Source organism: Sphaeramia orbicularis, chromosome 19, assembly GCF_902148855.1.
Source record: "Sphaeramia orbicularis chromosome 19, fSphaOr1.1, whole genome shotgun sequence".
Classification (NCBI taxonomy): domain Eukaryota; kingdom Metazoa; phylum Chordata; class Actinopteri; order Kurtiformes; family Apogonidae; genus Sphaeramia; species Sphaeramia orbicularis.
In genome coordinates this window covers 8,810,289-8,882,377 of record NC_043975.1, presented here as the reverse complement: position 1 = coordinate 8,882,377, position 72,089 = coordinate 8,810,289, and the positions used below count along the sequence as shown (strand labels likewise).

The 72,089-nt window shown below is 36.6% G+C and overlaps 1 protein-coding gene across 1 annotated transcript; it reads right to left on the bottom strand.

Annotated features, from left to right (window-relative positions):
- Positions 1 to 49,576: 49,576 nt before the first annotated feature.
- oat (ornithine aminotransferase) lies at positions 49,577 to 66,664 on the bottom strand. Its single transcript, XM_030122302.1, has 10 exons — positions 66,553 to 66,664; positions 59,975 to 60,215; positions 59,670 to 59,894; positions 59,493 to 59,588; positions 57,979 to 58,106; positions 56,412 to 56,534; positions 54,177 to 54,305; positions 53,980 to 54,093; positions 52,086 to 52,230; positions 49,577 to 49,890 (listed from the first exon to the last, which is right to left on the bottom strand). Exons 2-10 carry the CDS (start codon positions 60,195 to 60,197, stop codon positions 49,730 to 49,732), a joined length of 1,344 nt encoding a protein of 447 aa, XP_029978162.1. The 5' UTR covers positions 60,198 to 60,215; positions 66,553 to 66,664; the 3' UTR covers positions 49,577 to 49,729.
- Positions 66,665 to 72,089: the final 5,425 nt, after the last annotated feature.

Sequence of the window (72,089 nt, the reverse complement as noted above, 5' to 3'; positions counted from 1 at the left end):
TAGATTTAATAGCTGTTTTTCTTAATTACAATGGCCGACGGAGGAGAAGAAATGGATTTGGTACTGACATAATAAAAAATGTGCTGAGTATCATGTATTTTATGAATATGTGTATGTTTTTGTCAGTTTATTCAGTAAATATTGATGATGTATGAGGTGCAGCTGTGGCTGAAATGAAAGGAGACCTGCTTCTGTGTGTTTATTGGGTTTGTTACTTTAGTTCTGACATTCATTCTCACTACAAAAGTCTGTTAGAGTGCATTTTTTTGTATAATATTGATCGAATAGCATTGATATTAAAAGCTGAATTAAGTCAGGTAGACCTAGCTGTAAAATACACCGTCCGCCATCGATTTTCTGAAAGGTTTTCCCTAACAAATCTACTGTATAATCTGGTTTTAACCAATCGTAAAAAGGAAATAGGAGTTGAGAAATGCGTCCAACTCCTTTCAAATCCATCACAGTCATTTGCCTCTGAGCTTATCACTTCCTCTTATCGATGCTGGTGGCGTTCCAAAAAGTGATCATCTGCCAAAAAGTGCCATCTGTCTCTGAAGATATTTAATCTGCTAAAAGGACTGGATTGGTTATAATCTAAGGCAGGGATGTCAAACATGCGGCCCGGGGGCCAAAGGGTCCAGTTCGGCCCCTGGGATGTTTTTGCCAAGTGCAAAAATTCCACAGTCTTGAATTGAATTAAGCAAATAAAAATTTAGCTTGAATTAAGGAAAAAATCTTGAATTAAGCCAAAAAATAATCTTCAATTAAGTTAAAAAAAAATCTTCAATCAAGTAAAAAAAATCTTCTATTAAGCAAAAAAAATCTCAAATTTAGCAAAAAATCTTGAATAAAGCAAAAAACAAAAAAATCTTCAATTAAGTTAAAAAAAAATCTTGAATTAAGCCAAAAAAAATCTTCAATTAAGTAAAAAAAATACCTTGAATGAAGCCAAAAAAAAAATCTTCAATTAAGTAAAAGAAAATCTTGAATTAAGCCAAAAAAAAAAAATCTTCAATTAAATAAAAAAAATCTTGAATTAAGCCAAAAAAAATCTTCAATGAAGTAAAAAAAAAGATCTTGAATGAAGCCAAAAAAAAATCTTCAATTAAGTAAAAGAAAATCTTGAATTAAGCCCAAAAAAAAAAAAAATCTTCAATTAAGTAAAAAAAAAAATCTTGAATTAAGCCAAAAAAAAAATAAAAATCTTCAATTAAGTAAAAAAAATCTTGCATTAAGCCAAAAAAAAAAAAAAAAATCTAGAATTATCAACTTTTTTTTTCTTTGTTTTAGTGCAAAAAATAACATTAAATTATGAAAATGTTTACATTTCCAAACTATCCTGTAACAATAACATGTGAATAACCTGACCAAATATGAACAACCTGAAATGTCTGTAGAAAATTCAGCCCAATCTGAACTCTCTTCTGCCTGTTCCTCAGTGTTTAGTGTCTTTGTAGATCTGATCCATAATGCACATGGACAAATGAGAAGTTGAGGAATAATATTGTTAAAATTGCACTAAATTTTCTGACATTTTTTAATTTAAATTTCATTTTTTTTGTCATGTTTTTTTTTTTGTTTTGTTTTGTTTTTTTTGGATAGTTTATAAAAGTAAGTATTTTCACAATTTAATGGGTGTTTTTTTACACTAAAACAAGACAAAAATTTGGAGTTGTCATTATTTATGTATTATCATGTTATTATTTTTCTGGTCCAGCCCACTTCAGATCAAATCTAGCTGAATATGGCCCCTGAACTAAAATGAGTTTGACACCCCTGATCTAAGGCAAAGAGAAAAATAATGGTAAAATAAAGCAGAACCATGCGTAGTCATTCAGTACTTAACCAACCTAGGCCTAAATAAGTGTAAATGCACAAAAACTAAGCAGTAATTTTGTTTGTTTTTTTTTGTTTTTTTTTTTTGCAGACAGTCATGGGTTTTGCTTGATACTTTTTCCAACCAGAGCTGGAGTCTATAAACTGCAGTCTGGAGAAGAGAACCTTGATAACACTGGAGGTCGATGGTTAGAGGGTCTTTGGAGGAACCTATTGTGCAGATGTGGAATGATATCAAAAATATTCCATCCCTTTGTTTGATCTGTTTCCAGTAATATTTTTTTGATTATACTAATTGTTCACGTTGTATGTCACACCAGTTCTTATGGCATTTGCTGGGCTATATGTACGAATTTTCATCCTTTCACGTGTTATTCAATATTATTTGATTGTGTGTCAATGTACGCCAAGATCTCCGGTTTACGTATCCCTAACCGCTAACCCTAAACCTAGCTGCTAATCACATGGTATTTGACGTGGCATGAACACACACAAGATAAACTTATAATGCGTAAAGATATCACGCCAATTAAAAGTGGTGTGATTTCTAAATCCCTTGTTTATTTAATTTTTTTTTTTTTTAAATTAAATATTAATACATTTTAATACTCATTTAAATTTTTAATTATTGGAATTATCTGAATGACGTCTTTTTTTCAGTATCATTGCCCATACTTATTGTGCATCCCTATTCTTATCTTGTACAATGGATGTAGTTTTTGTGGCTGCAGATATTTACCTCCGCCAAGGAGGTTATGTTTTTGCCAGGGTTTGTTTGTTTGTTTGTTTGTTTGTCTGTTTGTCTGTCCGTTGGTGTGCAACATAACTCAAAAAGTTATGGACAGATTTTGATGAAATTTTCAGGGTTTGTTGGAAATGGGATAAGGAAGAAGTGATTAAATTTTGGTGCTGATCGGGGGTGGGGGGGCCCACGGGGGGGCCCATTTCCAACAAACCCTGAAAATTTCATCAAAATCTGTCCATAACTTTTTGAGTTATGTTGCACACTAACGGACAGACAAACAGACAGACAAACAAACAAACAAACAAACAAACAAACAAACAAACCCTGGCAAAAACATAACCTCCTTGGCGTGGGGGGGCCCACAGGGGGGCCCACTGATCAGCCTTGGCGGAGGTCTGCGCTCTCCGAGTGCTTCTAGTTCCTCATGCTTTTTGTACCATATTGAGCGAACAGCTGTAGAAATTTAAATAAATAAATCCATTTTTGGCATTTATAAGCTGTAACTTGGAGAAGATAACCGTGATGAGACTCAGCAGCCTTTAAACCAGGGGTGTCAAATTCATATTAGCTCAGGGGCCACATTAAGCCAAATCTGATCTGAAGTGGGTCAGACCAGAGAAATAACATAATAATGTCAACTCCAAATTTTCCTCTGTGTTTTAGAGTGAAACAAGTAAAATTATGTGATGGAAATGTTTACGTCTGCCTACTATCCTTTAAAACAGTGTGGATAACACGAACAAACTGATATTTCCAAAGCCGATTTCTCACAGACTGCAAGGGAAGCTCAGCTACACCTACATTAACGAAAATTAAATGGTTAAATCTGTTCAGTTGTGTTGACATTTCATTGACTACAAATGTGTTAGAACACGTTCATCTCACAGACAAGTTTGTTCAGAATCAGTTTTATCACAAACCAACAGACTCTCCTCACTTCTCCTCCATTCCCGTGTCTCTGTTTTCTCATTCCATCTCTGCTCAGTGCATTTGTCCGTAGACGCTCAGTGTCCATGCACTTCAATGGGACTGAGTGGAACAGTTTTTTTTCATTGCCTCAAAACTGGACGGTAATTGGATAAATGCCACGATGTTGTCCCGCCCCCGGACGCTTGGCGTCTCTGGAGGTGAATGGAGCTGTGGGCGGAGCTCGGCCGGGCTGGACACCAGGCTTCCACGTGCTGATTGGAGGATCGGTCAAAAGCCTGAATCCTGTTTGATTGACAGCTGTTTTCAGATCTACTCCTTCACTGACACAGTTCAGTTTAATACCGTCGCACATTCTGCTGTGAAATCAGAGAGAAACCACTACAAAAATTACTTGTTCATTTCTTGCACTGTAAATACACAAATCACAAGGAACAGAGGGCCAAGTTTATGTTTAAATAACCTGACTTTTCTTTTTTATGTAAGCTGACAATGAGCTCCCCCTCTCTGAAAGACGACCAGCCGCCACTGAATTTTAACAATATTTACAGATCGTAGTGGATCTACAAATACACAAAACATTTAATAACAGGCAGAGTTTTGGTAAATTTGCACTTCAGACATTTCAAAATGTTTATATTTGATCAGTTTATTTGCATTTTTGTGAAATGATAGTTTGTTTTAGTGTAAATACAATAAAATAACATGAAAAAATGTACATTTACAAAGAGAAAAATTTGGAGTTGTGAGTATTTATACAGGGTGGGGAAGCAAAATTTACAATATTTTGAGGCAGGGATTGAAAGACAGTGTATGACCAATTAGTTTATTGAAAGTCATGAGAATTTATTTGCCACAAGAAAATGTACATAATAGAAAATGTTTTTATTCTATGTGTCCTCCTTCTTTCTCAATAACTGCCTTCACACGCTTCCTGAAACTTGCGCAAGTGTTCCTCAAATATTGGGGTGACAACTTCTCCCATTCTTCTTTAATAGTATCTTCCAGACTTTCTCGTAATAGTTTTGCTCATAGTCATTCTCTTCTTTCCATTATAAACAGTCTTTATGGACACTCCAACTATTTTTGAAATCTCCTTTGGTGTGACGAGTGCATTCAGCAAATCACACACTCTTTGACGTTTGCTTTCCTGATTACTCATATGGGCAAAAGTTTGTGAAAAGGTATGGATAATAGTGTTAGGTATGATTATGACATCAATATATGTTTGGTTTCAAAACAATTGACGTAGTGCCTGCTGAGAAAAAACAACTAAATGTTCATTGTAAATTTTGCTTCCCCACCCTGTAGGTCATTATGTTAGTATTTTACTGATCTGACCCACTTGAGATTAAATTGGTCTGTATGTGAAACCTGAACTAAAATGATTAATGTCTTCAGTGTAATTTTTACATTTCACAAATTCATCCCAGGGGTCAGACTGGACCCTCTGGTGGCCGGATTTGGCCCCCGGCCCACATGTTTGAAACCTCTGGTTTAGAGTAAGATGTCCAGGGTCATTGGAGTCAATTCCAGACCTGATCCTCCATTCCACTTTTCATCTGTCAGTCTTCTTTCACTTATCTTTATTAATCGTTTTTAATTCAATTGATTTATGCATTCGTCTTCATCCTATTCATGTTTTTTTTATTTATTTATTTATTTATTTTTTTTATCTTGCATTATCCATCCAGGTTTTGTGGCTGCAACTAATACCTCATGCTTTATGCACCACATTGTGCTTGTACCTGGAATGAAATGCATTTTAGAAATAAAGTTTTGCTTGATTGAACATGCATATGCACCTGCACAGAATGAAACTCTTACAGTTTAACTCCCTCAAAGTAATCACACAGCTGTGTGGGTTTTTATTTTACTGGTTGAAGACGTATATAGTTGCAGCTACAGCCTCTGGGCCTGTGTTTAAGGAGGCACAATATATCATTTCAGAGTCCTCAGAGCATTGTGTGTCGCATTGTCGATGTCAAATAAGGTGAATTAATCAACCACAACCTGAAAATAAGTGTGAAAAAGGAGAAAAAAAACATCAAAAAGGAAGACCCGGTTGTAAAAAGATGAGCGATGTAGCCGTAGAGTGTAATTATTTTTGCTTTAAAAAGGATGATGTTGACAGAAAACTGGAACTCTTTTGATATTTCCTCCTTCTTAAGTGTCTAGCTTTCATTTCTTGCTCTATTTGGTGCTTTAAAACAACTTATGAAGCGTTGAAGTCCAAGAATAACAAGTGGTTTTTCATCTTTACAGTATTCATCTGGAATGGTTAAGTTTCTCCATATAGAAGTGTTCACATCCTCTGACGAAAACTGCTTTATTTTCTCTAAAACAATACATATTGGAGAGATAATACTCAGTCTCACAGTCTTATTTTTTATTTAACCCTTTCATTGACAGTGGTCACTACAGTGGTCAGTTCTTCTCCAGCTGTTCTCTTGTATATTCATGGGTTTTGTTGTTTTAGTTCCAAATCAGCCAACACAGTGGACACTTATCCATCATCCCATACACTGCAGTTCATACCTTTACTGTAACTATGTTGTTCTAGATCAGGGGTGTCAAACTCCTTTTAGTTCAGGGGCCACATACAGCCTAATATGAAATAAAGTGGGCCGGACCAGTAAAATAATATAAATAATAGGATAAGAACTCATAAATAATATCAACTCCAAAGTTTTTATATGTATGTTTTAGAGTGAAAAAAGTAAAATTCCATAATGAAAATATTAACATCTACGAACCGTACTTGAACATAACGTGAACAAATATGAACAACTTGAAAATTCTTAAAAAAAAAAAAAAGTGCAATTTTAACAATATTACACCTAGGTTTATCATTTATACATGTGCATTACAACTTACGGATCACACTGGATCTTCAAATACACATAAAAATTTAATAATAGGCAGAATATTGTTAAAATATTACATGCTTCTCTTAAGACATTTCAGGTTGTTCATATTTTTTGTGAAAGGCTAGTCAATGTAAACATTTTTGTGTAATTTAACTTTTTTGACACAAAAACAAAAAGAAAAAACAGCTTTTTTTCATTGTTTATAGGTTATTATGAAAGTATTTTAATGGTTGACCACTTTGGATCAAACAACCTTGATTGTTGGTATCTTCGGTGTAATTTTTACATTTCACAAATTCATCCCAGTGGCCAGACTGGACCCCGGATTTGGCCCCCGGGCCGCATGTTTGACACCTGTGTTCTAGATAAACCTGATCTGCTGATCTTCAAACAATAGTTTTGCTGCTACAGCCTTTTGAAATTTCACCCATTATAACTAAATGGGGAAAAAAAAGATTTTAAAAATTTATTTAAAAGATTTAACTTTGACCTACTTTTCCCAAAATGTAATCAGATCTATTTTGGGTCACTGGCAATCTATAAACCCATTTTGGTATGAATTGGACCAATAGTTTTGGTGCTACAGCTATTTGAAATTTTGCCCATTATAAGTAAATGGGAGAAAAAAAAAAGATTTTAAAAATTAATAAAAAATTTGAACTTTGACCTACTTTTCCCGAAATGTAATCAGATCTATTCCGGGTCACTGGCAATCTATAAACCAAATTTGGTACCAATTCAACCAATGGTTTTTCTGCTAGAGAGTCAACAAACAAACAAACAATAACAATAATAATAATAATAATAATAATAATAATAATAATAATAATAATAATAATAATAACACTGGTCAACAAAAAATGTATTGTTTAAGTTTTTTGAGCTGATTTAGGATAATTTTGGTGTGCTGAATCCAAAAATCACATTCATTTTGCTCAGTCGGGTCAACTTTCTGAACTATGCTACATATTGGCTTTTTAACATTTTTGCTTACATTTATGGGCATTTTCACATCATATGATACAAAATTCTTTCATATTTCTTGCAATAAACGAGTTCTGAAGATTTTACTTTTGCCAATTTATGATTAATGTTTTTTTTTATATTACAGGTGAATGTAAAATAAGCCTGACGTATTCAAACTTTACATAATTGTCATTTATCGTCCACCAGGGCAACTGGGTGATTTTCCTGATGAGCTTGACACTCTGCTTTCCTCCATCCCAGAGCATGACTGCCCCATGCTAGTCCTCGGTGACATGAACATCCACTTAGACAATCCCAGCTTCTCAGATTTCATGTCACTAATACTCTCTTTTGAGCTACAGCGGGTTTGCAGTCCTCCAACCCACAAAGCTGGTAAAGAGCTCGATCTCATTTTCACCCGAAACTGCATCACAGATGCCCTCACAGTCACACCTTTACACCTGTCTGACCACTATTTCATTCAGTTCAGTGTGTCTCTCCCTGAAAAACACTCTGCTCCCTCCCCCATGGTCTCTTTCCGCCGCAACCTCCGCAATTTGTCCCCCACCCACTTCTCCACTGTCGTAGCCTCCGCTCTCCCTCCCCCCAGCACTTTTTCCTCCTTAGAGGTTAACGATGCCACTGAGTCTCTGTGCTTTACACTTAGCTCCTGTCTGGATAATCTGTGCCCTCTATCTACTAGACCCGCTCGATCCTCCCAGTCCCACCCATGGCTCAATGATAACCTCCGGTCGCTGCGTACCAACCTCAGAGCCGCAGAGAGAAAATGGCACAAAACAAAAAGCTCTTCTGACCTGATCACATTCCAGTCACTATTGGTATCCTTCTCATCCAGTGTCACTGCTGCGAAGAAGGCTTACTATAATAACAAAATTCATTCTGCCACCGACACCAAGAAACTATTCTCAACCTTTAAAACACTACTCAACCCTCCACCTCCACCGCCCACTACTAATCTGACAGCAGACAATTTTGCTTCATTTTTCACAAATAAAGTGTCTACTATCAGCAGTCAGTTCACTGATCCACCCATAGACTGCACGCCTCCTTCTTCAACATCATCATCATCACACACTGCTTCCTCTCCCCTGACTATGGCTACTACTAACTCAACTGATAAAAGCCCAACTGCGTCATTCCCCTCATTTACTCCCCTCACAGAGAACGAGGTGTCTAAACTCCTTTCCTCTAGCCGTCCTACAACATGCCTGTTGGACCCTATTCCATCCAACCTCTTACAGTCTGTTGCCCCTACTATCACAGCACCAATCACACATGTGATTAATGCTTCACTGACTTCAGGAACATTTCCTACAGTATTTAAACAAGCGCAGGTAACACCACTACTCAAAAAACCTTCCCTCACCCCCACTCAAGTGGAGAATTATCGACCAGTCTCACTCCTCCCATACCTTTCTAAGATCATCGAAAGGGCTGTTTTCAAACAGGTCACAGAATTCCTCTCCCAAAATAACCTCCTGGACATCAACCAATCTGGCTTCAAAATCGGCCACTCCACTGAAACGGCTCTGTTGTCTGTGACAGAAGCCTTGAAAGAGGCTAGAGCAGCAGCCAAGTCTTCAGTACTTATTCTACTGGACTTATCAGCAGCATTTGACACTGTCAATCATGATATCCTGTTATCCATACTCTGGAACATGGGCATCACAGGCCACGCACACTCCTGGTTTCAATCTTACCTTACTGGTCGGTCCTTCAGTGTGTCCTGGCTAGGGCACACATCAGCAGTTCACCGCCTCACCACGGGGGTCCCCCAAGGCTCTGTGTTGGGCCCCCTCCTTTTTGCCATATACACCACCTCACTCGGTCAGATCATCCACTCACACGGCTTCTCATATCATTGCTATGCTGATGATACCCAGCTCTATCTGTCATTCCCACCTGATGACTCCACAGTCTCAGTGCGGATCTCAGATTGTCTCTCTGACATATCTGCATGGATGAAAGCCCATCACCTTCAGCTGAACCTGTCCAAAACTGAACTGCTGGTCTTCCCAGCTAAGCCAACCATACAGCAGGACATCTCCATCACTATTGACTCCATACCTCTGGCTCCTACCAGTGTAGTACGTAACTTGGGAGTCATGATTGATAATCAGTTGACCTTCACGGATCACGTTGCCTCTGTCACCCGATCATGCCGTTTCACTCTGTTCAACCTAAGAAAGATCAGGCCATACCTAACCGAACAGGCCACCCAGCTCCTGGTGCAGACTATGGTTATCTCCCGTCTTGACTACTGCAATGCTCTTCTAACGGGCCTCCCAGCTTGTGTTGTCAAACCACTACAGATGGTCCAGAATGCAGCAGCGCGTCTGGTCTTCAATCAGCCTAAAAGGGCACATGTCACCCCCTTACTCATTGAGTTACACTGGCTACCCATAGCTGCCCGCATCAAATTCAAATCTTTAATCCTAGCCTACAAAATTCTCCGTGGGTCTGCTCCTGTCTACTTAGGTGCACTAATAAAAGCTTATGTCGCCCCACGACCACTCCGCTCGTCTGGGGAACATAGTCTGGTGGTCCCCAGACCTTGTACAAGACAATCCAGGCTCTTTTCATGGGTCGTTCCACGTTGGTGGAACGCTCTACCAAGTGCTACAAGAACAGAGTCATCCCTGCCTATCTTCAAGAAGCTCCTGAAGACCCAGCTCTTCCGAGAGCACCTCCTGTCCTAGCACTTTCAAACATTCCATTTTAAATATTCTAATAAGGTTTTTCCCAGGACAACCACAGATTCTTTCACGATTATCTCTGGACCTGCTGCGGTGGTCCGGCCTCTTCCCTGCCCTCATCATCACCACTCACTTATCCTCAACCGCCTCCATGTGTCTCCCCCTACTCCCCCCTTCTCCCCCTCTCCCCCAGTCCCTATCTCTATCGCTCTCTCTTTTTCCCCTTCTCTACCCTCTCTCTTTAACCCCAACTGGTCAAGGCAGACGGCCATCCTCCAGGAGTCTGGGTCTGCTCGAGGTTTCTGCTGTTAAAGGGAAGTTTTTCCTCGCCACTGTCACCAGTCACAAGTGTTTGCTCCTGGAGGATTCTGTTGGGTTTCTGTAGAATTGACTTAGAGTCTGGTTTTGACCAACTCGATATATAAAATGTCAAGAGATAACTTTCTTGTGATCTGGCGCTATATAAATAAAATTTGATTGATTGAGTGATTTAATTGGTTTTCCCCTGTAAGTCGCTTTGGAAAAAAGCGTCTGCCAAATGCGTAAACATAAACATAAACATAAACGTATTCTGCTACATCTGCGGTGAATACACCATTGTACCTAACAGGAATCAAGTGATCAAATGATTTTTTTTCTCTTAAAACCTATTTTGGGTGAGAACTATATAAAAAATCAACTGATAAAGTCACAAAAATTTCATCAATTTTGTGAGAAGATCAAATTTTTCAAAATCAAATTAGCAAAAAAACCTGACCTGATTGAGAAAAACAGATGTCATTTTTGGATTTAGCGGTGCAAAATGGTCCTTGCTAAAAACATTTTTTTGTAACCCAGTGTAATAAAATCTTTTAAGAAAGGTTAAATATGGAGAAAATTCATTGAGGAACTGACACAAAAGTAGCACTGAGTTTTTTTTAACATGTCAGGTAAAGCCTCAACTTTCCAGCGGTACATTTGTCTTCTTTTTACATCCAGGCACCTCATCGCAAATGTGTTCAAGCCCTAACATTCTGCTGCATTAATTCATCATAATAGCTTAATCTGAGCCAATGAGTGACTGCAGCTTACTTAGAAAAGGTTAAATGTCGACAAAAAATCATTACGACTGACACATCCAAAAGTTCCATCCATCCCATCCAAAAAAAAAAAAACAAAAAAAAACCAGCGTATAAATGTTCCATTCTCAGACTAAACGAAGGGAAAACTGTGACTTTAACTGAACCAAATGAACATTGAGCTTCTCCTGAATCTGATGATGTTTGACACTAGATGCTGACTGATATTTTAGGAAAGAAAAACTAAGTATTAGGTCCAATGCCACAAAAACAGAGGCTTCTGATGGTTCAACTCCACCCTGTGACATGTCCAGAGTGTTCCCGCCTTCAGTCTTTGGGGTAAGATCCAGCATCCTTGCAACACCGACAGACTGGATGAATGAAGGATTAAGGTTATTATTTTTTCCAATATCATAAAGTCGTATTACACACACACAAAAAAAACAAAAACGTGTAGCCTACTTATCATCACTGCAGGAAATTTCAGTAATAAACCAGAAAATTAATTAAACTGATAAGAACAACTGATAACGATATTAGTATCATTCCCATCTCATTGTCTGAGGTACTCTATATGGACAAAAGTATTGGGACGCATTGAATTCAGGTGTTTCTTTTCTTTTTTAGTGCTAAACAAATATTGTGACAGGGGTAACAAAAACAAACAAACAAACAAAAATTCATAAAACAAACATTAAGCAAAACAAAGACGGGTGCATACAGAGGGATATTTACAGGTGCGTTTGTATGCATGTGTGTGTATTTGTGTGATAATTTAGAATTATTGTGTGTGGGTTTGGCTTGACAGTCTAAAAAGTACAAGGGTCAAAGGATGTGAAACATACAAAAGCAAGAAATGAGTCTTTAATCTCAGAATTCAGACTTTTTTCTCAGAATTCTGACTTTAATCTCAGAATTCTGACTTTAATCTCAGAATTCTGAATTTGATCTCAGAAATCAGGCTTTACTCTCAGAATCCTGACTTTTTTTCCTCAGAATTCTGACTATAATCTCAGAATCCTGACTTTTTTCCCTCAGAATTCTGACTTTAATCACAGAATTCTGACTTTTTTCTCAGAATTCTGAAATTAATCTCAGAATCCTGACTTTTTTCTCAGAATTCTGACTTTAATCTCAGAATCCTGACTTTTTTCCCTCAGAATTCTGACTTTAATCACAGAATTCTGACTTTTTTCTCAGAATTCTGAAATTAATCTCAGAATCCTGACTTTTTTCTCAGAATTCTGAAATTAATCTCAGAATCCTGACTTTTTTCTCAGAATTCTGACTTTCATCTCAGAATCCTGACTTTTTTTCTCAGAATTCTGACCTTAATCTCAAAATTTTGACTTTAATCTTCGAATTATGACTTTAATCTCAGAATTATGATTTTTTTTCTCAGCATTCTGACTTTAATCTCAGACTTCTGACTTTGATTTCAGAATTCTGACTTTTTTTCTCAGACTTCTGACTTTAATCTCAGAATTAGGACTTTAATCTCAGAATTCTGACTTTTTTTCTCAGAATTCTGACTTTAACCTCAGAATTCTGACTTTTTTCTCAGAATTCTGACTTTAACCTCAGATTTCTGACTTTAATCTCAGAATTCGGACTTTTTTTCTCAGAATTCTGACTTTAACCTCAGATTTCTGACTTTAATCTCAGAATTCGGACTTTTTTTCTCAGAATTCTGAAATTAATCTCAGAATCCTGACTTTTTTCTCAGAATTCTGACTTTCATCTCAGAATAATAATAATAAAAAAAAAAAAATATTGGACCTTTTTTTTTTACTCTTTTTTTCAGTGGCCCTAATCCTCTTGTGTAGAAAAAAGACATTAAAATCATCAGAGCTAAATTAGAAAACAAACCCCTGAATTCAACATGTCCCAATACTTTTGTCCACATACTGTATCTTTGCCCTAAACCAAATCTGCATAAAGTCAACAATGCAGTGTATTTATTCCCAGTGAAAAATGGAAGAGTTTTGAACCCAGATGAGCCAACAGTGTGCATGGCCAGTGATCCGTCCTGAGGTCCTGCAAACACACACACACACACACACAGGGGCAGATCAGGCCTGTTTTTGCCCTGGGGCATCAGTGGAGTGTTGGGCTGTCAGAGCCGCTGTGCTGATAACCCCCCCCCCCCCGCCCCCCAGGCACAGAGTTAAGGAATGGAGGAGGGGCTGCTTTAAACATTACCCAGCAGAAAGCAACTGTGCCGCTAACGTACCATGAGCTCCGAATGTGCAGCATCAGCAGGGATGTGCGGGACATTTAAGGATCAAAGCTCCCAAAATGCCTTTCAATGCTGGAGGTGCATGACTCACAGCTGAAAGTTAGAAGCCAGAGGAAGCTGTAACCACGGAGATTTCGTGACTGTCGATGCGAGTGTATTCATCAGTGTCTCCCTAGCTGGCTGCGAGGGTTCTGATTTTAACCCTTTATCAGGAAAGTGACTATTTTTGGTACTTTCGGCATGCAGTACAGCAACAGTTACAGTGAGGAGAGTATACAGTGGTGAAAAAAATTTCTTAGATTACCGTTGTTTTCTTCAATTTCTTGTTCATTTTAATGCAACTAAAGGTACATTTATTTGGACGAATATAATGAAAACAACAAAAATAGCTCTCAGTAGTTTAATTTCAGAGCTGATATCGATCCATTTAACGTGTTTTTCTTGATAATAACCAAAATGACATCAATATCTGTGGCATTGTACTGACAAAAACAGTGCTTTTAGGCATTCCATGTTTTCTTTTCTGTCTGTGTTAGTCACATGACACACACAGGAGTTAGTGTTTTTGATGACTTCTGATGGTCTAATAATTTTTTCCGTGACCATATGTGAGTTTCCTGTGGACATAAGTATTTCTGAAATGGTTCTCAATGCTGAAATGTATTCTGAATTATTCCTTAGGGCTGTGAACAATAAAGACATTTTTCTTATTTTTTTATGGATGATTCAGGATTTTAATCAGTTTTTATCTGTCTACAGGGTCTGAAGACAAAACATAATTCAACATAGGTTCATTTTTTATTAAGTCCTATACATTGACATATATATATATATATATATATATATATATATATATATATATATATATATATATATATATATAAAATACAGTATATTTATTAAGACTTAAAAACTTAAACATCCACCACCCATCAGTGCAGACATGTGACTTGATGCAATTCATAAAGTCAACATTGTCTTTTACTGCTTTATTTATTTATTTTAAAATAATAGCCTTATCTCTAGTTCGAATATACCTTAAGCCGTTATCGGGCAAGTGACTACTTTTGGTCATTTCCGCATGCATTACCAGACAGTGACAGCAACAGTTCCAGTGGGGACAGTATATATTGAACATTCAAATAAAATATTGAAAAACAAAAATTGCTAAGTTGGTAAAATCCAACCCTTTCTACTTTGTTTCCTATAAAAACAGGTCTTTTTATTCACTTATTAAGACTTAAAAACGTAATTATGCACCACCCATTTTTTTTTTTTTTTTTTTTTTTTGTAATGGTCTTATTTCTAGTTCCAGCAGTTAGAATACGCCTTAACCCTTTATCGGGAAAGGGACTATTTTTGGTCATTTCCACACGCATTACCAGACAGTGACAGCACCAGTTACAGTGAGGACAGTATATAGTGAACATTCAAATAAAACACTGAAAAAAACTTGGTAAAATCCAACCCTTTCTCCTTTGTTTCCCATGAAAACAGGTCTATTTATTCATTTATTAAGACTTAAAAACATGAATATGCACCACCTTTTTTTTTTTTTTTTTTTTTTTTTTTTTTTGTAAAGGTTTTATTTCTAGTTCCAGCAGTTAGAATATACCTTAACCCTTTATCAGGAAAGTGACTATTTTTGGTCATTTCCACACGCATTACCAGACAGTGACAGCACCAGTTACAGTGAGGACAGTATATATTGAACATTCAAATAAAATACTGAAAAAATCTTGGTAAAATCCAACCCTTTCTCCTTTGTTTCCTACAAAAACAGGTCTATTTATTCATTTATTAAGACTTAAAAACCTAAACATGCACCACCCATCAGTGAAACCTTCTTTAAACCCTGCATGGAACATACAAAGCAACAACAATAACAGTAATAATAGTAATAATAATGTGGGGGGGGTCTCACTATCCCACACTTTGAAAACCCCTGAGGTGGAATATTTCTATGAGTGTCCTCTAAAGGGTTAATGCTGGGGAATGAACTGGAGTATGACCTGATGTGTATGTGTTCCACTCTGAAAATAAGAGGCCAGATCGTCAGCGGTGACGGGGGCTTCAGATCGAGGCCCCCACATTCACTCACATGTATAAGGAATGTCTCACAGTCCAGACACTCAGACTCAGTTGTCATTTGCTTGTCAACCGCTCTAGTAATCACCGCTCAGTTTGGTTGCCTTCCCTCCCACCACGCCGCGTGTAAAGTGTCAAGAGTGTTGGATTTAAGTAAACGGCGAGGGGCTTTTAATTAAGGCATCAGTTTCGGCCTGCGATCCCGTCTGCTGCAGATGTCGCCGCTGTTTCAGACTCTGACAGATGCAGTGACATCCAAGCGTTAGTTTAGAACAGTACAGGGTGGGGAAGCAAAATTTACAATGAACATTTATTTGTTTTTTCTCAGCAGGCACTACGTCAATTGTTTTGAAACCAAACATATATTGATGTCATAATCATACCTAACACTATTATCCATACCTTTTCACAAACTTTTGCCCATATGAGTAATCAGGAAAGCAAACGTCAAAGAGTGTGTGATTTGCTGAATGCACTCGTCACACCAAAGGAGATTTCAAAAATAGTTGGAGTGTCCATAAAGACTGTTTATAATGGAAAGAAGAGAATGACTATGAGCAAAACTATTACGAGAAAGTCTGGAAGATACTATTAAAGAAGAATGGGAGAAGTTGTCACCCCAATATTTGAGGAACACTTGCGCAAGTTTCAGGAAGCGTGTGAAGGCAGTTATTGAGAAAGAAGGAGGACACATAGAATAAAAACATTTTCTATTATGTACATTTTCTTGTGGCAAATAAATTCTCATGACTTTCAATAAACTAATTGGTCATACACTGTCTTTCAAAATATTGTAAATTTTGCTTCCCCACCCTGTATATAAAACCCTTTCATGCATGAATTATGAGAACCACAGTCAAGATTTTTTTTTTCCCCTGAGTGTTTTTGTTCCTCTTTAGGCATGAAAAAAAAACAACAACAACAATGCAATTGAATTTTTTTTTAATGAACCTATTTTTCACGGAGTTACAAAAATATGTCCACTCAGCCAGACACCATGTGTTTAATATTTGAAGCAAAGAAACATGTAATTAAAACGCAATATCAGAAAGTGATATACTGCATGAAAAACTAACTAAACTAACATTTTTAATGCAGTTAATCTGATGTTTTCTCACATTTTATCATACTCATACTAGTTAGTACTCACTTTATGGAGATAATATACAAAAAAAAAAAAAAAACTTTTTGTTTAAGAAAACTGTTAATTACAGTCTAATAACAATTAGCAATTGATTTACACTCAAACATGTTACTGCAGAGCAGGTCTATCAAGTTAACCCTTTCATGCACAAATTATGAGAACCTTAATCAAACTTTTTTCCTGAGTGTTTTTATTCCTCTTTAGGCATGAAAAAAACAATGCGATTGAAAATTTTCTTCAGAAAGATAAAAAAAAAACATTTAAAAATTAAAATAATTTTTTAAAAAATTTAAAAATACATTAAAAAAATAATAATGAAAAAAAAAATTCTTATGAACCTGTTTTTCATGAAGTTGCAAAAATGTCCACTTAGCTGGACACCACATGTTTAATTTTTGATGCACAGAAACATGTATTTACTGATAAATTGTGTGAAAACTATGGGGAGGGGTTGTGATTCTGGGGGTTTATGGTCAGGAGAGATCTACATAATGTTACCAATTCATGTCTGCCTCAAAATATTGTAAATTTTGCTTCCCCACCCTGTATGTGTGTGTGTGTGTATATATATATATATATATATATATATATATATATATATATATATATATATATATATATATATATATATATATGTATATATATATATATAAATATGTATATATAGGTGCATCAGTAAATGTATTTGCCAATAGTGTCTGTGGAGTCGATTACTGTGACCATCAGTGCAGTCTTTATTAAAAACAGTTTTTATTGCGGCGTATTTCAACAAGACAAAGTACAGGCCATTTCACAATACGCCATATAACACTCCGAAAAAGCAATCTTCTCGGCTAATTTGTCACGAGAACAGTAGGAATATTGCGGTGCGTTCTGCAGCCCAGGTGTTTGTGTTTTATAGTCACCGAGCGCAGACCTCACACTGCTGAAATTAGCTGCGAGTCATGAGCTTGTGAAACAGGAATGATTTACTATTCCTGTCCGAAAACTCTGGACAGGCCGCAGTTGGGCTTCGCTCAGATCACTGGCTTTACAGAATGAAATTTGACATGCCTCATTAGTAATTAATTTACTCAGACACTAACAGGAACAACACTGATGATTCATTTCACCCTCTGCGTCGTGATGAGAGCTGAGTCCTTTCGTCCTTGGGCCAAGGGCAGACGTTTTTTTTTGTTTTTTTTTTGCACACAGTTGCACCATACCAGCATTACCGACGCCCACGCCGGACATTATTGCATGGCTTTAATGTACCTTTGATGGATTCAGTTGTGAAAGACATTGACAGAAAGTGCTGAAGTTAAAAAGTGACGTTGGGGTGTTGCACAGCGCTTCATGGAGCGCTAGTGTTGCATCAGATGGAGAGTGCCACGCTGATGTTTAGAGTCATGATTTATCCTTTATGACACTGAGAGCTTCTGTGGCAGCTTGCCCAAACCAAGTCTCCTTGTCCCTGCAAGTCTCTGTGTGACGCCTCAGATGCCAGCCTTCAAGAGCAGCGTCCTCCTGCTCTGGCACATTTTTCTCATGACTCTCCAAGTTGGATGCGATGGGGGGGTGCGATACCTTTTACTCATGCACTGTACTTGAGTATTTCCATTTTATGCAGCTCTATACTTCGGCTTCGTGACGTTTCTCTGACAGTTTTATGGAACCGTCACACCTTTAGAGGCTTCACGTTGAACCGTATTAACCCTTTATAGTTCACCCACAGATAGGGGTGGGAATCGATAAGAGTTTAACGATTATGATTCCATTATTGATTTTGCTTATTGATGGAATTCTCTTATCCAGGGGTGTCAAACATGCAGCCCAGGGGCTAAATGCGGCCTGCCGAAGGGTCCAGTTCAGCCCCTGCGATGGTTTTGTCAAGTGCAAAAATTCCACAGTTTTGAATTGAGTTAAGCAAAAAAAATTTAGCTTGAATTAAGGAAAAAATCTTGAATTAAGCCCCCCCCCAAAAAAAAATCTTCAATGAAGTAAAGAAAATCTTCAATTAAGTAAGCAAATCTTCAATTAAGCCAAAAAAAAAGTCAAATTTAGCAAAAAAAATATTGAATTAAGCCAAATAAAATCTTCAACTAAGTAAAAAAAAATATTGAATTAAGCAAAAATAAATAAATAAATAAATCTTCAATTAAGTAAAAAAAAATCTTCAATTAAGTAAGAAAATCTCCAATTAAGCAAAAAAAAAAGTCAAATTTTTCAAAAAGAAAATCTTGAATTAAGCCAAAAAAAATCTTCAATTAAGTACAAAAAATCTTGAATTAACAACTTAAATTTTTTTTCTTTGTTTTAGTGCAAAAAATAACATTAAATTATGAAAATATTTACATTTCCAAACTAACCTGTAACACTAAAATATGAATAACCTGAACAAATATGAACAACCTGAAATGTCTGAAGAAAATTAAGCACAATTTTAACAATTTTTCCGCCTGTTCCTCAGTGTTTAGTGTCTTTGTAGATCTGATCCATAATGCACATGGACAATAGAGAAGTTGAGAAGTAATATTGTTAAAATTGCACTAAATTTTCAGACGTTTTTAATTCCAGTTTTTTCAGAGTTTTTTTTTTTTTTTGGATAGTTTATAAAAGTAGGTATTTTCATAATTTAATGGGGGGTTTTTTCCACTAAAACAAAGACAAAAATTTGGAGTTGTCGTTATTTATAGGTTATTATGTTATTATTTTTCTGGTTCGGCCCACTGCAGATCAAATTTTCATCCGGTTTACATTTATACTCAACTAGACATAGTGACAATCTTCATTTACCCTTCTGTCGAACATCTGGTCATCAATTTCATATTTTATTTAGAGGTCCTAAATTGTGGAACAATCTAGACATGTCTCTGAAATCTATATTGTCATTTACATCTTTCAAAAACTCACTGAAAAAACATCTCCTGTCCTGACTTTTTCAGTGTTTTCTATATTGTTATTTGTTGTTTAAGTATTGTTTTCTTATGTTTGTACATTCTATTTTTTTTTTTTTATAGCACTGGGTTACAAAAAAAATGTTTTTTGCAAGTTGTCTGGGTTTTTTCAACTGAATTAGGACCATTTTGCACCACTACATCCAAAAATGACATCTGTTTTTCTCAATCAGGTCAATTTTTTTTTTTTTTGCTAATTTGATTTTGAAAAATTTGATCTTCTCACAAAATTGATTACATTTTTGTGACTTTATCAGTTGATTTTTTATATTGTTCTCACCCAAAATAGGTTTTAAGAGAAAAAAATCATTTTCTAACAGGATTCCTGTTAGGTACAATGGTGTATTCACCGCAGATGTAGCAGAATACGTCAGGCTTATTTTTGCAAGATCTTCTAGTCGAAGCCATTTCATTCACCTGTAATATTAAAAAAAACATTAATCATAAATTGGCAAAAGTAAAATCTTCAGAACTCGTTTATTGCAAGAAATATGAAAGACTTTTGTATCATATGATGTGAAAATGCCCATAAATGTAAGCAAAAATGTTAAAAAGCCAATATGTGGCATAGTTCAGAAAGTTGACCTGATTGAGCTAAATGAATGTGATTTTTGGATTCAGCACACCAAAATTATCCTAAATCAGCTCAAAAAACTTAAACAATAAATTTGTTGTTGACCAGTGTAGTAGATGATGGGAGTGGAACTCTGTACAAGCCCTTTAGGCTTCGTTCCCTCCCTGCACTGTTTTTATTGTGTTAAATCAGGGGTGTCAAACTCATGTCAGTTCAGTTCCACATTCAGCTTAATTTGATCTGAAGTGGGCCGAACCAGTAAAATAATAACATAATAATATATAATGTCAACTCCAAAATTTTCTCTATGTATTAGAATAAGCAAAATTAAACAATGAAAATGTTTACATCCACAAACTAGCCTTTCAAACAATGTGAATAACATGAACAAACTCGAAAAATAAGTGTAATTTTAACAATGTTATGCTTCAGTTGATCATTTTCACATTTTCATTATAACGTACAGATCACAGCGGGTCTACAAATACACAGAACATTTAATATCAGGTGGAATATTGTTAAAATTGTACTGACTTCTCATAACACATTTCAGGTTGTTCATATTTGTTCAGGTTATTCACATTTTTTGTGAAATTATGCTTTGTTTTAGTGTAAATACATGAAAATATTTACATTTACAAAGAGAAAAATTGGAGTTGTTAGTATTTATAGATTATTATGATAGTATTAAGTAAAAGTATCTTGGGGTCTTGTTCACGAGTGAGGGAAGGATGGAGCGTGAGATTGACAGACGGATCGGTGCAGCGTCTGCAGTGATGCAGTCGCTGTACCGGTCGGTTGTGGTGAAGAAGGAGCTGAGCCGAGAGGTAAAGCTCTCGATTTACCGGTCAATCTACATTCCTACCCTCACCTATGGTCATGAGCTTTGGGTCATGACTGAAAGGAAGCGGTCGAAATGAGTTTCCGCCACAGGGTGTCTGGGCGCACCCTTAGGGATAGGGGGAGGAGCTCGGAGTAGAGCCGCTGCTCCTCCACATCCAGAGGGGCCAGCTGAGGTGGCTCGGGCATCTGTTTCAGATGCCTCCTGGACGCCTCCCTGGGGAGGTGCTCCGGGCATGTCCCACTAGGAGGAGACCTCAGGGAAGACCTAGGACACGCTGGAGAGACTATGTCTCTCGGCTGGTCTGGGAACGCCTCGGGGTCCCCCTGGAAGAGCTGGAGGAGGTGTGTGGGGAGAGGGAAGTCTGGGCGTCCCTGCTTAGACTGTTACCCCCGCGACCCGGCCCCAGATAAAGCGGAAGAAAATGAATGAATGAATGATAGTATTTTACTGGTCTGACCCACTTGAGATTGAACTGGTCAAAATGTGGAACCTGAACTAAAAGGATTGTTAATATCTTAGTGTAATTTTGCATTTCACAAATTCATCCCAAGGGCCCGACTGGACCCTTTGGCGGGCCGGATTTGGCCCCCAGGCCGTATGTTTGACACCTGTGTGCTAAATAAATAAATACAAATACAAATGGTGATCAGTCACTTCAGAAAAGTTGAAAATAGAGAAAAAACTATTCTGGAATTGCCACTAAAGTAGCAGTGGGTTAAATGACCCTAAACCCTGTCTGTAATAGTCCCTTTTACTGGTCTGTTACAGGATTTTCAGTGTGCTACCGGTGCACGTCTTCCACCGCCCATTCCATGTGAGCTCTTTTCATCATTTTGTTATTGGTGGGAAAAGTACAGAATGTACCTGTACACTAACAATTTATCCTTCACCCTTGTCCACCTACTTTATTTCCCTCCTTTCCCCATGTGTCATGTAGCGGCTTTGTCTGTGCACAATGACCGCTCCATGGTTTTAGGCCGGAGGCTTGAATTCCTGTGGGCACCATTATGGTCCCATTTCCCCTGGTCATTTTTTTTTTTCAGTTCTGGAAGCTGAGACCCACATCTCTCCCTCCCTCCTCCTCCTCCTCCTCCTCCTCCTCCTCCTCCTCCCTCCTCATCTTCCCAGGCCTTCATCGGTGTAAACAGTGAGGCTTTGTCTGCAGCTGTTGTGGTCAGTGCTGAGTGTAAAGCCCAGTATCGGCTGTGTACAGCGCTGTGCCACTCGGGTTGACCTGAAGAGGCCGAGGGCGGCGTGGAGGCAAACCCTCAGTGATGGTGCTGTCTGCGGTTGGCCTGTCCTCCCATTGGCTGCAGGCGTATTCCCTGGACAAACAGATGACCGCCCCGCTTTGACTGTGGTTTCAGTGTAGTGGCTGACACATGTGAGCGTTGTACGTCCTGCAAGAGTTCTGGCTAAAGCTGGAACTGGGTAAAACGAGACTAAACATGTACGCTGGTTATAGAATAGACTGGTTTAACCCATAAAGACCCAGCCACTGACCACCAAAGTCATCCACTGATATAACAAGTTAAATATCTGTTGATCCTGTATCTACAAGCTACTGTATGTCTACTTTTTTTTTTTTTTTCATGCATTCCCTTTTTTTCATGCATCTTCAATTAAGCCAAAAAAAAATCTTCAGTTAAGTAAAAAAAAAATCTTGAATTAAGCCAAAAAAAATTTCAAATTTTGTATTAAAAAAAATCTTCAATTAAGTAAAAAAAAAATCTTCAATTAAGCCAAAAAAATCCTCAATTAAGTAAAAAAAATCTTCAATTAAGCCAAAAAAAATTAAAATTTAGCAAAAAAATCTTCAATTAAGCCAAAAAAAAAATCCTCAATTAAATAAAAAAAATCTTCAATTAAGCAAAAAAATTTTCAAATTTAGCAAAAAATCTTCAATTAAGCCAAAAAAAATCCTCAATTAAGTAAAAAAAAATCTTCAATTAAGCAAAAAAATTTCAAATTTAGCAAAAAATCTTCAATTAAGCCCAAAAAAAATCCTCAATTAAGTAAAAAAAAATCTTCAATTAAGCAAAAAAATTTTCAAATTTAGCAAAAAATCTTCAATTAAGCCAAAAAAAAATCCTCAATTAAGTAAAAAAAAATCTTCAATTAAGCAAAAAAACTTTCAAATTTAGCAAAAAATCTTCAATTAAGCCAAAAAAAAATCTTCAATTAAGTAATAAAAAAAAAAAATCTTGAAATAAGCCCAAAAAAAAATCTTTTTTTTTTTTTTTTTTTTTGGATAGTTTATAAAAGTAAGTATTTTCATCATTTAATGGTCTTTTTTTGTACTAAAACAAAGACAAAAATTTGGAGTTGTCATTATTTATAGGTTATTCTGTTATAATTTTTCTGGTCCGGCCCACTGCAGATCAAATTTCGCTGAATATGGCCCCTGAACTAAAATGAGTTTGCCCCCCCTGGGTTAAACGGTTTAGATCAGTGGATGCTTTTGGGTCTTCATGGGTTAATTATTCTCTTCTTTCTAACTCCAGCTCTTAGAATACTCCTTAATGCACCGCTCATTCTGTTACTTCTTATTTCTGTCATTTTCACCTCAAAGCAGTTCCTTCTCATTCCTCACTTTTTCTGCTTGCATTTTTTATGCCTGTTTCTGGTGCTGTCTTGCCTGAATCTAAACGTCGGCTGAATGAACCCCCCCCCCCTCAGCAGACTCACCTCCTGGGGTCTGGGTTGGAGCTGTCTCTTACCTCTGCTGGGATTCTTTCTCCGTTCATTACGTTGATGCTAAGCTCCACCAGCACCGGGTCCTTTGACTCTAATTATGTCTTTCCAATCAAAAAACTCCACGCAGCGCTGTTCCCGGCTGTGGATAATAAAATTAAATGAATTTCTAATGAAGTTTATTTTGTAATAGAAAAGGCAGAGCAGATGCCTTTAGAGACAACAGGTGGGGGAGTCCGTGTGCTTTCGCTTAGATCTAGCGTCTGAGCGGCAGAGATGGGACGCAAACGTTGAGGATCAGTGGGATTAGTGCTGTTTTTGCAGAGGTGGAATGTAACTGAGGACATTTACTCAAGTACAGTGTTGTATAAAGTGTACATTTTAGTCTTCTGGAGTTGTTTCCATCTTTATACTGTTTACTTCCACTCAACAACATTTCAGAGGCAAATATTGGGTTGTTTACTCCAAAACATTTATAATATAACCAGTGTTGTGCAAGTTACTTCCGAACTGTAATCCATTACAGATTACTTGTTACACTGCAAAAATCAAAATTTTGCCAAGTGTATTCTGCAGTTTGCAGATGCGCTACAAACTTTAACCCTTTCATGTGCAGTGGTCACTCCAGTGGACAGCTATTCTACAGCTGTTCTCTTGTATATTCATGGATTTTTGTTGTTCTTTTCGTTGTTATTGGGGTTTTTTTTGTTTGTTTGTTTTTTTAAACATATCTTTACTAAAGTTTTAAGACACTCCATATCTTTTCTGACATGAATTGGTAACATTATGTAGATCTCTCCTGACCATAAACCCCCAGAATCACAAGCCCTCCCCATAGTTTTCACACAATTTATCAGTAAATACATGTTTCTGTGCGTCAAAAATTAAACGTGTGGTGTCCAGCTGAGTGCACATTTTTGCCACTTTATGAAAAAAATGTTCATAAGAAATAGTTTTCAGAATTATTATTTTTTTATGTATTTTTTTTTTACTTTTTTAAAATTCTTTTTATTTTATTTATTTATCTTTTTTTTTTTTTTTCCCCAGAAGAAAATTTTCAATCGCATTTGTTTTTTTCATGCCTAAAGAGGAATAAAAACACTCAGGAAAATTTTTTTTAAATTAAGGTTCTCATAATTCGTGCATGAAAGGGTTCATCTCAGAATCGTTGCTTTTTTCTCAGAATAATAATAAAAAAATATATATTGGACCTTTTTTTTTTCACCCAGTCCAACCCTTATCCTCTTCTGTAAAATATCAGTACACTGCAAAAAGTCTAAATCTTACCAAGTGTGTTTTTCTCATTTCTGGTCAAACTTTCTCATCACATGTAAAATAAGACATAATCACCTAAAGAGGAACTTTTCACTGAGATATAAGAACTGATTTTTAGACAATGGATCTGGAAAATCTTATTTCAAGAAATCTTACCAAGATAATTTTCAGTTGTTCCATTTGTAGATTTTTTAAATTTAATTTAAAAAGATAATTTAATTCAAGATTTTTTTTTGCTTAATTCAAGATTTTTTTTTTTTTTTGCTTAATTCAAGCCATTTATCAAGCCATTAAACTTGATAAAAGAGGCAACATCTAGTCTAAAAATCATCTTTTTGAACAGTCCAATACTTTATTAGTGTTGTAAAATGTGTTTATTTGGGAGCAGGAACATTCTTTTCTGTTTTATTCTATAATATTGACTGTTTAATTGAGAGGCGTCATAGAGAAGTGACGTGTGTTTAATGCATCAGTATTTTTTGATCGGTCATATATTTTACACCTTTAGATACAAATGCAGGAGAGTATTTAATAGTAACATATACATTTCAATGTTAATTTCTCTCTAAGAAAATGCAAATTAATTACAAATACTTGAGACTATTGCACTTTTCTGGAAAGTTGCTTGATTTATGAGGCAGATTTAATAAAAACAACAGTATCCAGCACAAGTTTATCAACTTAAAGGAAGATTTCAGATGTATTAAAACAGGGATGAGACGATCGTAAATCTTCATATTATTATTTTGTGTTTTAGAGGATGTATTTTGTTATTAGATATGCGCGACAACCCATTAAACTTGATAAAAGAGGAAACATCCAGTATGAAGTCGTCTTTTTGAACGTTCCAACACTTTAATCGTGTTGTAAAATGTATTTATTTGGGAGCAGGAACATTCTTTTCTGTTCACTTTATTCTATAATATCGACTGAGAGGAGTCATAGTGGAGAAATGCATCAGTATTTATGATAGATTGGACATTTTAGATCTTTAGATACAAATGCAGGAGAGTATTTAATAGTAACATATAGATTTCAATGTTAATTTCTGTCCAAGAAAATACAAATTAATTACAAATACTTGAGACTATTGCACTTTTCTGGAAAGTTGCTTGATTTATGAGGCAGATTTGACCAAAACAACAGCATCCAGCACAAGTTTGTATAGGAATATTTTATGATATATATATTAACACAGGGATGAGACAATAATAAATCTTCATATTATTATTTTGTGGTTTTTAATGCCTTAACTGTACATTTGTGCAAAGTTTATTTCCGACATTTTACAGGATGTATATGCAGGACAAGCCATTCAACTTGATAAAAGAGGAAACATCCAGTATAAATTCGTCTTTTTGAACGTTCCAACACTTTAATCGTGTTGTAAAATGTATTTATTTGGGAACAGGAACATTCTTTTCCGTTCACTTTATTCTATAATATTGCATGTTTGATTGAGAAGCATCATAGTGAAGAAGTGTGTGTTTAATGCATCAATATTTATGATCAGTCATAAATTGGACATTTTATACCTTTAGATACAAATGCAGGAGAGTATTTAATGGTAACATATGGCTTTATATCTTAATTTGTGTTCGAAAAAATGCAAATTAATTACAAATACTTGAGACTATTGCACTTGTCTGGAAAGTTGCTTGATTTATGAGGCAGATTTAATAAAAACAACAGTATCCAGCACAAGTTTATCAACTTAAAGGAAGATTTCATATGTATTAAAACAGGGATGAGACGATAATAAATCCTCATATTATTATTTTGTGGTTTTTAATGTCTTAACTGTACATTTGTGCAAAGTTTATTTCCATCATTTTAGAGGATGGCTATGAGCAACAACCCATTCAACTTGATAAAAGAGGAAACATCCAGTATAAATTCGTCTTTTTGAACGTTCCAACACTTTAATCGTGTTGTAAAATGTATTTATTTGGGAGCAGGAACATTCTTTTCTGTTCACTTTATTCTATAATATCGACTGAGAGGAGTCATAGTGGAGAAATGCATCAGTATTTATGATAGATTGTACATTTTAGATCTTTAGATACAAATGCAGGAGAGTATTTAATAGTAACATATAGATTTCAATGTTAATTTCTGTCCAAGAAAATACAAATTAATTACAAATACTTGAGACTATTGCACTTTTCTGGAAAGTTGCTTGATTTATGAGGCAGATTTGACCAAAACAACAGTATCCAGCACAAGTTTGTATAGGAATATTTTATGATATATATATTAACACAGGGATGAGGCAATAATAAATCTTCATATTATTATTTTGTGGTTTTTAATGCCTTAACTGTACATTTGTGCAAAGTTTATTTCCGACATTTTACAGGATGTATATGCAGGACAAGCCATTCAACTTGATAAAAGAGGCAACATCCAGTATAAAGTCGTCTTTTTGAACGTTCCAACACTTTAATCGTGTTGTAAAATGTATTTATTTGGGAACAGGAACATTCTTTTCTCTTCACTTTATTCTATAAAACTGACTGATTGAAAGGTGTCATAGTGGAGAAGTGTGTGTTTAATGCATCAGTATTTATGATCAGTCATAAATTGGACATTTTTTTCTTTTGGATACAAAGGCAGGAGTGTATTTAATAGTAACATATGGCTTTACATGCTAATTTCTGTCCAAGAAAATGCAAATTAATTACAAATACTTTGCACTTTTCTGGAAAGTTGCTTGATTTATGAGGCAGACTTGACAAAAACAACAGTATCCAGCACAAGTTTATCAACTTAAAGGAAGATTTCATATGTATTAAATTCGTCTTTTTGAACGTTCCAACACTTTAATCGTGTTGTAAAATGTATTTATTTGGGAGCAGGAACATTCTTTTCCGTTCACTTTATTCTATAATATTGCATGTTTGATTGAGAAGCATCATAGTGAAGAAGTGTGTGTTTAATGCATCATTATTTATGATCAGTCATAAATTGGACATTTTATTCTTTTGGATACAAATGCAGGAGATTATTTAATAGTAACGTGGTTTTATATGTTAATTTGTGTCAGAGAAAATGCAAAATAATTACAAATTCTTGAGACCATTGCACTTTTCTGGAAAGTTGCTTGATTTATGAGGCAGACTTGACAAAAACAACAGTATCCAGCACAAGTTTATGAACTTAAAGGAAGATTTCATATGTATTAAAACAGGAATGAGACAATAATAAATCCTCATGTTATTATTTTGTGGTTTTTAATGCCTTAACTGTACATTTGTGCAAAGTTTCTTTCCGACATTTTACAGGATGTATATGCAGGACAAGCCATTAAACTCGATAAAAGAGGCAGCATCCAGTATAAAGTCGTCTTTTTGAACGTTCCGACACTTTAATCGTGTTGTAAAATGTATTTATTTGGGAACAGGAACATTCTTTTCCGTTCTTTTTATTCCATAATATTAACTGTGCTGGCAACCTAAAAGCAATCCTCAATATTGCGGGGGCAAAACCGTGATAATTTTCTCGAGAGGAACTTTCTTTTGACATGTAGAAATAAAAAAAATAAATAAATAAAAAAAAAGACTTCTAAAGATTTGGTGAGTGGTGACGCCTGAACTTGTAGATGGTGTTTACCTGCTAAAATATTCATAAGACCTGCAGATGTGACTAGAGCCCAATAATAAATCAGGATCGGGGGTGACAACCAAAGCAATTGGTCTCAGAGCCCCCACTTATCCAGAGCCCCTTAGATCTGCAGGGAGGGACACGTCCTTCTGAGGACCTTGCTGCAATTGATCAATATATATAGATATTTATATATATATTTATATCTCCTCTGGTGTGAACTGAAGAAGCACATGGAGGCAGAGAAAAGCAGCCAGTGCACATTACTCTTTAAGGATTATGTGTCATTTGCCCTTTAAGATGCACATGTATTTTATCAGTGCACTCAGATGTCATAAACTTAATGCAAAAGGCCCATTAATATGAGCACTGGCAGGCAAGCCCAACGTTTTTTCTCTGATTTATCTGTGGCGGTACAGGGGAAAAATGAATAGCTTATACTATTCCAGCACTGCATCAGTCATAATTCTCCAGCTGGCACCTTATTCTCCACAGATTTAATGGATACAGAGCTTCATAATTTATCGCCTTTTTAACTGCGACTTTACCTGAATTACATTTTAGCCACTGTACTTTGATTGCATCCTTGTACCTTAACCTCGTTCCTCCATTATGTTAGGAACGCGGATAAATGGAAGGAGGAAAAAAAAAAAAGGATCGGACGCTCGGCTCTGATTGGTGGTTACGTCGGTGGCCATATCTCATATTTAGCCCTGACTTTGGTGTGGAGGATGCAAATATTTGTTCAATGTTAATTTGTCCTTGTCCTCAAAAAGTGGGAAAAACATAGAAATAAGTCAAAACGGTCAAGGTTGGCTGAAGCTGCGTTCCAGACAAACCGTAATTGGTGTTTTTCTAACCTTCTACAGGTGGAAATGTACTAAGGGACCTTAGGACACAACATGAAAAGTGTGGACACCTTTCCTCACTCCCAAGACACAAAGAGAAAACCCCAGACACGGGTTGTGCATGTTTAAACACTTTTAAACACTTTTTTACTCAAATTTATACGACTGTTTTTGTTTTACGCGTATGTGTATGTTTATGTGTATATTTTGCTGCTGACAACACTGTGAATTTCCCCATTGTGGGATCAGTAAAGGAATATCTTATCTTATCTTATCTTATCTTATCTTATCTTATCTTATCTTATCTTAACCCTCCGGTATCCGGGTGTGCCATTTAGGCACACTTTGCATTTCGTGTTAAAAAACTTCATATTATTTTTCACAATTTAAATAAGGTTAGAATTCAAAAGTTGTTCATTTTTGCATGATCTTTAAAATTCTGGCCACCGACTGAAATGTGCACATTGTAAACAAAAGAAAATTACAAGACTAGCATCTGTCTCCCAAGTGTGCCTAAAATGCACTATATGATTAGGGTGACCTTGATTTACAAAAATAAAATCAAATTAGAGCAGAAAAATAAATCAATATATAATATTTAATAGTTAGATTTATAGGTGTGCCTTTTTGGCACACTTGGTGACAGATGCTAGTATTTTTGTACATTTGACCTAGCGCCAAAAATAATAATGCAAATTAACCAGTGTTGGAGTTAATCATTGACATATGCCAGGATGAAAAAATCAAGTAATATGTGATCCACTTTTTATGTAGTATATTGAAAAAAAATTATTTTTTGTGTTTTTTGCATCCAAAAAAAATGGTTTGTTTACATTACAAACACGGCATTTAAAGGGTTAAAAAATGTGACAGTTATTGAGCATTTGGTATTTTTATTTACAGCTCAAGTTGATGTAATAGAAAAAAGTGTAAAAGAATTAAAAACAAACTATGAAAATTTTTTTGACATTATTCCACAAGTGTGCCAAAAAGGCACACTTGGTGCTTAGTAAGGGCCTTGCTGGACGGGATACCGGAGGGATAACAAAAACAGTGATTTATTTACAAAGTGTGTAATACAGATAATGAAAACCAAACAAAAAGGCAACTGAAACTTCAGGGTGGGCTCTGGCCAAAATAACAAACAAAACTTTGGAACACAAGAACGAAGCTGACCTGCAAAGTGAAGAAACCAAAACACAGGGACTAACCTTCCTAACAGAAACAGGAGAAAACAGACTAAAGAACAGGCAGCCCACCTCTACTGCTGAGGCCGAGAACACACCACAGACTGAAGGCGGGGTTGGGAATGGAGGAAACGGCGACACTGGTCCAGTCCAGCTCCGCGGTCTTTATTGGTCCGCCACCGGCAGCTGGTCCAATCACGGTGCGGGATCTGGCGCCGCACCTGAAACATATTAGCCACTCATACACAGAAAAATGGACACACCCACAGACTGACACAACGACCCACCTATGGGACGTAACACAGTCAAACCCGTGACTTTCCATCTGTGAACTGGTACTAGATCGATGTACTCCCAGTTTCAAGTTCTGACGTGAAACAACAATGGCATAAATGTGGTGGTACACGGTGAGAAATAAACTTTAGGACAGTGTAACGCTGCAATCAAAATAATAATTACTATATTATTATCGGGGATGCCGATCTGGCATTTTTCAGAAGACTGGATCAGATTTCGTTGCGAGATTGGATCAATCTGGGCCCGGTTCAGGAAGGGGGGGCAAACATCCTGCCCCCTCAAATTAAAGTTTCCAGAGGTAGGGAAAAGCTGCACAACAGCAGGAGGCTTATGCCGCGTTTCCACTACGTGGTATCGGCTCGACTTGACTCAACTCAACTTGGCCTTTTTGCGTTTCCATTATGAAAAAGGACCTGGAATCTGGTACCCGGTACTAGTTTTTTGGTATCACCTTTGCCGAGGTTCCAGGACTGGGGACCAGATATTAAAACGTGACATGTAAACACTGCAGACCACTGATTGGTCTCTGTGACCCGCCGTTTTCCAAAAAACAGATGCAGAAGTTTTCAGTAAACATAGCGGTAGGTTAATCCACATGATGACAGCCCGCAAAACTACACCACGGTTTGTCGAGGAGGTTCAGACGGAAAAATTCATGATGAGCTTGACGAAACAACACACAACAAGCGAGTTTATCAGCAACTCTGAGCAGATGACACGGAAGTAACGCGCCACATCACTATGACGTCCAGGTACTGTAAAGTCGGTATTATCCTGTAATGGAAACGGTCTCCAGGAATAGGACCTGGTACCTGAGTCGAGCCGAGTCGAGCTGAGTCAAGCCGGTTCCACGTAGTGGAAACACGGCATTAGAGGAACTAGTAAAGCATCTACAAGTTTCACTTTCACTCTGTCACATTATGAGGTCCGGTTGTAATGTGCGAGTCGGGTTTTTTTCAACCCACCAGGCTTTTGTGGAATTATTTGACCCCACCCAACCCGCCCTGCAAATAAACTGACATTCTTTTGACCCGCCCCAACCCTAACCCGGTTCACGTCACTATCACACAGCACCGAATGCACCCCCATGTAAGAGCTGGATGGGCCTATCCATAGACACGGTATGAGAGTGAAGAATATAAGGTTGTAATTTGTACCACAGTATGAATTTGGACAATTTTATCAATATTTTATCAACTCAACTTGTCATTTATACATATGCACAAAACATTTAGCGACAGGCAGAAAATTGTTAAAATTGCACTTTTATTTCTTAACAAATTCCAACTTTTTTCAGGTTATTCATCACATCCTTTTTGTTTGGATAGTTTGTAAATGTAAAAATTTTCATAATTGAACATCATTTTTTGCTTGAAACCCATTTGGAGTTGTCAATATTTATAGGTTATTATGATATTATTTTTGAGTTTGATGCCCTGACTTGCACTTTGCAATTTCATCCCACAGGCTGTATTGGAACCTTTGGTGGGCCACTGGGCTGCATGTTTGACACCTGTGATTTAAAATTTAAAAAAGCATTAAAGAAAATAATAATAAAAAAGAAAAAAAAAAAAGAAAAAAAAGATCCCCCTCAGCCTTGAGCATTGTAAACTCCAAATTGTTTTAGTGCAAAAAATAACATTCAATTATGCCAATATTTACATTTATAAACTATCCAAACACAAAGGATGTGAATAACCTGAAAAAAAAAAAACAGAATTTGTTAAGAAATAAAAGTACAATTTTATCAATATTATGCCTCAACTTATCATTTATACATATGCACAAAACATTTAGTAACAGGCAGAAAATTGTTAAAATTGCACTTTTATTTCTTAACAAATTCTGTTTTGCAAAGTGCAGGTTAGGGCATCAAACTCAAAAATAATATCATAATAACCTATAAATAATGACAACTCCAAATTGTTTTAGTGCAAAAAATAACGTTCAGTTATGAAAATGTTTATATTGACAAATTATCCAAACAAAAAGGATGTGAATAACCTGAAAAAAACGGAATTTGTTAAGAAATAAAAGTGCAATTTTAACAATTTTCTGCCTGTTACTAAATGTTTTGTGCATATGTATAAATGGTAAGTCGAGGCATAATATTGATAAAATTGTACTTTTATTTCTTAACAAATTCCATTTTTTTCAGGTTATTCTCCTTTTTGTTTAGATAGTTTATAAATGTAAACATTTTCATAATTGAACGTCATTTTTTGCTTGAAAACCATTTGGACTTGTCATTATTTATAGGTTATTATGATATTATTTTGGAGTTTGATGCCCTAACTTGCACTTTGCAATTTCATCCCACGGGCCGGATTGGAACCTTTGGTGGGCCGTTTTTGGCCCCTGGGCTGCATGTTTGACATCTGTGATTTAAAATTTAAAAAAGCATTAAAGAAAATAATAATAAAAAAGGAAAAAAAGCACCCCCTCAGCCTTCCCTGGTCTGAGGAGCAGCAGCGTCACAGCCCCCCCCCAACATGCCCAGATGTACCCTGGCATGGGTCTGCGTCAGCCCAGGGAATCCAGTTTCTTTACAGGAGCGTCTCTGGGTTTGGCTGAGGCTGTCAAAGCTCTGCCGGAGCCCGGACTTTGGTGTTCCCAGATCCTCGCGGAGCCTGTGGCCTGTCACTTCCCTGCCAAAAATGGAGCTCATTTGTGGAATACAGTGCGGCTTCCCATCTCGCTGAGTGGGATTCAGGTCTCGGGGGAGCGTAGGATCAAAGCCTGCACAGGACACAAGCACATCTCTCTGAGTCACCCGGTGATAACCCTTATTTCTCTTGCCAGGCTGAATTCCACTCATATTTCACAAGCAAACTCTGGGCGTCGCTCATTTCTCTGCACCACTTCATATGAAATAATGATCTGTCCTAGATTGGAGGCTGTGTGCACCTTTGGCCTGATCTACAGGGTGCCTGTTTTGCAGCAGATAAAACAGAAATTGGATCATTAATAGTGGCTCAAGCTATAATGATTTGCAATTTGCAACTGAGTTCTCATGTATTTATAAGAGGATATAGACCATTATACGCCAGTCCTACTCCATGGTTTTTAGTCTTCTTGAGACTCATTATTTATCGTGCAGATTCCCACCGGCGGAAGAAGTATTCAGACGCTGTGTTTAACCCATAAAGACCCAGCACTACTTTAGTATCTCTATAGTTTCTCTATATTTGAATCCTTTATCAGGCAAGTGACTATTTTCCCAATTTTGGGACCTTTATTATTCTTAATTTATTTTAATGACTTGCCTATGTCTTGCAATAATCTTCTTCCCTTATTATTTGCAGATGACACTTGTCTTACAGCCACTCATGATGACGTTAAGTCTCTTATTGCATCGGTAAATAATGAATTACAAACTGTTTCTAATTGGTTCCAGATGAATAAATTAACACTCAATGTAAAAAAATGTAACTTCATGATCTTCTGCAACAAAAATAAATCCTACCCAAAAGAAGAAGCTAAAATGTTAATTAACGGAACTGAAATCCGTCAAGTACCTCACACCACATTTTTGGGTGTTGTTCTGGATGAAGGTCTTAATTGGAATAGCCATATCAATTATGTATGCAAAAGATCAATGAAGATGCTTGGTATACTGAGAAAAGTTTGTCCCCTGATTCATCCCTCTGCTCACTTGACCTTGTATTCTAGTTTTCTGTTTCCATATATGAATTACTGCAATATTGTCTGGTCAGGAACTTATCCAACTTATTTTAGCAAACTTTCGATAATCCAGAAGAGATTCCTGAGAACAATCTCACTGTCTAGTAGATACGAACCATCTGCACCAATTTTTAGGAAATATTCAATACTACCCGTTCATGAACTCAGTGTTTATTTGTGCACAAGTTTATCAATAATAAGCAAGATCTTCCGGATACTTTTCATAATTTTTTTAGTTTTTCATCCGATTTACATTTATGCTCAACTAGACATAGCGACAGTCTTCATTTACCCTTCTGTCAAACATCTGGTCATCAATTTCATATTTTATTTAGAGGTCCTAAATTGTGGAACAATCTAGACATGTCTCTAAAGTCTATATTGTCATTTACATCTTTCAAAAACTCACTGAAAAAACATCTCCTGTCCTGACTTTCTCAGTGTTTTCTATATTGTTATTTGTTGTTTAATTATTGTTTTCTTATGTTTGTACATTTTATTTTCTATTTATAGTAGATGATGGGAGTGGAACTCTGTACAAGCCCTTTGGCCTTCGTTCCCTCCCTGCACTGTTTTTATTGTGCTAAATAAATAAATACAAATACAAATACTATTTCTGCAGAATTCCATTTTAGCGTCGCATATTGTGATGTAATCTATGATATATATATTAGGGCTGGGCAAGTTAATGTGTTATTACCGCGTTAACGCACTCATTAAATGACGCCGACAATTTTTTTTATCACGATAATGCCGTTTTATTCTAACTCCTATTATTCCGCACCTGCTTGTGCACATGTAGCGATTAGCTCGGCAGATAGACAACAAGTTTACCAAGAAAAGCCGGACACCGAAAACTTCTGTCCAAATCTTTTACTGTAGACTCACTGTAAAACTGCAACATACAAACAAAATATGTCTCAATTCTGTTCATTGCCTTAGTACATTTACATGGCATTATACATTTAAATGAATGGGAAAAAGATCACTAGCTCAATGCTAACTTGAATGGGAAAATCCATAGACACGCTAACGATTAGCATTTACAGATTAATTTAAGATTTACGTCTTTTTATCCAGTAACAAAGGCTCACATCAGAGATATTTTATACTATTTATTCTTGAGTGAAAGAAACGTGTCTGTTAGTTCCTTATGTCCGAACTGAGTACGGTAACACCGAAAGGACAAAACATAGGTTAGTGCAACTTATTCCCACCACTAGAGGGCCCCCTTTGCTTGCTTTGACCAACTGAACATCACATATTATTGGGCTTATTAGTATTAGTTCTTACTAGTGGGCTTAAGACTCCTGTCAATCACTCACAGCCAGAAATAAACTGGTGTGGACATAAACATGTGTAAAAGTAGCGGTCTGTTCCATGGACATTTTCATTTTAAATGTCTTCAGATGGTGGGGCTGAGAAGGACACAGGTGTTTGGAAGAACTGCAATGTGGAATTATTTTTATCACCAGAGTACTTCAAGTCTGAAATATCACTTAAAGGCAAAACATGTTGATGCCCCCCCCCCCAAAATAACTATGCGATTAATCGGGATTAATCTCAGAAATCCACGTGATTAATTGCGATTAAAAATTTTAATCGCTGCCCAGCACTAATTTAGACCCTTTATCAGGCAAGTGACTATTTCTGCAAATTCCATTTTATGTGATGTAATCTATGACATCTTTTTTTTTGTTTTTCTTTTTAATTCAAGTATTTATTTGATTGTGTAATGGAGAAGTTTTACATTCACATTCACATGTAACATTTTACAATATTGTTTTTCTATATTTGGGTCACTCCATGTAATTTCATCAAGTGGTCCCCACCTGACCCTCTCAGATTTTTCTACATTTTTACATACTTCTAGTACATTATATATGATGGAAAAATCCAAAATTTCAAGGCTTAATTGTAAATAGTTCCAAAGTTATGACCATTTGAAGTAGGTAGGGGGTACCTGAAAATTGCGACCAAAATTAAGACGCGAAATTTTCAGCTATTTTCAGCTATTTTCAGGCTTCTATAACTTCTGAACAACAAGAGCTAGAGGTCTGAAATTTTCAGACTCCTTTCACAGCAATCTACAGTTCGAAGAAAATGTGAAAATATTTACTGAAAATTTAAAATTGCAAGTTACAGAGAATGACAAATTTGAGATTTTATCCATCGCAAACTTCTAAAATGCTACTTTTGGCCACTCATTACACAAAAACTAATCATCATATTCATTAGAAATTGTATGTGCTATATCTTGGCTACTTAGGGAATGGATCTGTGTAAAATGAAAGTGCTATGTTATGTTAAGTATTATATATGAACAGCTGAAAATCAAAAATATCTGTCCGACCTTCGGATTTAAAGGTCAATATCAGCATGTGTGATAGGTAGCATCACAGAGTAAAAGACACCATGTGAAGGTATAGGAATCGCCCTAAATTTTGACACCAAGCATGGTTCTGGTACATGACTGCCCCCTGCTGGTGAGCGTTTGGAACATTAATAAAACGTAGAACAAGTTTGAGTTTAGTGAAGGGGACACGACACGTCACATTGTGAAAGTTTGACCATGTTTAATAGAAAGTACTATAATATGTATGTAGGATATGAAAAATTTAAAAAAAGCAGGATGGACGGATGGATACGGGATGTACAGGATTAAAAATAATATAGTCTAGTACTGCGTATACGGAGCAGCAGGGCTAGCTTCATTCATTTTTGATGGGTGGATTGGCAGGATGAGGATGAAACTGCTGCTCAGGGATCAGCGGCGAAGACTGTGGATGCACTGTTCAGCTTCCAGGTGTGAATGTGTCAAACTGTCAAAGCGAGGCGTTTGTGCAAAAGAGCATCTGAGGTCAGTGAACCTACCCTGAATAAATCAATAAAGGTCCGGGGGAGGAGGAAGAAAAAAAAAAAAAATGCACTCGGTACGAAGAGTCAGCCAGAGGAAGAGCATTCCAAGCACAGGGCATTAGATTAATTAAGAGTGGATGGTATTGATCTGGAACAGGATGCATTATGTTTTCGACTACAACCCCTGAAAAGCAAAGTCTGTCACAAATAAAGAGAACATAATAGGAGAGCATGACGTGGAGTAATGACAGTTTACATTGGTTTGTGTAATACTGCAATGATGGAACAGTGGAACCTGGGGGCTTCTATGAAACTGGACATGGGGGCTAAAAATTCAAACTAGATGCAGACTAATGTTATGAAGCAAGTATGGAAGCACTTTGGGTCTATTTTAAAAATAAAGCACATTTTTATATTATTTTACATTCTAATTAATACAAAAATCCGCATGTAACACGGGCAAAAGGACATGAAAATTACACGCTACTATTTTTATCCTCTCACAGGTACATTTTGGGAATCGAACTCATTATGTAAGGCAGAGTGTTTCACAAAAATGACCGCTGTTGCAAAATCATTCGTGATTTAACCCTTTCATGCATACTGGTGACTACAGTGGACAGTTATTCTACAGCTGTTGTCTTATATATTCATGGATTTTGCTGTTCTTTTTGTTGTTTTTTTGTTTGTTTGTTTTTTTACACATGTCTTTATTAAAGTTTTAAGACACTACGTATCTTTTATGACATGAATTGGTAACATTATGTACATCTCTCCTGAGGATAAACCCCCAGAATCACAAGCCCTCCCCATAGTTTTCACACAATTTATCAGTAAATACATGTTTCTGTGTGTCACAAATTTAACATGTGGTGTCCAGCTGAGGGGACATTTTTACAACTTCATTAAAAATAGGTTCATAAGAATTTTTTTTTTCATTTTGTATTTTTTAATGTATTTTTAATTTTTTTAAAATGATTTTAATTTTTTTGTCTTTTTTTATTTTTCAGAAGAAAATTTTCAATTGCATTGTTTTTTTCACGCCTAAAGAGGAATAAAAACACTCAGGAAAAAAAATTTGATTAAGGTTCTCATAATTTGTGCATGAAAGGGTTAGCTTGATAGACCTGCTCTGCACTAACATGTCTGAGTGTAAATCAATTGCTAATTGTTATTAGACTGTAATTAACAGTTTTCTTAAATAAAACTTTTTTTTTGTAAAAAAAAAAAAAAAAAAATTCAATTGCATTGTTGTTGTTTTTTCAAGCCTAAAGAGGAACAAAAACACTCAGGGGACATATATATATATATATATATATATATATATATATATATATATATACAGGGTGGGGAAGCAAAATTTACAATATTTTGAGGCAGGGGTTGAAAGACAGTGTATGACCAATTAGTTTATTGAAAGTCATGAGAATTTATTTGCCCCAAGAACATTTACATAATAGAAAATGTTTTTATTCTATGTGTCCTCCTTCTTTCTCAATAACTGCCTTCACATGCTTCCTGAAACTTGCGCAAGTGTTCCTCAAATATTGGGGTGACAACTTCTCCCATTCTTCTTTAACAGTATCTTCCAGACTTTCTCGTAATAGTTTTGCTCATAGTCATTCTCTTCTTTCCATTATAAACAGTCTTTATGGACACTCCAACTATTTTTGAAATCTCCTTTGGTGTGACGAGTGCATTCAGCAAATCACACACTCTTTGACGTTTGCTTTCCTGATTACTCATATGGGCAAAAGTTTCTGAAAAGGTATGGATAATAGTGTTAGGTATGATTATGACATCAATATATGTTTGGTTTCAAAACAATTGACGTAGTGCCTGCTGAGAAAAAACAACTAAATGTTCATTGTAAATTTTGCTTCCCCACTCTGTGTGTGTGTGTGTATATATATATATATATATATATATATATATATATATATATATATATATATATATATATATATATATATATATATATATATATATATGTGTGTGTGTGTGTGTGAGTGTGTGTGTGTGTGTATATATATATATAGAGAGAGAGAGAATAGAATAAAAGTACAAGCAGAGACAAGTGCCAAAGTAGTAAATGAATGAATGAATAAATAAATAAATAAATAAATAAATAAAATAAAATAAAATAATAATAATAATAATAATAATAATAAATAAGTACCTTATTATGTTACAATATTCTAATATATATACAGAGTCAGCCAAAATAATGTATACACACATCAGGAAAAGAAAAACTTATTTCAATACCAAATTTATTCAGACATCACAGGATTAATAACCGTTACCTTTGGCCTCTGTAATTACAAGAGGTGCTCAGAGTGGTGGCCATTGGCTTCCAGTCATTTATGTGTACGACGAACTTCACGAATCTGTGAAATTATCAGATGTGTCGGAGGTTCTGAACCAAACTAACGCCTCCATTGTCTTTGGACTTCAACAACATTCTGATATTTGAAGTACCACTTTAAAATCATCTTACATTCCTCAATCAACAACCATATCGCCGCCATGTTATAGATGTTGTTGATGCTACATTCATGAGGGTAATGCCATCTGTCGGGAAAACCTCGTACAACAGTACACAGTGTTAGCGTAATTTGATCAAACTTCCAAAGAGGTATTTATATGTGTAGAAGTACTTCTGCAAATTAAATATTTATGCAAGTTTTTCTTTTCCTGATGTGTGTTTACATTATTTTGGCTGACTCTGTATGTATTATGTTGAAGGACAGTGAACATTTTCATAACGTAATTGGACTTTTTTGCGCTAAAATAAAGAGAAACTTCACGTTGTCGTTATGTATAGGTTATTATATTATTATTTTACCGGTCTGGCCCACTTGAAACCACTTCGGTCTGTATGTGGTCCCTGAACTAGACTAATTTTGACACCCCTGCTCTACAGTACAGGCTGTACATGCACAGTGTTGGTTTTTTTTTAAAAATCTAATTTCATGTTTCCAGTGCTGCAGAATGAACGGCGCTGAGCTGAATGTTCAGACGTGTTGACAAATTGGAGTGTGTGTGCTTGGGTGTAGCAGCAGAAGGTCAGCGCTCCAGGGGCAGGAAGCCTTTAATGGACTCTGTTAACTACCCTGAGGTTGTAGATACAGGATCTGGTCCGCTGTAGCACTGAAAGGTTTGTCTTCAGGGACCGACAAGTGTCAAACGTGTCACATTTCCATCCCAGTGACGCAGAGGATGGTGACATGAGATGAAGATGGATCAGCCAGGCTTTAGGAGCGCACATATCAGATTTTAAACGCATTTTTCTCATTTTATTTGAAAGTTTTTCTTCCAGTCAAATCTCTAAGTTGAATGTTTTGCACGAAGTCATTTACCGGAGGATTTCCATCTTATGCAATTATAAACATCTCTATATCTCAGGCAAATACTGTGCTTTTTGCTTTATTTACTTGATTACTTACATCAGTACAGCTTTTTCTTTACATTATCTCATTGTATTTTAATCATTTTATCACATGGGTTCCATTTTATGCAGCTATAAACTAACATATTGGAACTTATCTATATCTCAAGCAAAAGTCCGACTTTTATTATTATTATTATTATTATTATTATTATTATTATTATTATTATTATTGTGTCTTACAGCTTTTTCTTTACATTATCTCATTGTATTTTAATAATTTTTGTAATGTGGATTCCATTTTATGCAGCTATAAATTAACATATTGCTATTTACTTATACCTTAAGCAAAAATCCAACTTTTTTATTATTATTATCATTGCTTCTTACATGTCTGACCACTTTATTTACTTCTTTACTGACATCAATACTTCATTTACTACTTGTCACTTTATGAAAGTTCAGCTAAAACAATCTGGGACTTATTATTAACAGAAAACTGATAAATATTCTGTCTCATGGCTCTAAAAAGTGAAAATACACAGCTTTTTCTTTACATTATCTCATTGTACTTTATTCGTTTTGTCATGTGGTTTCCATTTTATGCAGCTGTAAACTAAAATATTGCTACTTACTAATACCTTAAACAAAAATCCAACTTTTTTATTATTATAATTATTGCTTCTTACGTGTCTGACCACTTTATTTCCTTCATGACTTATTTCAACACTTATTTAATACCCTTAACTTTATGAACGTACACCTGAAACCATCTGTGATGTATTAGATCAACAGAAAATTGATAAATATTCTGTCTCATTGCTCCAAAAAGTGAAAATATGCAGATTTTTCCTCACATTATCTCATTGTATTTTAATCATATTGTCATGTGGATTCCATTTTATGCAGCTATAAACTAACATATTGCCACTTATCTATATCTCAAGCAAAACTCCAACATTATTATTATTATTATTATTATTATTATTATTATTATTATTATTATTATTGTTGTTATTATTATTATTATTGCTTCTTACATGTCTGACTACTTAATTACTTAGATCGGTACTTCATTTACTACTTGTCACTTTATGAAAGTGCAGGTAAAACAATCTTGGACATACTAGATCAACAGAAAATTGATAAATATTCTGTCTCATTGCTCCAAAAAGTGAAAATATGCAGATTTTTCTTCACATTATCTCATTGTATTTTAATCATATTGTCATGTGGATTCCATTTTATGCAGCTATAAACTAACATATTGCTACTTATCTATATCTCAAGCAAAACTCCAACAGTATTACTGTTATTATTATTATTATTATTATTATTATTATTATTGCTTCTTACATGTCTGACTACTTAATTACTTACATCGATACTTCATTTACTACTTGTCACTTTTTTTAAAATACAGTTGAAACAATGTAGGACATACTTGATCAACAGAAAATTGATAAACATTCTGTCTCATGGCTCTAAAAAGTGAAAATATGCAGCCTTTTCTGTACATATTTCATTGTATTTTAATCGTATTGTCATGTGGATTCCATTTTATGCAGCTATAAACTCATATATTGCAACTTATCTATATCTCAAGCAAAAATCCAACATTTTTATTATTATTATTTTTAATTTTTTTTTTTTTTTTTTTTTTTTTTTTTTTTTGCTTCTTACATGTCTGACCAATTAGTTAATTACTTACATCGGTACTTCATTTACTACTTGACACTTTATGAAAATACAGTTAAAACAATCTTGGACATACTAGATCAACAGAAAATTGATAAATATTCTGTCTCATGGCTCTAAAAAGTGAAAATATGCAGCTTTTTCTTTACATTATCTCATTGTATTTTAATCATTTTGTCATGTGGACTCTATTTTATGCAGCTATAAACTAATATATTGCTACATATTTACATCTTGAGCAAAAATCCTGCTTTTTTATTATTATTATTATTATTATTATTATTATTATTATTATTATTGCTTCTCACCACTTTATTTACTTCTTTACTTACATCAGTACTTCATTTATTACTTGTCAATTCATGAAAGTTCAGCTAAAACAATCTGTGACTTATTAGATCAACAGAAAATTGATATATATTTTGAGTCATGGCTCTAAAAATTGAAAATATGCAGCTTTTTCTTGACATTATCTCATTGTATTTTAATAACTTTGTCATGTGGACTCACTAACATATGACTACTTTTCTATATCTCAAGCAAAAATCCAACATTTTTATTATTATTATTGCTTCTTACATGTCTGACAGCTTTATTTACTTATTTCAATACTTATTTATTACTCTTCACTTCATGAACGTACACCTGAAACAACCTGCGACTTAGTTGATTAAGAGAAAAATTATCAAATTTTCCAACTCGTGGCTCTAAAAAGTGAAAATACTCTGTTTTTTCTTTCACATTATCTCATTGTATTTTAGATATTTTGTCATGTGGATTTCAAAAACATGAATCCATCACATAATATGATATTTCACACTATTTCACACACAAATAAGATGAATAGTACAGAGAATTACCATAACACTATGTTTTAGGATGGAAATAAACAGTGTCACAGCACCCCCTAGTGTCACTATAATGTCATTACAATAAAATATATCGAAAGCCTAAAGTGTTATTTTGCTTTTGTTTTAAGATAAATAATGATGTGAAGGTTGAATACAAGCAGATTTATCCTTTATATTATCAACTGGAGGTAATTTTTTAAAAGTAGAATCTTAAACTACGTGGAAAATATCTATAAATACTTTTATTTTCCAATTACTGTTGCCTGTAAAGTTATAATAATTGTGTTTTTAGACATTTTTCTCTTTTTATTCCTATTTATACTCATCAATAATCACCTTTTATATTCAGTGATTACATACTGAGTCCGAATTATACTTTATCTAACAGGAATAAATCACATTATCAGAATAATTTCATGAGAAGACGTAAAAATATTGTATACCAACTTGTACACGTACTTTGAATAGTTCCAGTTACTGCTATTTTATACTCATATTTTACATCTAATTGTATTTGTTTTGGCTTTAGTTACTTTTCCTGCCTATACATGACTGATGGTTGTCTTTTAATGGTTCATGGTTCTCATAGGACAGTGGTGATGATCTTATAGACCATGATGCATTGCTGTAGATCAGATATTCCCAGACTTTTTCTGCTTGAAAAGAGAAATTTGTTATTTTCTTCCAAAAACGTATTAATTACTGCAGATTTACATTTTTTATTGACTCTTCACTGTCAAAACTGTCCCTGAAAGTCCCCTTTTTTTACAGAACTTTGAACATTTTACACCATTTTATATCATTTCTTTTTTGTCATTTTAACCTTGGCAGCTCCTCGACTTTTTTCATGTCTTGTTCCGTCAATTTGTCTTATGTTTGTTCTTTTTTTTTTATTATTATTTAATTTTATTTAGATTACAATTTATTGAGATTTGACCCTGAAAATGTTTTTTTTTTTTAAATGACTTAGCAAAGATAACTGGCAGTACAATTATTAACCATACATACACATAGACATTAAATTAAACACAATGTAAGTATAATATGATACATTATGTGGACAAAAGTATGTGGACATGTTGAATTCAGGTGTTTCTTTTCTAACAGGGGTCTGGGATACAAAACAATAATGATAAATGTTATAATTTAGTTTTATATTGGGATAAATATCATTGCATTGGTTAGTTTGGTTTAAATAGTTATCTTTGCTTCTAAAATGCCTCAGACATGGTTTTTATTGATGTTTACAAACTATGTTTTTGATTTGATTTATATGGACAAAAGTATTGGGATACATCATGTCTACAGCTGTAAGATGTCCTGTTCATGCTGATTTGAAATTAAAAAAAAAAAAAATCAATATTTCCATCCTAAGTAAGAAATGAAGACAGGCAATGGTTACAAAAATTATTCTTTACAGTCAAAGCATGAAAAATATTTTAGAAATTTAGAGGTAGAACATTTAAAATCATAGTCATGGATAAAAAAACAAAAACAAAAGCAATGTTGAGAGAAATTAAGTAAAAACCATTTCTGAGGCAATTTTTGGAAACAAAGGTAACAATTTCAACCAAACTAACCATCCATCCATCCATTATCTTCCGCTTTATCTGGGGCCGGGTCGCAGGGGTAACAGTCTAAGCAGGGATGCCCAGACTTCCCTCTCCTCAGACTCCTCCTCCAGCTCTTCCGGGGGGACCCCGAGGCGTTCCCAGGCCAGCCGAGAGACATAGTCTCTCTAACATGTTCTAGGTCTTCCCTGAGGTCTCCTCCCGGTGGGACATGCCCGGAACACCTCCCCAGGGAGGCGTCCAGGAGGCATCCGAAACAGATGCCCGAGCCACCTCAGCTGGCCCCTCTGGATGTGGAGCAGCAGCTCTACTCTGAGCTCCTCCCTGGTGACTGAGCTCCTCCCCCTATCCCTAAGGGTGCGCCCAGCCACCTGACAGAGGAAACTCATTTCGACCGCTTGTATCCGGGATCTTGTCCTTTCGGTCATGACCCAAAGCTCATGACCATAGGTGAGGGTAGGAACGTAGACTGACCGGTAAATCGAGAGCTTTGCCTCTCGGCTCAGCTCCTTCTTCACCACAACCGACCGGTACAGCGACTGCATCACTGCAGACGCTGCACCGATCCGTCTGTCAATCTCACGCTCCATCCTTCCCTCACTCGTGAACAAGACCCCAAGATACTTAAACTCCTCCACTTGGGGCAAAGACTGTCCGCTGACCCGAAGGGGGAAAACCACCTTTTTCCGGGCGAGAACCATGGCCTCGGATTTGGAGGTGCTGATCCTCATCCCGCTCGCTTCACACTCAGCTGAAAACAGCCCCAGTGCACGCTGAAGGTCCAGGTTCGATGAGGCCAACAGGACGTCATCTGCAAAAAGCAGAGATGAAATCCTGTGGTCCCCAAACCGGACCCCCTCCGGCCCCTGGCTGCGCCTAGAAATTCTGTCCATAAAAATTATGAACAGAACCGGTGACAAAGGGCAGCCCTGCCGGAGTCCAACATGCACCTGGAACAGGTCTGACTTACTGCCGGCGATGTGAACCAGGCTCCTGCTTCGGTCATACAAGGACCGGACTGCCCTTAGCAAAGGGCCCCGGACCCCATACTCCCAAAGCACCCCCCACAGGATACCAAGAGGGACACGGTCGAACGCCTTCTCCAGATCCACAAAACACATGTGGACTGGTTGGGCGAACTCCCATGAACCCTCGCGCACCCGATGGAGAGTATAGAGCTGGTCCAGTGTTCCACGACCGGGACAAAAACCGCATTGTTCCTCCTGGATCCGAGGTACGACTATCGGTCGGATCCTCCTCTCCAGTACCCTGGAACAGACTTTCCCCGGGAGGCTGAGGAGTGTGATCCCCCTATAGTTGGAGCACATCCTCCGGTCCCCCTTCTTAAAAAGGGGGACCACCACCCTGGTCTGCCAATCCAGAGGTACTGTCCCCGACCGCCACGCGATGTTACAGAGACGTGTCAACCAAGACAGTCCCAGTACCTTAAGTCTCTGGATGTGCAGGGACCCTGTACAATACACACACAAAAAAAAAAAAGAATTAAAAATACAACATAACTGAAATAATGAACTAAAGTAAAAACAATAAAAATGTAATCCACATTACAAATCATCAAATACAAATTAAGTGATACACAGCCTTACATTTTTTCATGAATTAAAGTCCTTTTCAGATGCTTTTTAAACAGTGATAAAGTAGATGTTAATTGAAGTTTAGGTCTTAGATTATTCCACAGATTTGGTCCACCATATTTCAGAGAATACCGACAGACTGAAGTTTGGCAGTACGGAAGAGAAAATTTGCTTGAAAATCGTGTCGGAAAGTTGTGAATAACAGAAGACAGCATAAAGAAATTGTGAAAAACTTTAGGAAGAATATGAGTTAAGTGAACATATTTGTGCATGAAGACACAGGTCTGGTAAACGTTCACATCAAAAACTGAGAGACTGAATTTTTTGACATCTATAAAAACATCAATTTTGTTTCAATTTACATAAAACTTGGCACATATACAGAGGCAGTTGATACGCTGACATCATCACATGCATGGACATGATGACATCAGCTGAATTGATGCCAAAATAAGCTACAATACATGCGAGGGGCGGGGTTTGTTGTGTCTGGAACATGTAAGATGTAACACATTTAATGTCCAAAGTAGATATTTTCTAAGAAACTGTAAAGCAGAGTAACTCCAGCCCCATCAGAACTATACGTGGTGTCCTGTCGATGCTGCAGGAACTCGCCTCTGCGTTCTGAAAGAGGCGTCTGAAACGTAATATTGACATTGTTTCAGCAGGAATATAAGTGTGGTGAAATACACAGTCAAAAACCAACAGGATTACAATTTATTTATTTATTTATTTGAAGGATGACGATTCTGTAACAGCATTGAGGCGAACGGATAAAACATACAAACAACGCAAAGGTCACACAGATATACAGCAATACAATCTGAATTGAACACATCTGATTCTTCTTTAAATATTTGAGTTGTTGAAGGTTTTAAATAAAAACTAGTTAAATATTTGAGCTTGAAGAATTTTAGTGCAATTATGAAAAAAAAAAAAAAAAAATGTAAAAGAATTCCACAGTGGCTTTCTTTTTCAGCCCAATATGATCTCCAGTAAAATAATAACAGTGAAAATTTAAAAGGACTTCATGAAAATGTTTCCATCTATAAAGTTTCCTTAAAAATGTAAATAACGAACAATCTGAAATTACTTTGGAAAAATAAGTGTAATTTTTTTTTTTTTAACAATACTGTCTCCATTTCATTGACACCTGTTCATTACAACTTACAAATCACAGTGGATCTAAAAATATACAAAATATTTAGTAACAGGCAGAATATTGGTCAAATTACACTTATTTTTCTTAAAACATTTTCATATTTGTTTAGGTTATTCACTTTTTTTGTGAAGGACAGTTTGTAAATGTAAAGATTTTCATGTAATTTTACACTAAAACAAGTAGAAAATTTGGAGTTGTCATTATTTATCGGTCATTATGATAGTATTTTACTGGTTTGATTCACTCTAAATCATATTGGTTTGTATGTGGAACCCGAACTACAATGATTTTAACTTCCTTGATTGTTAATAACTTCAGTGTAATTATTGCATTTCACGGACCAGATTGGACCCTTAGGCGGCCGGTTTTGGCCCACGGGTCGTATGTTTGTCACCTGTGCTTTACAGTAAAAACAACAAACTGCATTCAGGTTGTATTTTAAACTCACAGCAGTAGTTTCAGAGTCTGTTAGTCCAGCCAACTGTAACTATGTTAAACTGATACTGGATTTTGGGGTGGGGGGTCAGTTGTAGATAAATCCCCCCCGATGAGGCTGATTAAAAGCTTCTAACACTGGAACAACACGGTCCGCCACACTGGTAAACCACCTATTCCTGTTTTATAAATTAAGTAAGAGTGACTGAAGACGTTCGTCACACATAACCCTCAAAAATAACATCCACAGGTTCACATTTTGACGAGTTCTGCTTTCCAGTGTCAGAGTGGTGCAGTCTTTAACTGGGACCAGTTCAACAGCAGCGTCTCTACTAAAGTACTTCGCAGAAGCACGACCTGATTCTACTGTCCTTCTACAGTAGGAACCTCCCACTCCACGGTAACCTCCTGAGACCCAGGAAAGGACGAGTCTGGGCTTTTTTTTTTTATTTAATAATTGCCTATATTGGAAACATCATGATGCAACAGTTGTTTCTAGGGATGCACTGATACCACTTTTTTCCAGACAGAGTACGAGTACTTACATTTGAGTACTTGCTGATACCGAGTACTGATACAAGTACTTAATAATCCCATTCCAGTTCTTAGTTCCTTTTGTAAATGTGCTTTATTGTCGTTGTCATTAGTCTGACTGGAACAAAGTGCTGCTACTGACATTTAATGTGTTGGAATGAGCGTTTGTCAATTAATCCACCAGGGGGCGCTGCTCTGAATTAACCATCCTGGACAAATACCATGAAGAAGAGTAAAGTTTTTTGAGAGGAAGAAGAAGAAAGTCAGTACTAACAAACATGGAGACGACAGAGGTAACACTAATGTGATACTAATATTGCAGCGTTTTCACTGGTAAGGTTCAAAAGCTTAGCTTCAGCAGGAAGAGAAAAGAGAAATGAGTGATAAGTTTCATTTTCACTTCTGCTGGCGGTGGTCCGCACCACTACGTACTCGCGGCCCAGCCCTGGGTAGCTGTCATAAATCTGTCAGTAGTTTTTCTCTAACTCACACAGTCGCTCTTTGAACAGATCCTCTTCCTCCACGGTTCTCGCTGGTATTCTACGTCTGTGTACGCATCCATGAGCACCTGGAAAACGGATGGAATGTACGCAGAGGACGGACAGAACGCTGCGTCTGTACCTGTCTGTGTCTTTAACGTTACTTGCAGTCAGCGTTACTTTAATCACCGTCATTCATTTAGAAAAATCTCCACACTCTTCACACTCCACACACATTATTCCTCCCCCTCGTACCAGCTGCACTGAACTGTGAATGTCACACGGCCGTAAGTGGTATCGGTGCAGTTGTATCGGATTACTTATACAAGTACAAGTACACACACTGAGTATCGGAGCCGATGCCCGATACTTGTATCGGATTTGGTGCATCCCTAGTTGTTTCAAATGCATTTTCTTTTTAATGGAACGTCCTTTGTGTTGGACAGTTTTTGTTTGTTTTTTTGTATAAAGCTGTGAAACTCCACAAACACAGACAGAAAACCCTTAGCTGGGTCTTAGGAGGTTAAGGGAAATAAAAGCCTTATGTGCAGGTTGACTTAATCGGGCTGTAACTTTAGCGTGTATCCGTGCACTGTCGAGCAGCGGGTGTGTTTTGTTTTGTTTAGAAGGACATGATGGTCCTCTGGATGATGTCCACGCAGTCCTGCAGCTCGTGCTCTTTGATGATGAGGGGAGGGGCAAAGCGGATGATGTCCCCGTGGGTGGGTTTGGCCAACAGTCCGTTGTCACGGAGACGCAAGCACACTTTCCAGGCATCATAGTCTGGAGGAGGAGAGTCATAGGATCGGTCAGATCAGGTGAACGGCGGCTCAAATGTCACATCAACAACAGGCCTATGTGGATTTTCCTTGTATTTAAAGGTGCCCTGCCACACAGAACCACTTTTACTTGTATTTTTTTGAAACATTTTCGGTCCATAGGTGTTTGTGTTATGTAGTGAATTTGTCTGCTATCACTAGGGGTGTGTACTGGCAAGAATCTGGCGATACAAATAACAATACTAGGATCACGATACGATATATCGCGATATTGTTAAAAAGGCTATTTTTTTTTGTTTCTTTTTTTAATGATTATTTCCTTGAAGAATTGAATTACACCAGAAATATGCACAAATACTAAACACGTTTTTATTTGATCACAACAGGATCTAATGTTACATCACAAAATTTTCCTGTGTTCAAACTAGGGCATTAACTGAAAAGTCGGTTGGTCGACGCGCTGTCGTCTGTGGCACAAGTCGACGTTACTTTGGAGGAGTCGACTAGTCGTCTGTTATTCTCTCTCTCCCTTCCATCACCCGACAGCACGCGAGCCGTCATTGATACTCTCATCTTTCTACGTGAAAACATGGAGCACAGTGAGCGGTAGTGATGCGCAGATCAGCGGGCCCGGCACGACGGAGCGAGATTTCAGCGGAGATTTAATTTAACTGAGCAAACTCTTATTGACAATTAACTGATCGTCGATTAACTGTTGACATTCCTAATGGAAAACTGGTAACCAAGGCACCAAGGTTCCTGGAGGATTCTGTAAATTGCCTTAGAGTCTGGTTTCGACCAACTCGATATGTAAAGTGTCATGAGGGAACTTTTGTTACGATTTGGCGCTGTATAAATAAAATTTGACTGATTGATTGATTTTTTTCCACAAAAAATGTTAGAGTTCATGGCAGAACTTCAGACATGGCCACAAAAGTAATGAAATATGTGTGGCAAGGCACCTTTAAGTTTACAGATTCCATACAAATAAATAATATTCCTCCATAAAAATTTCTAAATGAAGCTCAATGATGCGTCGGTGATTATTTTGTGGTGTTGCTGACTTGATAAAGACTGACAAAATTATAAATAACTGTCATTTATAATTTGTTTTACACTAAATGTCAGGTTTTCCTCGACGCAGCCTCGGTACAAACTTAGTAATTAGCATTTAGTGGCGTTGCAGAGTTTAACTGTTACCCAGGGGAATGTAAAGAAAATCATTTATTTACAGAACTACAGGGTGAGTCAGAAAAAACGCTCTTTTCATTTAAAGAAATTGTACCACTGAAATGGAAATGCTTATTTTTCTTTTGATTATACAGTCATATTGATGTGGTTATTGAGCATGTCTGGCGATTGAATCATTGATTTATGACATAGCATAACAGAGGGAATGTCCATTGTTTATTGTGCACCGAAATATCTGCCAACACAGTTTATGCCACCGTGAATGAAATTGAAATTGTCAACCATTACAGCATGTTTACTCGCCATCAAAATGTTTTGTCTCAACGAAGTCGTCCGGCACGACCTTCAACCTGGCTACCATTCAGATTGATGCAAATCTGTGCTCGTTGTCGCATCTCTAACACAGCTCTTCTCGCCATTCGTGTTCGTCGTAGGGCTTGGATTTCAGCCGTGATGAGATTTCGGAGTTCCTGAAGAGTTTGTGGAACAGTCTGATACACACGGTTTTTAAGATACCCCCACAAGAAAAAATCAAGGGGGGTCAAGTCCGGGGATCTAGGTGGCCACTCTCTCACCTGACCCAAACAGACAACTCGATGAGGAAATAATACCTGTAATCGCTGTGGTCTTGCCATGATGAAAACTCCCTGGGCACTTTCATGTAGGCCTATGTCCTGAGTGTGAAAGCAAAGCCCCGACTCCTGTAATTGTTGTCAATTGCAAGTTTGTTCACTGTGGCATACATTGTGTTGGCAGGTATTTCAGTGCCCAATAAACAATGGACCTTCTCTCTCTTATGCAATGCAATAAATCTATGACTACATCACCAGACATGCTCAATAACCACATCAATATGACTGTATGGTCAAAAGAAAAATCAGTGTTTCCGTTTTAGCAGTACAATTTCTTTAAATGGAAAGAGCGTTTTTTCTGACTCACCCTGTAAGGCTTCTTCCCACAGACTAACTGTCTAAGTTATTAGGTTACCGTAGAAGTTAAACTCTGTACCTTTGGTCTCTTTGATGACAATAGCGTTGAGGAGGCCTTTCCCTCTGACTGTGGTCACGATGTCTTTAGGCAGTTTATTCAGTTCAGATCGCAGCAGGTTGCCCATTCTTTCGGCGTTCTCCGCCAGCTTCTCCTCCTCCAGAACCTGCAAACAACACACTCGTTTTAAAGGGGTCATATTTATCTAAACCCGCTTTTATCAGTCTTTGGTTCATTTATTTGTGTATTTAGACCATAACAGTTCATACAGTTTGAATTTGAACCCTCCAGGTGCTGCAAAGCTATCTTTATATTCATTTTGGCAAAGATCGAATGGATTTCTACAACCTGTTTTAATTTCTTACGTCTATAACTAGTTACGTCACGACATTTGCAAATATAAGGTCAAGACTTCCGACGAACATTTCTCCGAGTACGACATAATTGTTTGTCAGCAGCAGCGGCTGTAGTAAAAACTGAAAATATGGACGAACTTCGAGCCGATTACCTAAAATGTTCAGTTATTGGTTGAACGGGACAGAGCAGCACAGCCAACAACCTGGAAGGGGCGGGGCATGTGCATTTAAAGGGCCAGCGCTCAAAACAACCTTTCTGGTGTCATTACTCAGAAATAGGGTTGAATTAATGAAGAATTCAGACCCAAGCGGAGCATTTACAGCGAAATGTTTGAAAATGCATAATTCCATTTTTTAAAAAAAGCAAAATATCACTCCTTTAAGAAAAAAAAAAAAATAGAGAGAAGATGAAGAGCCAGGGGTTTCACTTAGTCTCCTATAGACCTCTGCAACCGAAACCTAAGACCAGTGTATACAAATGAGGCTGCAATCCAGACTAAGTGTCAGAGTGGGCGGTTTTATTGGATCATGCACTAATCATATGCAAATGTATCACCACGGATGAAGCCGTTTCATGAATGATCTGCACTGCTTTACCAAGACCAGTGCAAAATATCACAGTAACTCTTTCGTGTTGAGCTCCTTTAGTAACTCAACACTAGCCAAAGGAGAGTTTGTGTTGATAAATCTGGCCTTAATGGTTATGGACGCAAGAAAGTTAGGAATTTTTAATTTAAAAAAAAAAAAAAAAAAAAAAAAAAAAATAGTTGAGCATGATTTTTGATAACTTCATAATCATGTGTGCAACCTAAAAATGAAACTTGCAGTCCTTTTACTGCTCTACATGTTGATTTTAGATGGATCTGGCTTTGGTGGCCCTTTGGTGCAAGTCTTAACTATCATAACAGCAGGAAAAACCCTGGACAAAAGTATTGGGACAAACTGAATTCAGGTGTTTCTTTTCTAACAGGGGTCTGGGATACAAAACAATAATGACAAATGTCAGAATATAGTTTTATATTGGGATAAATATCATTGCATTGGTTAGCTTGGTTTAAATTGTTATCGTTGCATTCAAAATAATAGGAGAAAATAAAGGGAAATACTGTTGTTTACAAACTATATGGACAAAAGTATTGGGACACATCATGTCTACAGCTGTAAGATGTCTTGTTCATGCTGATTTGAGATAAAAACATCAATATTTACTTAAAGTTTAAGGAGTGAGATGTGAAGAAAGGAGATGGTTATTAATTATTTGCAGTCAGAGCATGAAAAATATTTAAAGATTTAAAAGTAGAACATTTAAATTCATATTTATGGATAAAAAAAACAGAACAAAATGAATGTTGAGAGAAATTAAATAACCATCTCTAAGGCATTTTGGAAACAAAGATAACAATTAAACCAAACTAACCAATGCAATGATATTTATCCCAATATAAAACTATATTATGACATTAGTCATTATTGTTTTGTATCCCAGACCCCTGTTAGAAAAGAAACACCATGTGGACAAAAGTATTGGGACACGCTGAATTCAGGTGTAAGTAACTGACCTCTAGAGCAGCGATGGCGACCCGACAGGCTATGGGGTTTCCTCCATATGTGGAGCCGTGTTCTCCGGGTTTGATGGTCAGCATGATCTCATTGTCGCACAGCACTGCAGAAACCTGAAACAGCGGAACCCGAGTCAGCGACAGTGAACCTAAAGGCCTCAGGTGTAAAGCAGAGACGGTGTTATCAACAGGCTTACAGGGTAAACTCCTCCAGAAAGAGCTTTTCCCAGCATGACGATGTCTGGATGGGCGCCCTCGTGGTCCACGGCGAGTCTGCGGCCGGTACGCGCCAAACCCGTCTGCACCTCATCGGCAATCCATAACACCTGCAAAACACACAGACTGACATTTAAATACACTTCATTCATGTGACTCTGCATAGACCGATGTAACAACCGAAAAAATATTGCAGACATGACCAGTAACTTGTCTTTCCCACTTCTGCAAATAATTTTTTAGTAATTATCTTTTTATGACTTTCAGACAGCATTATCTTATCAGCATTTTACATCATGTATGTAACTTCTATATATAACTAAAACAAAAACAACGTATATAGGGGAGCAAAGACAGAAAAAAAAAAATTATACACAAACCTAAAATAGAGTTAATGAGAAACAATAACTATCAAGTATTCTTATTGTTGATCATCTCCTTGATTAATTAGTAAATTGTTTGGTCTATAAATTGTCCCCAAATTTTTTCTTTGGTCCGCAGCCTAAAGATATTCACGTTACTCATTTTCATATGCAGATATCAGTTTGTTTGTTTTACTTTTTTCCCTTTAACAAATATCACAAATTGATAAATCACTTGGAAAAAAAAAGTTTGTGATTCATTTATGCTCGATCATACAACATCTCTTTCTTTTTTTGGGTGATGCAGCCCAAAAAAATTTCCAGTAAATGTATATTTTTTCAATGTTCTGGACAATTTACAGTTTTAATCATCTGCTTTCTGGCCACATAGATTGAAGAAAACACACAACTCTCAAAAACACTATCTTAAAAGGGGTCATATTTTGTTAAACCCACTTTTATTAGTCTTCGGTTCATTTATTTGTGTATTTGGACCTTAACAGTTCATACAGTTTGAATTTGAACCCTCCAGGTGCTGCAAAGCTACATTTATATTCATTCCGGCAAAAATCGAGTTGATTTGTACAACCCCTTTCAATTCCTTCTTAATTTGTTACGTTATATACCTAGTTACGCCATGACCTTTCCACATATAAGGTCAAGACTTCCAGTGAACATTTCTCCGAGTACGACATAACTGTTTGTCAGCAGCAGCGGTTGTAGTAAAAACTGAAAATATGTCCAAACTTTGAGCAGATTCCCTAAAATGTTCAGTTGTTGGTTGTAATAACAAACACAAGTGGTTGAACAGGCCAGAAAGTACAGTCAATAACCTGGAGGGAGTGGGGCATGAAGTGACTCATTTGCATGTAAAGGTTCAGCGCTGAAAACGACCTTTTTTTGTGTCATTACTCAGAAATAGGGTTGAAGATGGACCTGTGGAGTTGAATTAATGAAGAATTCAGACCCACGCAGAGCATTTACAATTTATGTAGATCACAGGGAAATGTTTGAAAACGCATAATTCCGTTTAAAAAAGCAAAATATCATTCCTTTAAGTAAAACTACACAACATATACAAGTGGGGGAACACATTCATTAATAGTATATAACCAGAAGCTAACAGGTTTTTCAGTGGAATAAGATAAGTTTGGCTTTTTTTTTTTTTTTTCATGATTCTTGATGCATCAAAACCTTGATTAATCCAATATTCCTCAGCCCTAGGTGACCTCAACCTTTTTTTTTTTTATGAATGAATGAATGAATGGATAGTAGATAGGCAAAAAATAAGCTTCTGCTTCTAGCCTATTCCTTTCTTTGGTTTTTGTGGTTGTTGTACTGTGTGTGGTGATTACTGTACAAACCAAAAATAAACCATTCATTCATTCTTTCATATTCCTCAGCCCTAGGTGACTTCAACCTTTTTTTTTTTTTTTTTTGTAACACTGTGTACAACTCATAGACGTTGCTCAAAAACAAAACTGAGAAGTTTGTGTCTAAGGCTTTTTTCGCCTCCTCTTAGACGCACATTTTGCCAAATGATTAACAACATCAGCTGTGTTACCAGATGGCACATTTACATCCGTCCTGTATTCTCCTTTATCCCTCGGTTAAGAGTCCACACTGCACGGCCATTTGTTGTACTTGACCTGCAGGACCAACCCTGACTAACAGCTGAGGTTTAAAAGATGTACGGCGCTGACATTACACAGCATGGGGTGAATGGTTTGTTACAAGCAGAAGTAAATAATCATGTACGGTTCAGTTGGAAGACAGCCAGGCTAAATGTTCCCATCTAATCTGAGGAAGCACTTCAGATGGGTTTAATCAGTGTGTGTGTTTACAAAGACTCACGTTGTGTTTGGTGCACAGTTCTCTGACTTTAGTGAGATAGCCCTGATCTGGGACCACCACCCCAGCCTCCCCCTGGATGGGCTCCACCATGAAGGCAGCCACGTTTGGGTCCTGAAGGGCTTTCTGAAGGAAAAAACAAAAGGAAAAACAATGACAGAGTCAGACATGATTATCTATAATAACAGTAGATATGAGTGTGTTTAGTGCTGATGTGAACAGGAAGAACAGATAAGTTATCAAAACATGGAGGTCTTTATGTTTACGAAGACAGAGGTCACTTAGTTCAGAACAGGTTTACACTGAATGAAGATGATTATAGTTGTACTCATATGATGCACTGGAATAAGGGTTTCAAACATATGCTCTGTGGGCCAAATCTGAGCTGCCAAAGGGTCCAGTCTGACCTGTGGGATGAATTTGTGAAAAAAAAAATTACACTGAAGATATTAACAATCAAGGATGTTAAACTCATTTTAGTTCAGGTTCCACATACAGACTAATTCCATCTCAAGTGGGTCGGACCACTTAAATACTAATAATGAAAAAAAGTGCTCCATAGCTCAAGGCTCCACCAATAAACACATAGATCTCCTTAACCCTTTACCGCCAAACGTGTCATATTTGATATACGAGTTCTGAAGCCCTCTACATGATCAATTGGATTTTTTTTTCTTGAAAACCTGATGTATACAATTAGATACATGCAATACACAGATAATCCACCAGGGGGGAGGAATTTGTTCACCAAAGGCCTTTCCAGTGACACTACAAGACTGTCATTAATGAGGAAGGAGGCAGAACTTTGACAATTTTGAAAAGGAATTACCAATTTGTTAGACATGTTTGTGTTATATTATGTTTTTGTTTGTTCAAAAATAATATTTGAGCATTGAGACCCGATGGATCAAACATGATACAAAATTGAAACTCGTGCATGGAACTTGATATTTGAAAAAAAAAAAGAAAGTTTTTTGGTTGTTCAGAAAGGACCAATAAAGTCTCCAGTTTCAAAGAACTGGAATTTTCTGTCAATGATTTAATGTTTCAGGCTTTACAGGGTTAAGCACCAAGTGACAAAAATGAAAATGACTTTAAAACAAGGATATAAAGAGTTTGAAAACCTGGATACTTAGCCCCAATAAAAATAAATAAATAAATAAGGCCTGTGCACAGTGTCTCGTTACAGCTTATTGAGCTCTATGAGCGCAGTAGGAACAAAACATTTTCCATAGCATTGACATTTACTGGTCCGGCCCATTTGAGATCATATTGGGTGGTTTGTGGCCTCTGAACTAAAGTGAGTTTGACACCCCTGCTCTGGAACAGTCTGTCAGACTGTTATAGACTTGCCTGAATTTGCAAATTATAGCTCCAGTGCATCATCTTAATGAGGACAATCTTTAACCTTTAACAGCACAAACTTTATCTCCAACGCTGCAGCCTTCATGACATTAAAAGTGTCGTAGAGAATGAGGTGCTACACCTTTAACATTTTACAGGCGTTTAAATTTCAGGCCTGACAGTCTGGTTTGGAGTGCAGAAATGTAGACTTTGTGAAAACCTGTACCTCCAGTGCAGGAATGTCGTTGTATGGGATGAGCTCAAAGCCTGGCATGTACGGACCGAAACCCTCGTAGCTGCTGGGGTCAGTGGAGCTGGAGATGGCGGCCATGGTGCGGCCCCAGAAGTTACCATCTGAAGTAAAAGACATCACAGTCATATTATACACCAGGCGATGCACCTATAAGCAAACCTAGACTTGTTCTAAAACCATAATTAGAAAACGGCAAATGAATTTATGCAATCCCTAAAATATGTTTGGTGATGTATTTCGGATGTATTATTGGTAATAATGTAAGAAAACAGGATAGATATTTGTTTAAAATACTATTAGCAGCCAGTACAAAGGCTATTACCAAAAAAAAAAAAAAAAAAGAAAAAATGGTGCAGATTGGAACCACCTACAACTAACGACTGGATACAAGTTGTGAATGGAATATTTGAGTTGGAGATTCTGACCTATAGACTGAGGACTTAAGAAGAGCAGTGTCATGATAAATGGGAGACATGGACAATTTTCATTTCAATGTCACATTACTAAAACTAATTGTTAGTCACAAAGGTTTTTTATGGTCAGTGTGTCCCAAATGTCCCTCATGTTTGTATTGTATAGAAATCAAACAATAAAAATAAAGTGTAGAAAAAAACCCCAAACCAAAACAAAACAACAAATGAAAGATAAAATTCGTAATCATCACGTCATAATACGACCTTTATTTTTGCTCTTCTTTGTCTCATTCAGTGATGTTTAGCAATAGAGAAATAACACTTGTACAGTCGGATCTGCTTAGTGTTAGCTTAGCGCTGCAAAGGTTATCTCATTGGTCTGTTTTATTAAATTAATCATGACCGCTGGTCTCAGACCGTTAGCTTGTTTTAGATATTTGCCCATTTAAGTGCTCGTTGTTTGAGTTGTGCTCTATTTATAAAAATCGGTTTTATTGAGCTATTAGCCCACATTCTTCAGGTTACGTGGATGTTTAGCGCATGCGTTTTGCTACAAGCATCACGTAGTGTTACAAAGATGGAATGGAGGGTGTGAAAGGATAAAGTTAAAAGAATCTACGACAACAGTGTCAATCGCAATTGTTTGTATGATAATACATCAACTTAAAAGTGGCATTTCAATGTCATCATAGCCCTAGATACCATCTATATATTAAAAGCTAAGTGGCCTCTGTGTGCATGTGTGTGTCTCGGGAATTATACAAGACCTGGAAAGAGCTGACTGCTGGAGTTTGTCATACTTATGTACTTTTGGTCAAGGAAGACAGTAGCGAAAATGGCAAGTTGATAGGACCAATATTTTGGGAGATAGCAATTTTGGAATACAGTAGCCTTACAATCATGTTGCTCTGCCCAGAGGGATTTGGCAGTGACTACTGGACAAATGCAATACAGCATGCAGGAACACACAACAGCATAAAAACTACCACATCTAGAACCCGTGGATCCCCAGGGGTCAACACCATGACACCAGTACAGTTCCTGTTGGACAGAATATGTTACGTGTGCACTTACTTGCAAAAATGATTTTAGCCTGGTTTTTGGGAACTCCCTTCACCGTATAAGCCCATTTACGGGCAAGCTTGCAGGCAGTTTCACCAGCCTCAACACCTTGGGAAAATATACAAAAAGTTAATGTCAACATTCATGACGACTCGGAAGCTGCTGCGTAATAGTTGGTCAATCATCTACCTGTATTCATTGGCAGGACTTTGTCGTAGCCAAACAGGGTGGTGACGTACTCCTCGTAGGCTCCCAGCACGTCATTGTAGAACGCTCTGGAAGTCAAGGCAAGTTTAGAGGCCTGGGCTGCGAGTGCGGCGACAATCTTCGGGTGGCAGTGACCCTGGTTTACTGCGCTGTAGGCACTGAGGAAGTCGTAGTAGCGGGTGCCCTCCACATCCCACACATAGATACCTAGAGCGGCCAAGAAAGTTAAGTTTCCTCCGAGAGACGCGTAAAAGGAAAACGATGCTAGTTGAGCATGCGTTACTTACCCTCTCCCCTCTCCAAGGCCACGGGGAGGGGGTGGTAGTTGTGAGCTCCATACTTGTCCTCACGGGCGTAGATTTCCTCCGAGGTGAGTCCTCCACCGCTGCTGCCGCTCTTCAGCTTGGAGGCGGCGGTGGAGGAGAGGCGTGACCCAGAGTGGAGGTTGCGGTGGATCAGAGGAGCAGCGCGGCTCAGGCTGCGACTGAGCTGAACGATCATTCCCTTCATTGTGATTTGTTGCTTTGTCTGTGTGGTCAAACGTGGAAATACGACATAAGTCAGCCAAATGTACGATAATGACAGGGAACACTTTCTTTCAAGTAGTTGTGACTGGTTTAATATGTTACACAGGGTAAAAAAAAAAAAAAAAGAAATGCAAATTCAACTTGTCAAACATCTGAGTAAAAATTTGTGTCAAACCAAAAACTGTAAATTATTTGTAGAACATTGTTATGATTGCACCATTTTCCACTTCATTTATCCAAGAAAACTATCTAAACCAGTGTTTCTCAAACTGTTGGAGGTGCAAAGGCTTGCCAGGAGGGTCATGGGATCACCCCTGGGTGTTTTTTTTTTTTTTTTCTTCACGTTACAACTTGTAGCAGGTGGAACTAATGTTTTAGCGTCTGAGCACCCTGGACTCCTTTTATGGACATACAACAAACCAATCTACTGCTTTGGTGATCTGTCACTAGACTAGACAAAGAGTTTAGGTTTGGAGAGTGGACAAGGATTGGACTGGAAAAGAAAAATGTGACGTTTCTGTTTTTGTACAGTTTGTACTTTAATGTTCTGAGATGTGGAATGTAAACAGGCTCAGTCCAGCCACTGATATTGTTCAAATGTTCATCTTTGTGACCAAAATGTTTTTGTTGTTCTAAAAAAAGTAACTTTACTATCATAGTTGTATGATAACTGCGCATTTTCTATTTCGAAAAATATTGTCTCAGGGAGCAGTCTGGTTGAGTTTATTTGTATTGTTCAAGCAAAAATCTAAGTTATTTTTAATTTGAACTAAAAATATTCAAGGAAAAGCAAAAAGGATTGTTAAAATATTGATGTTTCTTTTCATAGAAGTTATAACTGCACCACTGTTACAATGCTGTTGGGGTTGAGGGGGACCTGGAGATTTTTCATCCTCCAAAGGGGGGGTGCCACAAAAAGATTGAGAACCGCTGATCTAAAGTGATCAGCTTAAACCAAAAGTAACCCTGAAACTACCGATTAAACAAATTTTGTTATCTATTAGTCAAATTGACGTCACTTGTTCCAGCTTGTTTGACCAAAAGATATGAAGAGAGCATACCTGGCAAAGCAGAATGCAATAACTCAAGGCCATTTTCACAAACACTCTGTTACTGTGTAAATACTGATTCCAAATGTTTAACTACACTGAGGAAAATGTGTGAAAAAAGCCATTTGCAGCAAAGATGTTTAAAAAAAAAAAAAGGACATATTCAAGTCCACGCATCTCAATGCATTGCACATGGGCTTTAAAACTTTGCTGAACAAGGCTTTTCTTTCACGTGCAGGACAATAGTGACCCACATGTTTTGTAGCCTCTAATCCCACAGTAGTGTGGCAGCTCAACTTTGAGTCTCTAGTTTTTTCTGTGAGGTCAAACTAACTCTTTTACTTACATTTAGGCTAGTATCTGCTACTGCCATTATTGACATTAACAGCTGAGAAGTTGACCTTCAGGTTACAGTCATATCTAAAAATGAAACCGCAGAGCTTCAGAAAAACTTTTGGCTTTTTTCCCCCTACACATTTTTCTAGTACACTGAAAGTCAAATAAGCATTTTAGATGTTTCTTGGTGAAAAAAAAAAAGCTGGAACTTTTGGCCATGACTGTATGAGGCTAAAAAGTTATGAGATTTATTCATGCAGCATGTGCAATAGTCATTATCACAATTATAAATATTTTATCTGTGATCAACACGAGAATCAAGCAAGACTCATACATTGGCAATAACTTAAAGAAACATAAATACAATATTTAGCTCATACACTAAGACCTAGTGGTACTTCTGTGGCAGTTCCCAAATTAATTTTTCCTCTATATTTACCCTTCTTAAGTGATTTATCACTATTTATTGGAATATTCTCTTTATTTAAATTTTTTTCAGTATAAATCATGTATTTTCCTCTATGTGATTCCCTGATCATGTGGATGTCCATTAAAGCTCAGAGTAAATTCAAAGGTTATTATATCAAATCAGAAAAAAATAAAGGAAAAAGTGACTTTTCCAGCAAAATATCATTAACTAAACATAAATTCAAAAGTTTCCATCCACTGTCAGTGATCCAACTCCATGGGTTTTACTGGTGAATCAATATTGTAGAAGATGACAGTGTTTACACCATAACTAAGGAGCCTCTGAACGTCCAAATGGGTCATATCTGATGACCATGAAAAGATGACAAACTGTATTTTACACCAATTATTTACATGTATTGATAGGATTAATGGATTCAACAGATATTAAACAGTTTAAATCAGTGGATGGTTTTGGTTGATGGTGGGTGATTGGGTCTTTATGGGTTAATATCAATGAGGAGACGCCCACCTACTGCTAATGGTTTTAGATTTATTACAGGCTAATGCAAGAAAAAATCATATTTAGTGACTTAAAGTAAAAATGTGGAGATCCACAAAAGATTTGCATTTTGTGAAAAGTCTTTTTTTGCTAAATTACAGCATATGCAGTGCAGTGATGAAAAGGCACGCTGGGTGGAGGTCAGCTGAGCCTTCCATTCCTTTAAGGCAGGGTTCTCAAACATGCAGCCCAGAGGCCAAAACTGGCCCACCAAAGGGTCCAGTCCGGCCCGTGGGATGAACTTGTGAAATGTAAAAATTACACTAACATATCAACTATCATTCTAGTTCAGGTTCCACATTCAGACCCATTCAATCAGTAAAATATCATCATATTAACCTATAAGTAATGACAACATGATTTTTTTTCTCTTTGTAAATGTAAACATTTTCATGTAATTCCACTGTATTTACATTAAAACAAACTATCATTTCTCGAAAAAGAATAACCTGAACAAATATGAACAACCTGAAATGTCTTAAGAAGTGTAATTGCACCAATATTCTGTCTGTTATTAAATGTTTTGTGTATTTGTAGATCCACTGTGATGTGTAAGTCATAATGCACATGTGGAAATGATAAACTGAAGTAGAATATTGTTAAAATTGCATTTATTTTTCATTAGAAATTTCAGTTTGTTTATGTTATTGACATGGTTTTAAAGGGATAGTTTGTAGATGTAAACATTTCCATAATCTAATTTTACTTTTTTCACTCTAAAAAATAGAGGAAAGTTTGGAGTTGACATCGTTTATATATTATTATTTTACTGGTCTGGTCCACTTCGGACCTAATTTCAGACCTTCAGACCTAACTAAAATGAGTTTGACACCCATGCTTTAAGGCAGGGGTTCCAAAAGTGGGGTATGTGTACTCCCAGGGGTACTTAAAGTAAGTCATATACTGAATACAAAATTAATAATAAGGAGAATTAATGCTGAAATATAAAACACAATAAATACATTCATATAACAGTTTTATTGTCAATCATCTTGTTTAAGCTTTGGGAACATTTTAAGAACATTTCTATTTTATATTATTCAAAATGAGTTTGAGTAGCTATGTAATTATTTTTTGTTGATGACAGGTTCATACTAATTAATGACTAATTTATTATTTTTTTTAATCAATGAAAGAGGGCAATTTTCAGGTTATATTTTGCACACAAGAATTACTTTTAAAAATGTGTTATTTTTGTATGTATTATAGTTAAATATATGTTGTTTGTTTACAAAGTTTTGAAAATATAAACAGACACCTTTGGCATAGGAACAAATTTTGTCAAAAATGCTGAAGTGAGGGTTGGGGGTACTTGGCTAAAAAAGTATATTTCAGGAGGTACGCCACTGTAAAAAGTTTGACAAACAGTGCTTTAAAGGATCAAATAGAAACTTCTGTGCACAGACTTTACATGTACTGTAACCGAAAGTAGCACAAACCACCAGGATGTGGCTAAATGGTACTGAAATGACTAATGAGATGTTTAACCAAAACCCTGATATGTTCTGGAGCACTGAGAAAGAGGGAGAGAGAAAAAAAAAACCTGAGATCATCAAGAACTGGAGCCCATCTCCTTATAAAGTAGGGAGTTTTAGTTGTAACTGGGCTGTTAAGCACTCCATCATATAGTTACACATGTTTGACTTTTCGTAACCATTGAACAGTCGTGGGCTGGGTATATACTTATGAAGGACACAATTAAAGCATTGATTCTTGAGAGGTACAATATTTAATAATGACAGTGAGGCCTGTTTGTTTATGGATAATGTTGTATCGATAAATGTGCTGTAATTATTGAAGAAATTGTTGAATTGTTGAGTCTGTTTGTATGACCGTACTGCCATGAACATTTTGTTGTGTATAATTTAGTTACCGCATTATGTATTTGTTGTGGTTCGATGCCAAAATTAGGAAAATTGTATTGTTTGATTCTTGTATTAAGTTAGTGATAAAGGTGTAAAAGCACTGATGGGTAGGATTATAAATAAGTTTATTCTTCTTCCTACTCCTTTTCAACTGTGCAAAATTCAGACTTGCATGTGCTTGAAGATAGATTCTGTTCATTTAAATGTTATTTTGTTTTTGTCTTAATTTGCTTCATTTTGTTTTATTTTGTTTCTTTGCATGTTCTAAATAAATAAATAAATAAATAAAATTCATTAATCGGCTAAAATCTACTTAGAGGATCAAATGAGTGGCCATTTTTGTCAAAAAAAAGTTGTAATAAATGCACAGAACTGTGTTGAAATAATGCTAATACATTTGTGCACTGACTACTGATATTATTTGACAGTGGAAGCTATATTTTCAGAAATATTGGATTTTGAATAGCAGGTGTATGTGAAAACTTTTGCTGGTGGACGGACGTGACATTTCCCATGATGCTCTGGTCAGTACCAGTACTTTATTAGGAATAAACTTATATACTTACTATTGCTAATTCTCCTCTTATTCATAAATGTTAGTATTGTGGATCTAAAACAATAACAGCTGACACAAAAACACAAAATGTGGCAGTGGACGGATGTGACATGGTTGTTACAGATCCCATCATACTGATGCTCAGCAGCCATGTCACCGTTTCCACAAATGATCCCTGTGCAAAAACTAGGATCAGAATTATTTATTGTATAGTTTATCATCATACTAAAGAGTAAATAGCAATATAGAATTGTTATTTCTTTATAAAAATGCTTATTATTACAAAACTGTTGATTTAAAAGTTGACGTGTGACATTCTTAATGCATGTATTGGCGTAACATAAGCAGGATGGATCAGCACCATACTCCATATTGCAACCTGTAAAAATAAAACATGTGATATGTAGGATAGAATCTTGTAAGAAAAATTGGGGAATCTAAAAGAATAGAATATTTGTTTTTCAGGTAAATTCAATTAAAATATAACTTGGCCATTTGTGACATGAAAATATAGCATTAATTGTGATGAACTGGGACATTTTTGACCTGAAAACATAGTTTATATGACCATCAACATGTTACAACAGAATTGAAATCCTGTAAATTTGCAGAACTTGCATTTACCAACACAAAGTTCCTTTGGGAATTCACTTCTATTGATTTCTTATGCACAAAGACATAAATAAGACCTGTAAGCAAATTTTAGCCATTATACTTCTTCCTACTCCGTGCAAAATTCAGACTTGTATGTGCTTGAAGACAGATTCTGTTCATTTCAGTGTTATTTTGTTTTTGTCTTAATTTGCTTCATTTAATTTTGTTCCTTTGCATGTTCGTAATAAATAAATAAATTAATTAATAATAAAAATTTATTAATTCATACCCAAGGGCTTATTGCATTTCCACTTATTACTTATTAACAAAGGTATTACTGGTTGAGCCAGGTTTTTATACCTCTGCCAAACTACTTCAAAAGACATGTTCTATGGAAAACAGCCAAATGAAGTTCTGATCTGAGGTAATCAATAAGCTTGTACTGTGAGCAAACACCCAGAGCAAACAGACAGCACCTGGACTGGGCCACATAAGGCCAGTAGTTTGCCACCATTTAACGTGTCCTCGGAAGATGATAGGTTGTTGAGGAGCTGCCTCCAGTCACACCCACCGACATGACAGTAAGAGGCTAAATAAAGACCAAGTGCATGAGTTTCAATGAGGTATTCAAGTCACAGCTACCTTCATCAACTCTTTGTTACATAACAGATGGTGACACACTATTACAGTCATTCTGTAACACCCAGTCCGACATCAGATAGTTATGAAACAGTACAGACGACACATAAAAAACAACACAAGACGTTTTAGTTTCCCCAGAAAGTGTTCCCAGTACCACGCATCAAGTGCATCGTTTGTGTCTAACGGAAAAGATGTGCTACTGCTAGCTTGCTACTCTTGCTAGCAAGTACCTAAACACCGGCTTATTTTCCACTTATATCATCAAAACGTTACTTTATGTTTGACGTAATGAATAAAAAAAGGTGTCGAAGGAAATTACACAGTACCAGTGAGAAGTGTAGAAGTCCTTAATGCCCTCAATGAACCGGTTGATGCGTGTCCCGTCCGGTGAATCAAGTGGAAATCCACCGGTGCGGCTTTATTTAACGCGTGCGTGCGTGCTTGTGTGCGTCAGAAGGCCACGCCCCCCATGGCGCAACATCCCCTATGCATTGCAGAGAGGCGTTCACGTGACGTCGGCAAAGGCAGACAGGGGAGTGTTAACCCTCCCATCCTATGTGGCAAAAAGAGGACATGTGGATAGAAGGATGTGGCCCAAATGGATTAAAATCCTCCAAATCACCTCCTAAAACGCATTTATGTATTGTTTCTATAGGGTTTTCATGTATATAATTATATTAACCCTTTCATGGACAGTGGTCACTCCAGTGGACAGTTCTTCTCCAGCTGTTCTCTTGTATATTCATGGGTTTTGTTGTTTTAGTTGCATATCAACCAACACAAGACACAATACACTGCAATTGATAACATTAATGTAACTTGGCTGTTCTTGATAAACCTGATCTGCACTAACATGTTTAAGTATTTTTTTATATATTTTTTTTATTATCTCCATGAAGCGAGTAATAGCTAGTATTAGAGTATGACCCCTAAGGGTTAAAATGAGAGAAAACATCAGATTAGCTGCAATAAAATTATTTTTATTTCACAGATTTCACACAGTATGTCAGTTTTTGATATCGCGTTTTAAATACATGTTTCTTTGCTTCCAAAATTAAACACATGGTGGACAACTCTATGAAAAATAGGTTCGTTTAAAAAGAAATCAATTGCTTTGTTTTTTTGTTCAGGCCTACAGAGGAATAAAAACACTCAGGAAAAAAATGTGATTAAGGTTCTCATAATTCGTGCATGAAAGGGTTAATATTGTTTTTTGTTTTAATTTTCTTTCCTTTATTTATTATTTATAAACAGACACAGGCAGATTCCAGTCAAAGAAAAAAATTGCTGTTGAGTTAAAAAGAAAAAAAAAAAAAAAGAATAAGCCATCCTCCCACTGACATAGTTTTCTCAAGCAAAACTTGATGCATGTTTCTCCTGCTGATGTCAAACCAGTTTTGTAAAAACACTGATGAATAATGACTCACAGGGCTGTGGTGGAATGGAACTGCTTTAAAATGGACTGCAACCATGTCCACACATGCACCGACAGTGTTAGGGAGACTTCAACTACATGTGAATGTGAACAGGAAACAAGATGAGATCCAGCCTTTTGCATTATATTTATATTTGTGTATAGAGATTGTTTAGATTTAGTCTGTCCTTAAAGGTGTGGGAGACTTTCGTGAACAATTTTTCATCAAATCTGTCAAACCTCAGTCATATCCTCAGTATCACAAATGTGTAAGTCTTTCTGTGATTACTCACCTGAATCTCTTGCTTTACAGTGAACAATTTCGAAGTGCCATCCACCATAAACAAGAAAAAATAAAGGAAGGTCCGCACAACCTGTGAGCTCCCAAACCATTTATTCAGTGATTAAATGGTTTGGGAGCTCACAGGTTGTGCAGACCTTCCTTTATTTTTTCATGTTTAACTTTTTGGGATCCTGCACACCTCTAATTTTGGATGTGCGTGTCGTTTATCTTTTTTCATGATCCACCATAAACAAACTATATGTTTACATCCAGAGCTGGGAGGTCTCTCGGGCATCTTTGGAATTTTGTCGCGACGTGCATTGTGGGAAATGCTGGTTCACACCGCTGTCTGGCAGAGGCAGCTGCTACAGACATGAGGTGGAAACGGCAGGAGCTCCCTTCCCTCTATGCATATTCCTCCTGCCGTTTCCGTGTTTCAGCCGTTTCTGCGTCGTGTTTGTTTCATTCATATAATATCATATGGTTGCACTGCCACTGCTGCAGTCAGGCAGCAGTGCGAGCCTTCACTTCCCACAATGCACGTCACGACAAAATTCCGAAGATGCCCGAGTGACCTATGGGCTCTGTTTGTAAAATATACGGTTTGTTTATGGTGGATGGCACTTTGAAATTGTTCACCATAATGCAAGAGATTCAGGTGAGTAATCACAGAAAGACTTACACATTCGTGATACTGAGGATATGACTGAGGTTTTACAGATTTGATAAAAATTGCTCACGAAAGTCTCCCGCAGCTTTAAGGACAGACTAAATCTAAACAATCTCTATACACAAATATAAATATCTGCATAAGGCTGGATCTCATCTTATTTCCAGTTCACATTCACATGTAGTTGAAGTCTCCCTAACACTGTCGGCGCATGTGTGGACATGGTTGCGGTCCATTTTAAATCAGTTCCAATCCACCACAGCCCTGTGAGTCATTATTTATCAATGTTTTTACAAAACTGGTTTGACATCAGCAGGAGAAACATGCATCAAGTTTTGTTTGAGAAAACTATGTCAGTGGGAGGAAGGCTTATTTTTTTTTTTTTTTTCTTTTTAAGTCAACATCTATTTTTTTCTCTCCCTGGAATCTGCCTGTGTCTGTTTATAGCCTCAATTTTCACCAAGTTCAACTGAAACGGTCATCTGACTTCTGTCTTGTCTTCCTTGAATCTGAGCTTTGAGTTTTGATTTGACTGCAGTTTCATTATTGTCCCATTCAGCTTCAGTAGAAGCTGATCAAAATGTATTTGGAGATGATAGGTTTTATTGTAATATAAAACATCAGCGTGTCACCAATGTGAAACAATGAATAAACTTTTACAGACCTGCATACTTCTGCTTTCCTTGGTTCAACATTCAACACACAGATTATCACAGATTTTCCCAGGATTATCTCTGGACCTTCTGCGGTGGTCCTGCCTCTCTCCTGCCTTCATCATCATCACTCACTTATCCTCAACTGCCTCCATGTGTCTCCCCCTACTCCCCCCTTCTCCCCCAGTCTCTATCTCTATCACTTTCTCTTTTTCTCTTTCTTTACTCTCTCTCTTTAACCCCAACTGGTCAAGGCAGTTGTCCATCCTCCAGGAGTCTGGGTCTGCTCCAGGTTTCTGCTGTTAAAGGGAAGTTTTTCCTTCCACTGTCACCAGTCACTAGTGTTTACTCCTGGAGGATTCTGTTGGGTTTCTGTAAATTGGCTTCGAGTCTGGTTTTGACCAACTCTATATATAAAGTGTCATGAGATAACTTTTTTACTGTGATCTGGCGCTATATAAATAAAATTTGATTGACTGAGTGATTTGATTGGTTTTCCCCTGTAAGTCGCTTTGGAAAAAAGCGTCTGCCAAATGCATAAACATAAACATTTTGTAACCCTATACTTCTGTTTTGCTCCAAACTTAGGATGATCCTTAATGTCTGACCAGTTTTGTTTTCAGTATGTTTCTTCAGCTTTGCAATGATTTCATTCCAAATGTCCTTACGAAGAGCTGAAATGCTGTTCATATATTTACAATAAATATTGTTACATATTCATTTAAATAACTTTTAAGTGTTGACTAGTAATGACAGCATCAAATTTAACTTAAGGAGATTAAAATACAAGATGCAGAAAACCCAAAGAGTAATAAGCGTGATAAAAAAAAATCTGGGCCTTAAATATAACCACAAGTGTCAAATGACACAACAGATTCCAATAATTCAAGGGTGTTTCTTCAGCAGTATCTGTCTGCTTATTATCCTGTGAAAGAAGTGGGGTGAACATAGTTTGCACCCACCCCTTCTGCTTTTTAGTTTTGTTTTTGTTAAACAGATAATGACTCGATAACTCGGAATAGAGTGGAATCTTTTGAGTATTGTTTTGCACCTGTAAGGACCAGATGATGATGATGATGATGATGATTATATTCCGATATGCAAAACCATTGAATTCAAAGGTGTACTTTCTTTTTCTCTTGACTGTGCATAGTTAATTGTTTGTAAAATGTAGATGATAGTAAGAATTAGGAGGTTCAACCAGCAGAGCACAATAATAATACTAATACTAATACTAATACTAATAATAATAATAATAATAATAACAATAACAACAACAATAATAATAATAACAATAATCATCATCATCATCATCATCATCATCAATCCCAATAAAAGTGGGAAAAAACTGTGAAAGAGGAAACCTGAAAACTATCATGAATCTGTAAGTCTTTCTGTGATTACTTACCTGAATCCCTTGCATTACGGTGAACAATTTCGAAGTGCCATCCACCATAAACAAACTGTATGTTTTACAAACAGAGCCGGGAGGTCACTCAGGCATCTTCAGAATTTTGTTGTGACATGCCTTGTGGGAAGTGAAGGCTTGCGCTGCCACCTGACCGCAGCAGCGGCAGCACGACCATATGATATTATATAGATGAAACAAACACGATGCGGAAACGGCTGAAACACGGAAACGGCAGGAGGAATATGTATAGAGGGAAGGGAGCTCCTGCCGTTTCCGCCTCACGTCTGTAGCAGCTGCTGCTGTCAGACAGCGGCGCAAATCAACGTTTCCCACAATGCATGTCACGACAAAATTCCAAAGATGCCCGAGTGACCTCCCAGCTCTGGATGTAAACATATGGTTTGTTTATGGTGGATGATACTTAGAAATTTTTCACCATAATGCAAGAGATTCAGGTGAGTAATCCCAGAAAGACTTACAGATTCGTGATACTGAGGATATGACTGAGGTTTGACAGATTTGATGAAAAATTGGTCATGAAAGTCTCCCACACCTTTAAAATACAGCACTTGAGGGTTTCTGCTCAATATTTTGTATAGGGTAATGATGCAATGGGCAATACAGATGAATTTTAAATTATTTTGTACTTCTTGTCGGTGTTAACATTGTCCATGTTGCATGTTATGGTGTCTGTATTTGTCCCTGTATGTATTTTGTGTTTTTTTTGTGTAACATCAACCTGCCAGGAGGTCTACAGATGGACATTAACCTTAGGCTATAATCTGGCATATTTCCTTTGTTTTTTTAAATGTTTATTAACCCTTTATAGTTCACTCATAGAAATACTCTGATATTCAACATTTCAATCTTAGTGTGTTATTGGAGGATAGAACAAGAATGTATTACTCTTGCGATTTTTTTTTTTTCAAATTATTTTATTGCCATGTAGAAAATCCAGGTCAGTGAAGTTACAATATTTGGTTCCTTACCCATAAGTGACAAAAAAATAAATACAAATCCAAGAAGTAAAAAAAAATAAATGCAAGAAAAACACATGTATGGTGAATAGAACCTGTATTTTAGAACATCAGAACAACATAAGTGCTGATCCAGACCCCTGTCCACATCCACATGATCCCTTTGAACATCATTCCTTACATTAGTACCATTACTTCATGGTACCTACCAAAGCAGGTCCACTCACTGATCATGCGGAGGTGGACCTTACAGACCCTGGAGACCACATTGGACCTGAGATTGTTGACTCACTGTCCTCACTGGAACTGTTGCTGATACTGTCTTCTAATGCTATAAACTCTATATGCATCACATCAGCTGCAAACTTGTAACTATGTTTGACTGCATTATCCCTGTCAAATAAATAAATAAGTAAACTAGAAGCACTCGGAGAGCGCAGACCTCCGCCAAGGCT

Coding starts and splice junctions, on each gene's coding strand:
- oat (XM_030122302.1), bottom strand. CDS start 60,197: ATGAAGGGAATGATCGTTCAGCTCAGTCGCAGCCTGAGCCGCGCTGCT. Junction 54,306..56,411: donor AACTGTGCACCAAACACAAC/GTGAGTCTTTGT, acceptor TGTGTTTTGCAG/GTGTTATGGATTGCCGATGA. Junction 52,231..53,979: donor TCGCCATCGCTGCTCTAGAG/GTCAGTTACTTA, acceptor TGTTGTTTGCAG/GTTCTGGAGGAGGAGAAGCT.